Raw genomic sequence first — 72,089 nt, forward strand, 5'->3', positions numbered from 1 at the left:
TCAAGTACCCGTGGGACATAAATGTGTTCCCGGAGGTCAAAAATTGACCTATGTATATCTAATATAATTGACCACTGTATATCTTATATAACATCAGAAGGAGGTCAAATATTTTTCTGGCTGAAATGACATCATGAGAAGTAAATTTCTCGGTATACTCACCCACAGATCAAGTACCCGTGGGCCATAAATGTGTTCCTGGAGGTCAAAAATTGACCTATGTATAGCTAATATAACATCAGAAGGAATCTATACGTTTTTATTGATTTAAACTATTTTGAGGAACTTTTGACCAGAAATGAGTTCAATAGGTCAGATATGGACTTCTCGTTGGCTTAGGAAGCATCTATTGGAGTCTATGAGTCTGTATGGAAAGTTCAAGATCAAGAACTTTTGGGACAGAAACATGTTCAGTTGGTAAAATATTTTTCTGCCTTAAATGACATCATAAGAAGTAAATCTTCAATCAACCAGAACACCCTAGCAACCACCTAGCAACACCCTAGCATCAAACCAGAACACCCCAGCAAGCAGCTAGCAACACCCTAGCAACCACCCAGAATACCCTAAAAAAAACACCTAGCAACCACCCAGAACACCGTAGCAACAACCCAGAATACCCTAGCAACAGGGTGGTGAGATTTACCGCTTCAAGCACCACTTCACATTTTCTTCTGGAAATGTGCCTTAAATGTGTTCCTGGAGGTCAAAAATGTCTCTATGTATCTATTTTATCTGATGTTATAGTTATCTATGTATCTATTTTATCTGATGTTATAGTCAGACTCATTCTGACTATAACATCAGAAGGAGTCTAAAAGTTTATATTGTTTAAAACCTTTTGAGGATCCTTTGACCAGAAATGAGTTCAATAGGTCAGATATGGACTTCTCTATGGCTTAGGAAGCATCTGTTGGAGTCTATGAGTATGTATGGAAAGTTCAAGATCAAGTACTTTTGGGCCAGAAACATGTTCAGTAGGTCAAATATTTGTCTGGCTGAAATGATATCATGAGATGTAAATCTCTCGGTATATTAACCCACAGATTAAGTACCCGTGGGCCATAAAAGTGTTCATGGAGGTCAAAAATTGACCTCTGTGACATCAGAATGTAATACTACATAGTCTATGAGTATGTATGGAAAGTTCAAGATCAAGTACTTTTGGGCCAGAAACACGTTCAGTAGGTAAAATATTTTTCTTGCTGAAATGACATCATGAGAAGTAAATCTCCAACCAACCAGAACACCCTAGCAACCACCAAGCAACAGCCTAGCAACCACCCAGAACACCCTAGAAACAAACCAGAACAGCCCAGCAACCATCTGGCAATACCCTAGCAACCACCCAGAACACCTTCGCAACCACCCAGAATACCCTAGCAATTGCATAGCAACACCATAGCAACCACCAAGAATACCCTAAAAAAAAAACCCAGCAACCACCCAGAACACCGTAGCAACCCTCTAGTACACCCTAGCAACCGGGTGCTGAGATTTGCCGCTTCAAGCTCCACTTCACATTTTCTTCTGGAAATGTGCCATAAATGTGTTCCTGGAGGTCAAAATTGACCTATGTATATCTAATATAACATCAGAAGGAGTCTAAAAGTTTATATTGTTTTACATTTTTTGAGGAACCTTTGACCAAAAATTAGTTCACTATGTCAGCTCCAACCAACCAGAACACCCTAACAACAACCAAGCAAAGAACACCCTAGAAACAAACCAGAGAACACCCCAGCAACCATCTGGCAACACCCTAGCAACCACCCAGAACACCCCAGCAAACGCCTAGAAACACCCTAGCAACCACCCAGAACACCACCTAGAATACCCTAGCAACCGCATAGCAACAACATAGCAACCACCCAGAATACCCTAAAAAAAACACCTCGCAACCAACCAGAACACTGTAGCAACCTCCCAGAACACCCTAGAAACCGGATGCTGAGATTTGCCGCTTCAAGCTCCACTTCACATTTTCTTTTGGAAATGTGCCATAAATGGGTTCCTGGAGGTCAAAATTGACCTATGTATATTTAATATAACATCAGAAGGAGTCTAAAAGTTTATATTGTTTAAAACCTTTTGAGGATCCTTTGACCAGAAATGAGTTCAATAGGTCAGATATGGACTTCTCTATGGCTTAGGAAGCATCTGTTGGAGTCTATGAGTATGTTTGGAAAGTTCAAGATCAAGTACTTTTGGGCTAGAAACATGTTCAGTAGGTCAAATATTTGTCTGGCTGAAATGACATCATGAGATGTAAATCTCTCGGTATATTAACCCACAGATCAAGTACCCGTGGGCCATAAAAGTGTTCATGGAGGTCAAAAATTGACCTATGAGAATGTATGGAAAGTTCAAGATCAAGTACTTTTGGGCCAGAAACATGTTCAGTAGGTAAAATATTTTTCTGGCTGAAATGACATCATGAGAAGTAAATCTCCAACCAACCAGAACACCCTAGCAACCACCAAGACACAGCCTAGCAACCACCCAGAACAACCTAGAAACAAACCAGAACACCCCAGCAACCATCTGGCAACACCCTAGCAACCACCCAGAACACCCCAGCAACCGCCTAGCAACACCCTAGCAACCACCCAGAACACCTTCGCAACCTTCTAGAACACCCTAGCAACCGGGTCCTGAGATTTGCCCGCTTCAAGCTCCACTTCACATTTTCTTCTGGAAATGTGCCATAAATGTGTTCCTGGAGATCAAAATTGAACTATGTATATCTATATAACATCAGAAGGAGTCTAAAAGTTTATATTGTTTTAAACTTTTTGAGGAACCTTTGAACAGAAATAGGGTTGCCACCCGTCCCTTAAAATACGGAATCGTCCCGTATTTGTGAAATAAAAAGCGCGTCCCGTTTTGAATCAATACGGGACGCGATTTGTCCCGTATTTCCGAACGCATGATCCCATGCAAATCATGCCACCCGCATTCTGTGAAGACGCGTACTATTCTACCCTTGATTGGGTAATACGCGCTGCCATTGTTGGTTTGATTGGTTTGTTTAACACCATCAGGTTCAGGGCCAATCAGAGTCAGAAGAGGGCGGGTCTTTAGGCATAGAGTTTTGTTCACCTCTGAAACGAAAGCGTATGCAAAAGTAACGACGAGAGTGTGAGGAAACAAATACTTCGCTGGAAAGTGTTAGTGGAAATGAGTAGCCTAAATAAGTTATAATAAGAAATAAGAGAGAGATAGATATTAAATACATATTTAATAATAAAAATGTGAATGTTGTGGAGAAAAATAACTTGCTTGACAAACCCAGAGAATTCCATAGGCTATAATAGAATTAACAATAGCCTATGTCTGAATACATAAATAATAAATAGATTTTCTTACCAATAATACAAATAGTCATATCAACAGACATAATTTTACATAGACCCACCCACACATAAACAAATAAGGATTTTACAGTAGGCTATGGATAATACTAATAGCCTAATTATAATGGAATCAATTTCACAAGAAGTAGAGTAATTAATTTGCCCGTGGTTGCATTTTAGTGTCTTTGTTTCCATGATGAGTCTAGAGAACATGCGACTCAAAGCAGCATGCCGTGACCTATGGCCGTGACAGACAAATCCTTGCTTTTAAAGGTAGGCCTATGTTTTTTTTGGGGTTTTTTTTTCTTTGGAAAATAAATATATAATATTAATATACAGAGCTTGGTAGACAGGTAACCTATTTGTTAATGTTATTAAACAGATTAATAAATTTAAACATCATAATTTGCATTATTAAATATTAATCATATATGCATACTAAATTGTGATCCTATCTGTTATACACACTTTATGGCAATTAAAAGAAAGTTTTAAAAGTGCTACATTATTTAAATAAAAAATAGACAATACCCTAATACCCTAAAAAAAAACACCTAGCAACCACCCAGAACACTGTAGCAACCTCCCAGAACACCCTAGAAACCGGGTGCTGAGATTTACCGCTTCAAGCTCCACTTCACATTTTCTTCTGGAAATGTGCCATAAATGGGTTCCTGGAGGTCAAAATTGACCTATATATATCTAATATAACATCAGAAGGAGTCTAAAAGTTTATATTGTTTTAAACTTTTTGAGGAACCTTTGACCAGAAATTAGTTCAATAGGTCAGATATGGACTTCTCTATGGCTTAGGAAGCATCTGTTGGAGTCTATGAGTATGAATGGAAAGTACAAGGTCAAGTACTTTTGGGCCAGAAATATGTTCAGTAGGTCAAATATCTTTCTGGCTGAAATGACATCATGAGAAGCAAAGCTCTCGGTATATTAACCCAAATATCAAATACCCGTGGACCATAAATGTGTTTCTGGAGGTCAAAAATTGACCTATGTAGCTAATGTAACATCAGGAGTCTATATGTTTATATTGTTTAAAACCTTTTGAGGAATCTTTGACCAGAAATGAGTTCAAGAGGTCAGATATGGACTTCTCTAAGGCTTATCTGTTGGAGTCTATGAGTATGTTTGGAAAGTTCAAGATCAAGTACTTTTGGGCTAGAAACATGTTCAGTAGGTCAAATATTTGTCTGGCTGAAATGACATCATGAGATGTAAATCTCTCGGTATATTAACCCACAGATCAAGTACCCGTGGGCCATAAAAGTGTTCATGGAGGTCAAAAATTGACCTATGAGAATGTATGGAAAGTTCAAGATCAAGTACTTTTGGGCCAGAAACATGTTCAGTAGGTAAAATATTTTTCTGGCTGAAATGACATCATGAGAAGTAAATCTCCAACCAACCAGAACACCCTAGCAACCACCAAGACACAGCCTAGCAACCACCCAGAACAACCTAGAAACAAACCAGAACACCCCAGCAACCATCTGGCAACACCCTAGCAACCACCCAGAACACCCCAGCAACCGCCTAGCAACACCCTAGCAACCACCCAGAACACCTTCGCAACCTTCTAGAACACCCTAGCAACCGGGTCCTGAGATTTGCCCGCTTCAAGCTCCACTTCACATTTTCTTCTGGAAATGTGCCATAAATGTGTTCCTGGAGATCAAAATTGAACTATGTATATCTATATAACATCAAAAGGAGTCTAAAAGTTTATATTGTTTTAAACTTTTTGAGGAACCTTTGACCAGAAATAGGGTTGCCACCCGTCCCTTAAAATACGGAATCGTCCCGTATTTGTGAAATAAAAAGCGCGTCCCGTTTTGAATCAATACGGGACGCGATTTGTCCCGTATTTCCGAACGCATGATCCCATGCAAATCATGCCACCCGCATTCTGTGAAGACGCGTACTATTCTACCCTTGATTGGGTAATACGCGCTGCCATTGTTGGTTTGATTGGTTTGTTTAACACCATCAGGTTCAGGGCCAATCAGAGTCAGAAGAGGGCGGGTCTTTAGACATAGAGTTTTGTTCACCTCTGAAACGAAAGCGTATGCAAAAGTAACGACGAGAGTGTGAGGAAACAAATACTTCGCTGGAAAGTGTCAGTGGAAATGAGTAGCCTAAATAAGTTATAATAAGAAATAAGAGAGAGATAGATATTAAATACATATTTAATAATAAAAATGTGAATGTTGTGGAGAAAAATAACTTGCTTGACAAACCCAGAGAATTCCATAGGCTATAATAGAATTAACAATAGCCTATGTCTGAATACATAAATAATAAATAGATTTTCTTACCAATAATACAAATAGTCATATCAACAGACATAATTTTACATAGACCCACCCACACATAAACAAATAAGGATTTTACAGTAGGCTATGGATAATACTAATAGCCTAATTATAATGGAATCAATTTCACAAGAAGTAGAGTAATTAATTTGCCCGTGGTTGCATTTTAGTGTCTTTGTTTCCATGATGAGTCTAGAGAACATGCGACTCAAAGCAGCATGCCGTGACCTATGGCCGTGACAGACAAATCCTTGCTTTTAAAGGTAGGCCTATGTTTTTTTGGGGTTTTTTTTTTTCTTTGGAAAATAAATATATAATATTAATATACAGAGCTTGGTAGACAGGTAACCTATTTGTTAATGTTATTAAACAGATTAATAAATTTAAACATCATAATTTGCATTATTAAATATTAATCATATATGCATACTAAATTGTGATCCTATCTGTTATACACACTTTATGGCAATTAAAAGAAAGTTTTAAAAGTGCTACATTATTTAAATAAAAAATAGACAATTACATAACAATTTCAAAATCAAATTCAAAATCAATTTTAGTAAATAAGAACAATCCATGCATAATTGTCAAAAACATGATGAATGGTTCTGTAATCCCTAAAATATACAGAAGAGTTTATATAAGTAAATAAGAGTAAAATAATAAAATGTAAAATAATAATATAAAATGTTTTCTGTTGCAAGCTCACATACTTGATCTATTTTTTTCTCGTGGTTTATTGTTGAGCTGTCAAGTTGGCATGTTGAAATAATCAGTTCCATACGACACATTTTTTTTAAAAAATTTAATTTAATTATTTATTTATCTCGTGTATGGGTGTCCCTTATTTTTGCCTCACTGAAGGTGGCAACCCTAGTTCAATATGTCAGATATGGACTTCTCTATGGCTTAGGAAACATCTGTTGGAGTCTTTGAGTATGATTGGAAAGTACAAGGTCAAGTACTTTTGGGCCAGAAATATGTTCAGTAGGTCAAAAATCTTTCTGGCTGAAATGACATCATGAGAAGTAAAGCTCTCGGTATATTAACCCAAACATCAAATACCCGTGGGCCATAAATGTGTTTCTGGAGGTCAAAAATTAAACTATATATAGCTAATGTAAAATCAGGAGTCTATAAGTTTATATTGTTTAAAACCTTTTGAGGAACCTTTGACCAGAAATGAGTTCAATAGGTAAGATATGTACTTCTCCTATGGCTTAGGAAGCATCTGTTGGAGTCTATGAGTATGAATGAAAAGTTCAAGATCAAGCACTTTTGGGCCAGAAACAGGTTCAGTAGGTCAAATATTTGTCTGGCTGAAATGACATCATGAGAAGTAAATCTCTCGGTATATTAACCCACAGACCAAGGACCCGTGGGCCATAAAAGTGTTCCTGGGTGTCAAAAATTGACCTATGTAATATAACATCAGAAGGAGTCTATAAGTTTATATCGTTTTAAACTTTTTGAGGAACCTTTGACCAGAAATTAGTTCAAAAGGTCAGATAAGGACTTTTCCATGGCTTAGGAAGCATCTATTGGAGCCAATGAGTATGTATGGAAAGTTCAAGATCAAGTACTTTTGGGCCAGAAATATGTTCAGTAGGTCAAATAACTTTTTGGCTGAAATAACATCATGAGAAGGATCAGTTACCCATAGGCTAGAAATATGTTCAGTAGGTCAAAAAGGAACCTATGTATATAAGATCAGATTGAGTCTATCAGTTGATATTATTTAAAAACTTTTGAGGAAACATACACCAGAAATTAGATCAATAGGTCAGATATGGACTTCTCTATTGCTTAAAATCAAGTACCCGTGAGCCAGAAATATGTTCACTATGACAAAAAGGAACCTATCTATAGCTTATAAATCATCAACAGTCAATAAGTTAATATTTATTAAAACCTTTGACGACCCTTTGACTCTTTCGCGTGGATTCTACTACTAATTCTTTTGTGCACTGACGAAAAAATATCACTTGAGCCGTCGTTCAATGCAATAACTTACTCGTTCCTTTGTGCAACAAAGAGATGTGTAATGCATGTGTTTTGTAACAAGGGAAATAATTGCATTAGTTGTTGCATTTCTGTGATGAAGAGAAATCGTTGCCATTAGCTGTTTCCTTACAACGCATGTAATAACTAATTCATTCCGTTTTTCAACGAAAACACATCTAACGTCTAATGTTGTGCATTAAAGAATATGCACGCAATAACAAACATGTTTCTCTGTGCAATGAAAAGAAAACACCTAATATGTTTCATTGGATTGCATAAGAATCTAACTTGTTCTTCGTTGCAATGAAAAGGCATAACATGTTTTCTCGTCTGTGCACAAACAATCTAGTTTGTAAAATAGAAATGCATGAGAAAGCACATGCATACATTTTCTTATCATTGCAAAGAGGAACAATTCGATATTTTATGCATTGCAATAAAACAACACCCGTTGCTTTGTGCAATGCAGAGATGTGGATTGTGCATACGTTGTGCATCAAAAATAACATATATGTATGCACTTTATTGCATTCAAGAACTAAACCCTTCCTTAGTGCTTTGACTGGATAACGTTTCATTGCAATGCTTACATTTTCTAACTTATTCTTCTTTGCAATGAAAAAAAAAAGATAAAACACGCGTGCTTTTCCATGCATTCCTATTCTACAACTAATTAATTTGTGTTTTGACGAGAAAACATCACAAGAGCGATCGCTTTACAATGCATACACTAACTTGTTCCTCTGGGCAACGAAGAGATTTGCAATGCTTGTGCATGGATTGCATTGCACATGCACCCGATAACTAACCTCTGTGCAATGAAAAGAAAACATCTAACATGTGTTTCATTGCATTGCATGACATATCTAACTTGTTCCTCGTTATGCTTATGCACGCATTAACTAACCTCTGTGCAATGAAAAGAAAACACCTAAGATCTTTCATCGCATTGCATGACATATCTAACTTGTTCCTCGTTATAACTATCCACGCAATAACTAACCTCTGTGCAATGAAAAGAAAACACCTAAGATGTGTTTCATTGCATTGCATGGCCTATCTAACTTGTTCCTCGTTATGCACATGCACGCAATAACTAACCTCTGCAATGAAAAGAAAACACCTAAGATGTGTTTCATCGCATTGCATGACCTATATAACTTCTTCCTCTTTATGCATATGCACACAATAACTAACCTCTGTGCAATGAAAAGAAAACACCTAAGATGTGTTTCATTGCATTGCATGATAGATATAACTTGTTTCTCTTTATGCATATTCACGCAATAACTAACCTCTCTGCAGTTAGAAAAAAAACCTAACATGTGTTTCAGTGCATTGCATGCCATATCAAACTTGTTCCTCGTCATGCATATGCACGCAATAACTAACCTCTGTGCAATGAAAAGAAAACAACTAAGATGTGTTTCATTGCATTGCATGACATATCTAACTTGTTCCTTGTTATAAATATCCACGCAATAACTAACTTATGTGCAATGAAAAGAAAAAACCTAACATGTGTTTCAGTGCATTGCATGACATATCTAACTTGTTCCTCGTTATAACTATCCACGCAATAACTAACTTCTGTGCAATGAAAAGAAATCACCTAAGATGTGTTTCATTGCATTGCATGACCTATCCAACTTGTTCCTCGTTATGCACATGCACGCAATAACTAAACTGTGCAATGAAAAGAAAACACCTAAGATGTGTTTCATCGCATTGCATGACTTATCTAGCTTGTTCGTCGTTATGCATATGCAAGCAATAACTAACCTCTGTGCAATGAAAAGAAAACACCTAAGGTGTGTTTCATTGCATTACATATCTAACTTTTTCCTCGTCATGCATATGCACGCAATAACTAACCTTTGTGCAATGAAAAGAAAACAACTAAGATGTGTTTCATTGCATTGCATGACATATCTAACTTGTTCCTTGTTATAACTATCCACGCAATAACTAACTTGATGTGTTTCAGTGCATTAACTTGTTCCTCGTTATGCACAGGCACGCAAAACCTAACCTCTGTGCAATGAAAAGAAAACACCTAAGATGTGTTTCATCGCATTGCATGACTTATCTAACTTGTTCGTCGTTATGCTTATGCACGCAATAACTAACCTCTGTGCAATTGAAAAAAAAAAACTAAGATGTTTTTCATTGCATTGCATGATAGATCTAACTTGTTTCTCGTTATGCTTATGCAATCAATAACTAACCTCTGTGTAGTGAAAAGAAAACACCTAAGATGTGTTTAGTGCATTTCATTACATATCTAACTTGTTCCTCGTTATGCATATGCACGAAATAACTAACCTCTTTACAATGAAAAGAAAACACCTAAGATGTGTTTCATCGCATTGCATGACCTATCTAACTTGTTCCTCGTTATGCATATGCACGCAATAACTAACCTCGGTGCAATGAAAAGAAAACACCTAAGATGTGTTTCATCCAGCCCGATCTCATGAAAGTTCGTGTCTATGGCACGAATGTCATTTCTCGTGGCATTTATACGCCAAAAACAGTTTTTGCGTGTATTTGGCACGCGATTTTCGCGTACATATGATACGCACTTTTTTGCGTATAATACACACGAACTCCCCACCCCCCCTCCCCCTAAACCTAACCCAGGGTTTTTTAGTGCGTACCATATACACGAAAAAAACACTTTTGGCGTATAAATGCCACGAGAAATGACACTCGTGGTATAGATACGCACCTTCATGAGACTGTGTTGGTTTCATCTTATTGCATGACCTATCTAACTTGTTCCTCGTTATGCATATGCACGCAATAACTAACCTCTGTGCAATGAAAAGAAAACACATAAGATGTGTTTCATTGCATTGCATTACATATATAACTTGTTCCTCATTGCAATATAATGTGATTTTGCATGCATTTCTATTTTACAAACTAATTTATTTGTGCACAGACGAGAAAACATCACATGAGCTTTACAGTGCATAGTATAGCTATTAAGCTCATTTCTGGTAAAAGGGTCCTCAAAAGTTTTTAAACAATATAAGCTTATAGACACCTTTTGATGATATATAAGCTATACAAAGGTTCCTATTTGACTTACTGAACATAGTTCTGGCCCACGAGTACTAGATCTTAAACTTTCTAAACATGCTCATAATGCTCAACATGACTTACTGAACATAGTTCTGGCCCACGAGTACTAGATCTTAAACTTTCTAAACATGCTCAAAATAAGAGTCCTTATTTTACCTAATGAACACATTAGCCATATGGATTGTTTATATCTGACCCATTGAACTCATTTCTGGTCAAAGGGTACTTGATCATTAGGTTACTATACATTGATATTTACTACTTATGATGTTTTATGAGCAGGAAGATATTTGACCGACTGAACATATATCTGTCCCACGAGTACCTGATATTGAAATTTCTATACATACTAATTAGACTACTTCTTATGCTACTTCTTAGACTACTTCCTAGGCCTAGAGGTTCCTCTTTGACCCACTATACTTTGATAAGCTATAGATAGGTTCCTTTTTGACCTATTGAACATAGTTCTGGCCCACGAGTACTTGATCTTGAACATTCTAAACATACTCATTAACTCCTTTTTATGTTACTGAAGCCATACAAGAGTCCTTATACTGAACATATTTCTAAAGTGTTCTTTGAAAATCAGGATACTATACAGAATGACCTCTTATCATGTTATTTTAGCTAGACAGATATTTGACCTACAGACTATATTTAATGCCCATGTGTACTTGATCTTGAACTTTCTACATACTCATAGACTCCTTATGATGGTTCCTAGGCCATATAGAATTGTTCACATTTGACCTATTGTTACGAATCACTGCTCTGAGAAAGGCAAGTTTAGATCCAAACGCAGCTTTATTTGAGGGCAATCCAGAGGCGTAATCCAATGTACAGGCAAGGGTCATAAATAGATAGGCAGTCCAAAACAGATAAACAAAGAAACAAACAAAACAGGCAGGGACCAGAGGCAAGAGAGTAATCCAGGGAACAGGGCAAGATATCCAAAACCAAGAGACCAGAAAACCATAAGAATGCTCAGAATTGCAGTGAAACACTTAAACAAGACTTCGCAGGGATTGAACAAATGAACCAGGTATATATAGACAGACAAACAGGATGATACACAGGTGAATGCTATCAGAGAACGAGGTACAGGTGAGTGTGATCAGTGAAGATGAGTCCGAGCAATGAGTTATGGGAAATGTAGTCTGAGAGTGATACAAGACTAATCTGGAGTGCCTTCTGGTGGGTATCAAGGGCACTCCAGCTGGTGACCGTTACATAGCCCCCCCTTTAAGGAGCGGATTCCAGACGCTCCTCAAAATGTCCAGGAGGGAGGTGGAGCAGAGGCGGACCTGGGGGCGTAATGGAGGGCCAGGCCCGTGGAGCGGAAGAGGACCTGGAGACTGCGGCGGAGCTGGCTGTGGAGGCGACCAGGTCGGAGCAGGCTGTGGAGGTGGCCAGGGCGGAGCTGGCTGTGCGGGAGACCAAGGCAGTGGAGACCCCTTGGGTGGCCACGGCGGTGAAGACCCCTCGGGCGGCCACGGCGGCGAAGACCCCTCGGGCGGCCACGGCGGCGAAGACCTCTCAGGACCAGACACCAGCTCAGGAACAGACACTACAACAGAAATGGTCACAAGGACAGATACAGACACAGAAACAAACACTGGATCGGGAGCAGACACTGGATCGGCCATCTTGTCCGGAGACACTGGATCAGCCATCTTGTCCGGAGACACTGGATCGGCCATCTTGTCCGGAGACACTGGATCGGCCATCTTGTCCGGAGACACTGGCTCGGAGGCGGCCATCTTGTGCGTAGACACTGGCTCGGAGGCGGCCATCTTGTGCGTAGACACTGGCTCGGAGGCGGCCATCTTGTCCGTAGACACTGGCTCGGAGGCGGCCATCTTGTCCGTAGACACTGGCTCGGAGACGTGAAGCGTCTCTGGCTCGGCAGAAGTGACGTGAACAGGCTCAGACTCGGCAGGGCTGACATGAAACTCAGGCTGGGCTGTCTCGGCAGGACGAGACTCTGGCTGGGCTGTCTCGGCGGGACGTGACTCTGGCTGGGCTGTCTCGGCGGGACGAGACTCTGGCTGGGCTGTCTCGGCGGGACGAGACTCTGGCTGGGCTGTCTCGGCGGGACGAGACTCTGGCTGGGCTGTCTCGGCGGGACGAGACTCTGGCTGGGCTGTCTCGGCGGGACGAGACTCTGGCTGGGCGGAAGTGACGTGAAGCGTCTCTGGCTCGGCAGAAGTGACGTGAAGCGTCTCTGGCTCGGCAGAAGTGACTTGAAGCGTCTCTGGCTCGGCAGAAGTGACGTGAAGCGTCTCTGGCTCGGCAGAGGTGACTTGAAGCGTCTCTGGCTCGGCAGAAGTGACGTGAAGCGTCTCTGGCTGGACGGTCTGGACGATCTCTGGCTGGATGGGCTGGACGGTCTCTGGCTGGACGGGTTGGACGGTCTCTCGCTGGACGGGCTGGACGGTCTCGGGCTGGACGGTCTGGACTGTCTCTGGCTGGACGGTCTTCTTGGCCCTCTGAACTGACATCAGCGGCGGCTGTGTCACGGTGGACATCAGTCCTGGACACCCATAAACGGATGCCATGGCTGGCTTGACGGCTGAAGTAACGTGAAGATTCTCAGGCAGTGCGGTTGTGAAAACCTCCTCCTCCACCTTCCCTACGGTGAAGGTGGATCCACAAAACTCCAGGACAAAGTCAATATACTGTGCCAGGGTCCAGCTGGGGTCTTCCTCTGGTAAATTTATCCTAATGTCCTGGTCTAGTCCACTCCAGAAACAATCTTTCATCATTGAATCATCACCGGGAACAAGATGACTATAAAAAAGAAACTCCTCCACATACTCCTCAATGATGCGATTGAACTGATAAATACTACACAATTCTCTCAGCGGGTCCTGAATGGTACCTGTTAGACTCATGTTGGTCAACGGTGCTGCTGGATCTCAGTGTGGCGAAGTCTTCTGTTACGAATCACTGCTCTGAGAAAGGCAAGTTTAGATCCAAACGCAGCTTTATTTGAGGGCAATCCAGAGGCGTAATCCAATGTACAGGCAAGGGTCATAAATAGATAGGCAGTCCAAAACAGATAAACAAAGAAACAAACAAAACAGGCAGGGACCAGAGGCAAGAGAGTAATCCAGGGAACAGGGCAAGATATCCAAAACCAAGAGACCAGAAAACCATAAGAATGCTCAGAATTGCAGTGAAACACTTAAACAAGACTTCGCAGGGATTGAACAAATGAACCAGGTATATATAGACAGACAAACAGGATGATACACAGGTGAATGCTATCAGAGAACGAGGTACAGGTGAGTGTGATCAGTGAAGATGAGTCCGAGCAATGAGTTATGGGAAATGTAGTCTGAGAGTGATACAAGACTAATCTGGAGTGCCTTCTGGTGGGTATCAAGGGCACTCCAGCTGGTGACCGTTACACCTATTGAAATTATTTCTGAAAAACTTATGGACTCCTTTTGATGATATATAAATCAATTGCCAAAAACATTATAAAAACTCTATAGTAATTTGGACACTACCAACCACCTAGAAACACCATAGGAACCACACAGACTACCATAGTAACCACCTAAAACACCCTAGCAACCACCCAGAACACCCTAGCAACACTCTAGCAACTGCCTAGCAACCACCCAGAACAACTTAGCAACACCCTAGCAACCAACCAGACCACCCTAATAACCACCTAGCAACACCCTAGCAACCACCCAGAACACCCTAGCAACCACCTAGCAACACCCTAGTAACCACACAGAACACCCTAGCAACACCCTAGCAACCACCCAGAATACCCTAACAACCACCTAGCAACACCCTAGTAACCACACAGAACACCCTAGGAACACCCAAGCAACCGGGTGGTGAGATTTGCCACTGCAAGCACCACTTCACATTTTCTTCTGGAAATGTGCCATAAATGTGTTCCTGGTGGTCAAAAATTGACCCATGTATATCTAATATAACATCAGAAGGAGTCTAAAAGTTTACATTGTTTTAAACTTTTTGAGGAACCTTTGACCAGAAATGAGTTCAATGACATCATGAGAATGTAACCCATGTTAAATTTGGATAATATAATTGCATGTTCTAATAGCTAAACTTTAAATTAAAAAGTTGAAACGATCTATTCATATACATTGTGAATTAATTAATATAAATTGAAATAATATGCATTGTAATTTAGCACCGAACACGTGATGTATTACACGTACACAAGTTGCGTATGACGTCAGCGCATGACACACGGAAGTGTGCGAGACGCGCTGAACGCGAGATGAGAGATGCGCTGAACACGAGATGAGTGATGCAGAAATGGATTAATAAGGTTTATATTGTTAAAATTCATTTAATAAGGTTATAAGCAACTTTATAATACTTTGTGGTTGACGATGATGAATCATTTTAGAATGGTGATTGCTGATTTGAGTGCAGATGCTAGCCGATTGTGAAGCTTCTTTGAATCTGAAACGGGTGTTTAAAAAAAAACCTGTGAAACTCGGGATTTGGTGAGTTTATTTGTGTTTTATTTTCTAAAAGGGATGTATTTTATGTCATTATGCATATTATGCACACTGTGAAGTCTATATTGCACATTTTCTGAATGTTAATGTGATTTTTGAAATGTTGAGTAATATATTTTTGCTTAGCTATGAATGTATATTGATTTGCACATTGTTAATATGCCTGTGAGATATCACACGTTCGTCATGAAAGTGAAACTGTATGTTTAAACATTGTTTAAAGAGCAGAAAAGTTATAAAAAAAAGTAATATTAAATGTTAATGACACTGTTTTGGTAAAACAGGTCAGGTTTACTGCTTCATTGGAAAAATTCTCTCATGGATTTGAGATGGCGAGCCACCCAAAATTGAATGCTGATTTCTGAGCCTGGGGAAAAGACATTTTTGCTGTATCACAAGGTTTTCGTTGCGCCAGAGACATCAATTTCTTCAGTTAGGAGGACTTTGCTTTGTTCTGTTTGGACCACTTCTTCGAACTGGTAGGATTGAACTGATTGCGCATTTACCCACTGGATCTCTTAAAGGATTTTCTGGACGATATTCAAGAGACAATTCAAACAAAGAGTTAAAACAAGGGTGTTGTTTATTTAACGTTATTGAATGTGAGTCACATGTGAATATTGAATTTCCTTTTACCATTTCATTGTGACAAGAAGTTTCAGTTGGTCAAATTATTGTTTACATCATTTTATTTTGTTGAAGGGATTATTTTGGTTTGTTTAAACACGGTATAGGAAATTATGGCACAACAAGCAGAGTAGAATAAGAACCTTAAACTCTAAAATAAAAAACCGAAAGATAGGGAGCTGTCCAAAAGAAATACAGAACAATCTAATAAGAGTCTTACTAAAGACATCTGTAAACAGAGACAAAATAGATAACATTGATTAAACCGTCCTTCGGATGAGACGTTAAACCGAGGTCCTGACTCTCTGTGGTCATAAAAAATCCCAGGATGTCTTTCGAAAGAGTAGGGGTGTAACCCCGGCATCCTGGCCAAATTTGCCCAGTGGCCTCTGTCCATCATGGCCTCCTAATCATCCCCATATACACCAATTGGCTTCATCACTGTCTTCTCTCCACCAGTAAGCTGGTGTGTGGTGAGCGTTCTGGCGCAATATGGCTGCCGTCGCATCATTCAGGTGGATGCTGCACATTGGTGGTGGTTGAGGAGACCCCCCCCCCCCTCTATGTGAAGCGCTTTGAGTTTCCAGAAAAAAAAGCGCTATATAAATGTAATGAATTATTATTATTATTATTATTAAACTGATATAAGAAAAAAAAGGGATTTAAACCTTGAAAGAATAAGATAAGAAACTCAAAAGACCACAGAAGGTTTATAATTTGTGTATTATTTTATTGTTTTGTTATTATTGTTGTTTCATTTTATGTATGTGACTGTTCAATTTAAAATTACAAATACTTTCCTTACTTGATGTCTGTGATTCATTTACTGCCAATATTCTGTTCTCCACCGACCTAGAAACTGGTCCATTGCTCCAACCTACGTTGAGGGCCCTTGTTACAAGAAGTAAATCTATCGGTATATTAACCCACAGATCAAGTACCCGTGGGACATAAATGTGTTCCTGGAGGTCAAAAATTGACCTATGTATATCTAATATAATTGACCAATGTGTATCTTATATAACATCAGAAGGAGGTCAAATATTTGTCTGGCTGAAATGACATCATGAGAAGTAAATCTCTCGGTATACTCACCCACAGATCAAGTACCCGTGGGCCCTAAATGTGTTCCTGGAGGTCAAAAATTGACCTATGTATAGCTAATATAACATCAGAAGGAATCTATCTGTTTATATTGTTTTAAACTAATTTAAGGAACTTTTGACCAGAAATGAGTTCAATAGGTCAGATATGGACTTCTCTATGGCTTAGAAAGCATCTATTGGAGTCTATGAGTCTGTATGGAAAGTTCAAGATCAAGAACTTTTGGGACAGAAACATGTTCAGTAGGTAAAATAATTTTCTGCCTTAAATGACATCATGAGAAGTAAATCTCCAATCAACTAGAACACCCTAGCAACCACCTAGCAACACCCTAGCAACAAACCAGAACACCCCAGCAACCACCTAGCAACACCCTAGCAACCACCCAGAACACCCTGGCAACTGCCTAGCAACACCCTATAGCAACCGGGTGGTGAGATTTGCCGCTTCAAGCTCCACTTCACATTTTCTTCTGGAAATGTGCCATAAATGTGTTCCTGGAGTTCAAAAAAATGTATCTATGTATCTATTTTATCTGATGTTATAGTTATCTATGTATCTATTTTATCTGATGTTATAGTCAGACTCCTTCTGACTATAACATCAGAAGGAGTCTAAAAGTTTATATTGTTTTATACCTTTTGAGGATCCTTTGACCAGAAATGAGTTCAATAGGTCAGATATGGACTTCTCTATGGCTTAGGAAGCATCTGTTGGAGTCTATGAGTATGTATGGAAAGTTCAAGATCAAGTACTTTTGGGCCAGAAACATGTTCAGTAGGTCAAATATTTGTCTGGCTGAAATGACATTATGAGAAGTAAATCTCCAACCAACCAGAACACCCTAGCAACCACCAAGCAACAGCCTAGCAACCACCCAGAACACCCTAGAAACAAACCAGAACACCCCAGCAACCATCTGGCAACGCAACCACCCAGAACACCCCAGCAACTGCCTAGCAACACTCTAGCAACCACCCAGAACACCTTCACAACCACCCAGAATACCCTAGCAACCGCATAGCAACACCTTCGCAACCACCCAGAATACCCTAACAACCACATAGCAACACCATAGCAAACACCCCGGATACCCTAAAAAAAAACACCTAGCCTATTGACCCCTGGATCCTGGACCCACCTATTGACCCCTGGATCCTGGATGTTGTGTACTGCAATGAGGTCCTACTGGAAGGGTACTCAGCATTTATTTTTTACTATGTAAACTCATGGACTCCTGATGTTAATTTAGCTATACAGTTGTCCGTATTCGACATAATTAACATATCTCTGGCCAGAAAGAACCTGATATTGAACTTTCTATATATTCTCATTGACTTCTTTTGATGTTACGTCAGCCAGCCTGTGGCCCATTGAAAATATTTCTGGCCAAATGGTCCCAAAACACAACTTACTATTGTCACGGTGTGGCTCTGGCAGAGGAACGAGGAGACCGGAGTATCGGGGAGAACAAGGGTTTTTAATATATATATATATATATACAGGCAGGCAGACAGGAACACGGGCACCACACGGGTTCACACTAAACATCAATAGACAACGACCGACAAAGACAGAATGAAACTGAGGGAACTAAATACACAGAGGAATCAGACATAATGGGGTGAAGACAGGTGAAACAGATGAAACATGACGCTGAACGGGAGGCTGATGAGGGAGTGAGTTCAGGTGTGCAGACGAGAGGATCATGGGAAGTGTAGTGCAGGAGACGCAGACAGGATGGTGCAGACGCCGACTGTGACAGAACTCCCCCCTCCCGGGAGGCGTGACCTCACGCCGCAGAACAGAGGAAGGAGGGGGGACGATCTGAGGGCTGGGCAGGGCGTGGCCAGGGCGGAGCAGGCTGAGGGCGTGGCCAGGGTGGAGCAGGCTGAGGGCGAGACCAGGGCGGAGCAGGCTGATGGCGAGACCAGGGCGGAGCAGGCTGAGGGCTAGACCAGGGCGGAGCAGGCTGAGGGTGAGACCAGGGCGGAGCAGATGGAGGGAGGACCCCTGGTGGAGCCGAAGGAGACGAGGCCGACTGACAGGTGCGGAGCAAGTGCGAGAGGAGACCAGGGTGAAGCAGAGCGACTGACGAGACAAGGTGCTGACGAGGGACCAAGGGACCGTGGTGATAACACAGGCTCAGGTGACCAAAGTGATGACAGGGACACAGAGGAACACGGTGAGGCCAGAGGGAGTGAGGGCTGACGGGTGACTGGAGGGAGTGAGGAGTCCGACAGAACCGGGGGGGTGACATGACGGGGCGGAGCCAAGGGAAGGAAGTCCAAAGGTGAAGGGAGGATGACGAGGGAGCGAGGGGAATCCGGAGGACAGAGGGAGCCTGGCCGAGCTGGTGGACTGTGGGACCATGGAGGAGCTGAGGGAGGTATGAGCCACGGGGGAGCCAATGGGACCGGGGGCCGAGGAAGTGTCCATGTGGAGGAGGCGGGAGGCAAAAACCGGGGATCCCACGACCAGGCTGGGTCAGGGGAGCTGGCAGACGGAAGGGCTGACGGCTGCGTGACGGGAGGAGGTGGGAGAGGGAGGCTGGGTGGGATCCTGGTCTCGGGCTCTGGCTGGACGGTCTCGGGCTCTGGCTGGACGGTCTCGGGCGCTGGCTGGACGGTCTCGGGCGCTGGCTGGACGGTCTCGGGCGCTGGCTGGACGGTCTCTGGCGCAGGCTGTACGGTCTCTGGCGCTGGCTGGACGGTCTCGGGCGCTGGCTGGACGGTCTCTGGCGCAGGCTGGACGGTCTCTGGCGCTGGCTGGACGGTCTCTGGCGCTGGCTGGACGGTCTCTGGCGCTGGCTGGACGGTCTCTGGCTGGACGGTCTGGACGGTCTCTGGCTGGACGGTCTGGATGGTCTCTGGCTGGATGGGGCTGGGCGGAACCAGCGATGAGGAAAGCTCGGGCTGGACGGAGCTGGGCGGAACCAGCGATGAGGAGATCTCGGGCGTTGGAGTGGGGCTGGTGCCGTCGTCAACGGTGAAAGAAGATCCACATGACACCAGCACCCAATCCACATAGGCAGCGAAGTTCCACAGAGGACCCTACCCGGACAACAGCTCTCTGGTGGCGGTGTTGAGGCCAGCATATAGGAAGCTGCAGAGGCTGTCGTCCGGGAAAGATGTGGCTGGGACGAGGGAGAGGAAATCCGCCAAGTGGTCCTCGAGTGAGCGATTCCCCTGCTCTAAGCAGAGCAGATTGACTGCAGCAACGAGGTCAATCTCCTTTTCTTTTGCGGTCGGTCGTACTGTCACGGTGTGGCTCTGGCAGAGGAACGAGGAGACCGGAGTATCGGGGAGAACAAGGGTTTAATATATATATATATATATATATATATATATAAACAGGCAGGCAGACAGGAACACGGGCACCACACGGGTTCACACTAAACATCAATAGACAACGACCGACAAAGACAGAATGAAACTGAGAGAACTAAATACACAGAGGAATCAGACATAATGGGGTGAAGACAGGTGAAACAGATGAAACAGGACGCTGAACGGGAGCCTGATGAGGGAGTGAGTTCAGGTGTGCAGACGAGAGGATCATGGGAAGTGTAGTGCAGGAGACGCAGACAGGATGGTGCAGACGCCGACTGTGACAACTATACTCTCAAAGACTCTTTATGATGTTAAATCAGCCAGACACCAAACCCCTTTTTTTTTTTACTTTTACATAAATTTCTGGCCAAAGAGACCTCGATGTTGAAATTTTGTACGTCAGCCATATGTACGGAATTCCGTAATTGCCCTGATGAAAATATTTCTTGCTGAATAGTTGTAAAATGATAACTGGTGTCGTTTGAAGCTGCACTGAAACTCTCATTTGGACCTTGAATTGTTTGGTTCCCAATGAAGTCCATTAAATGGAGAAAATCCTATAATGTTTTCATCAAAAACTTTAATTTCTTTTCGACTGAAGAAAGAATGACATGGGGGGGGGGGGGGGGGGGGGGCTAAATTATCAGCAAAAGTTTTTTTAAAGTGAACTACTCATTTAATGTATAATCTGTTGAACATATTTTTGGCCTAAGGACCTTCAAAATAGTTCTTATAAACGCATAGACTCCTTCTGATGTTACCTCGTCTATACTGTAGTCCATATTTGACCTACTGAATATATTTCTGGCCATATAGTGCTCGATCTTAAACAGTTTGTAAATACTCTTTGCCTCCTTCTGATGTTAAATTAGCCAGACAGTAGTCCAAATTTGACTTGAACATATTTCAGCAAAAAGTCCTTTATATCGATTTTTCTAAACATTCAACTTGACTTATGATGTTACGCCATCGTGCAGAAGTCCATAATTGACCTACTGAACATATTACCGGCCAAAGGGTTGTAAAATGGCAATCTATATATTCTCATAGACTTTCTTGATATTTGACCCATTGAAATATTTCTGGCCAAAGGGTCCCCAAAACACCACATATATCATAGACTATTTCTTGTGTTAAATCAGCAAGAGAATTGCCCATGTTTGACCTGCTTAACATATTTTGCCAACGAATCCTCGATATTGAACTTTCTACACATTCTCATTGACTGCTTTTGATATTACTTAAGCAAGCCTATATTTGACCCATTGAAAATTCTTCTGGGCAAAAATGTTCTTTCTGTTGTTAAATCACCCAGAAAGTAGTCCATATTTGACCTACTGTACATATTTCTGGAAAAAGACGGCTCAATCTTGATCATCCCCTACATACTTCAAGACTCTTTCTGATGTTTCAGTCATACAATATATTTGATCCATTGAAAATGTCTATGACTAAAGTGTCCTAAAACGGGATTTTACTATATAAACTCATAGGGTAACACTTTAAAATAATGGTCAGTAGTTAACAAGTAGCTATGCAGGAAGTAATAGGTAGTACTGCATTAACACCGAAGTTAATACTATTAACTAATATGGAAGCAATATTAACTAAGCATTAAGTAATAGGTAATTAGTACAAAGGTAGTTCCTTGGTAGGTATTTGATTGTTACTAAAGAAATATATCCTCATTGAGAACTACTTGTGAACTAAGAAATAATAACCAATTAATTACTAATCACAAAAGTAACATGTCTAAAAAGTGAACAATTGTGGGGGTTTTACTCTTAACGTGGTCATAACATTTCAGAAGCACGTGCCTCAAATGGGTTCTTTGTGGAAACCAGTTTATGAAGTTTATATATCCCCCCAAATACATTAGCTAGGTTGAGATTGTGACCACTACTCTTGCCAGGATGGACGCATGTTCTCTGTTTGTTTAAAACTTAAACATAAAATAATCCTAATAAAGACAGTTTTTAAAAATAAACCTTAAATAATTAGGAAGTGATGCTGACACTCTCATGATTGGATTAGTTCACTATTATGAGCTCTATTGAATGTCAGTCACATATATCTCAGACTCCAAAGACCTATAACTTTATGTTCCAGTAGCTGCCTGAGGAGGACTTCTCTTTAGGACATGAAAATAAACATTGATGTTCACTTGTCAAAAACAATTAGTATCTTTAATGAAGAAATTGGCTGCATATGTTACGATAAGCCCAAAACCACATCTTCCAGATTACAGTGTTTTTTAGAATATTAGTGCCTCACAGAACCTGTACAGTATGTGTCAAATATAAAATTAAATAACTTGTATCATTTGTGAAAAACATGTTAACGCCTCATTAAATTGGTTCCATAACTGTAAGTTGAGGATCATATGGTCTTACTAATTTGAGTCAGGTTTAAATAGTCTAGATAATTGCGCGTGCACGCCATTCTCTTAAAGTCCTGAAAAGTCGAGCATGGGTAGAGCAGCGATGCTCACGGAAACATATAATGGAGAATTTAAAGATGTCATCACCAAAAAAGTCAATACAGCGGCAATAAAGAAAGCAAGAGAGAAAGTTTGGCAGGAAATTGCTGATCGTCTCAAAGCGTAAGTACTTACTTACTTTACTTTACTTACTTACTTTACTACTTTATTGTCAGACGAGTCTGAAATTTTTCTTGCATAACAGTGTATATGTTTGCAACATCTAACATACATTCTACATCGACATACTCTTACACATCACATATTACAATACAACATACATACAACGTATATACATACATTCTACATCGACATGCACTTACACATCACATATTATACCATCTAAACAGTACATCACTTATTCTTCTAACACCTTCACACTTGATCTCTGATTGAATGTTTTGTTTAACGCTATGGTAGCCTGGTGCACAAAGGAGTGTTTCAGCCTCACTTTGTTAAATCTGGGCACTCTATACCTCCTATTTGATGGTAAAAGTTCAAATTCTTTATGCAGAATATGCAAAGGGTTAGATGTTATAGTACTAGCTAGCCTTAGCAAATTGTTATGATAGGCTGAGTCATAGAGCTTCTCAAGGGGCTGACCTATAATCTTTGAGCAAATTTTTAATTGATTATACAACTTTGTTTTCAGCATAACAGACAAGCTTTTATACCAAATCGAGTTGCAATATTGCAGTATACTCATTATCACAGACTTATAGAACAACAGGAGAATCTGTTTACTTACTCCAAATGATCTAAGACGACGAAGAAAATAAATTCTCTGCTTTGTTTTTTTACACAGTGAGTCAATGTGATCTTTCCATGACAGCATATCATCAATAATCACTCCTAAATATTTATATGTCTTAACCGATCTAATTTCCTCCTAAGAACTGGCATTATATCGGATACAGACCCAAATACAATCTCCTCAGTTTTACTGGTGTTAATGACAAGGGCATTATTCTCACACCACTCATTCAATTTAGTCACACCTTGCTGATGAAACTCAGGACTGTTCAGATCATTTATCACAGATATTAAAACAGTGTCATCAGAATATTTCAAAATATACTGATTTGACACGTCAGTTCGACAGTCATCTGTATATAAGGTGAAAAGTATGGCAGAACTAACGCAACCTTGTGGGACTCCGACATTTGTAATGATTGCAGACGACACAGTTTTATTCACTTTGACTCTCTGAACTCTATCAGTGAGAAATGAAGTGTACCATTGGACCAGATAGGGATTAACGTTCAGCCGTACAAGTTTTGTCACCAGTCTGTCAACCTGTACTGTGTTGAATGCAGAAGAGAAATCTAAGAAAAAAGCTCTAACGATTGTTTTGGGTTTATCTAGATGTTTAGAGATGATGTGTACTAAAGCAGCAACTGCGTCTTCAGTGCTACAGCCTTTCTTATAGGCAAACTGCCAAGGATCTAATTTGTCTTTGACTGTGTGAACTAAATGCTGAAGTAACAGTCTCTCTAAACATTTCACAATCACAGAGGTGAGGGCTATTGGTCTAAAATCTTTATATTCTTTTGGACATGGCGTTTTTGGTAATGGTTTAATGTATGCGGTCTTCCAAATCACAGGAACAGTGTGTGTGTCAATGGAAGCTTGAAATAGTGGTTGCCACACCGGTGCTAATTCATGTGCAAAATTCTTTAGAAGACCTGCACTACATCCGTCAGGACCAAGAGCCTTTTTTGTATCAATAGATTTGAACATTTTCCTAACATCCTCAACCTCAATAACAATTCTATCCATTAATGACGGAACTATATCTATTGTTTCTTTGATCTCATTGTGTTTGTTAATTTGTTCAAATCTAGTAAAAAAGATGTTTAATTCATTCCCAAAACACAACTCATCGTCAACTGCAATAGATTTTTTTGAAGGAGACAATCCCGACATAGTTTTCATAATGTCCCAGACCTTTTTAGAGTTATTAATTTTAAAGGCTTTCTCCAAACATTTTTTATGAACTTCTTTTGTTTCCTTTAATTTAATTTTTAACTCTCTTTCTGTTTGTTTAAGTGTCCTAATATCTTTCTCTTTAAATGCTACTTTCCTCACATTTATAATTTCCTTAATACCTTTGGTCACATATGGTTTATTGTTTGGATAAACTCTAATCTCTTTAGTAGGTATGTTCAGCTCCACACAGAAGTTAATATAGTCATTTAACACTGTAGTTCTTTCATCAAATGAGCCTTCATCAAAAATTTCCCAATTTGTCCAGTCGAAACAGGCTCTCAGTTGTTCTACACTCTCATTCGACCACATTCTGATCATCTTCCTTTCTGGTTTGCTTCTTTTAAATTTAGTTCTGTACACAGGATTCATATGCACAACATTGTGGTCAGAGTTTAAAATTGGTGGCATACTCTTGGACACATAAGCATCCCTGACATTCACAAAGCACTTATCAAGGATATTGTTATTTCTTGTTTGAGTCTTTACATACTGTTCAAATCCCGGCAGCAAAGTCTCCAGTTTACATTGGTTTAGATCACCCAGTACGATCACGGGTGCGTCAGAGTAGCTGAGTTGTAGTTCATGAACATAGAACAAGTAGCGGTGTAAACTATTTAAAATACTTCAACATTTAATGTGTCACAATACATTGCAAAATTTGTGTGTGAATAACAGTAAGCTAACGTTAATTGCTTTCACGCAGCAGCAACTTAAGTGAAGGAAAAAGAACTGCCAGGTGAAAATAAAATATAAAAATATAGTCTGAATGGTAAGTAAATCGCTTGAAGTTACAACTATTCAGGTTTTTTTTTTTTAAATTATTTTCTTTATTGAAGCGACCAAAAAGAAGACTGAGGGAGGGGGGGGGGGGGGGGGGCATCATCTAAAATCATATCATGTAGTATAAGGAGTGAGTATATAAAAGGTGTGTGTGTGTGTGTGTGTGTGTATTTTACATTGTAGGCCTAAGTACATCATAGCAGTAATGTCATGTGGTACTTGTGCTATTGTAATGGTGCATTTTGATCAAGATTCTGTATGCTTTATGGATCCACCAGACATCATTTTGCCTGTGAGTATGAGACCTTTTAAATCAATTATGTAAGCTAATGAGTTTAACTGAGTTTGAGAAGGCCCATCAGTTGAGGAGGATGAGGAGACTGTCTGTATGTTCAAGGAGGGGGTACTCCATCCATGCTATACTGTATTGAATATTAAAAAGTGTACTTGTGTGATAAAATGATCATAATGTGTTTTCAGGATGCTGACACTGTCCTAGAGTTCTGTTCTAGAGTATTAAGAAATTAAAACAATGTGACAAGAGTAATGAAATAACTTAAATGTTGCTACGTAACCCAGAAAACATAAAAGGAGAGTATAAACGATACTGCCTTAAATAAATGGAAGCAACTGATATCGACATCGAGTATAAAAAACTAAAGATGAGGAAGTTGGAGCTGGAAATTCAACAGCTACAGAAAAATGCAAGTAGAACTACCTTTTTTTTTTAGAGGAAAAGAAAAAAAAAACATTATCTTTTTGATCATTCACAACATTTATTTGTGTGTTTTCACCCCTAACAGGCAGATTCACTCTGAATAAAGACAAATCACATTAAATACTTTGACTTCTGTGTGTTTGTTCAACTAAGGAGAAAGTTGAGGGACCAGTGGAAAATTTTAAAGGCTACACAGTCATGGTTTAGACCATATTAAATAAAATAATTATTTGTTTATGTGTGGGCTTGGTAATCTACAAATATATGCAATCCCATCTCTTGAGAACCTATATCGTTCATATAGTTAGCTGTCATTTAATGCCAATGGGTCTGGCCTGTCTCTGAAAGTTCTCTCTCTTTGAAATGAAGACTATAGCTCCCTCATCCAACACCTCATCTATGAAAGGACACGCCATGGTTAAGTTTGGAAACGAGTTCAGCTCCCTATTTATATACTTCATTAATTACCAAACTCATTAAACAAACTCACCAATTAAATACACAAGTTTTGAACATTTATTCATTTGTTCAAATGCATTTATACCATATAATTTCTTACATTTATTAGTAAAGTACATTTCCTTATTTATTTTTTAAAAAAAGAACTCAGAACTCAGACTTAGCCTGAACTCAGACTTAGCCTGACAGTTAGCCTGCCCCGGACCAGGCTAGTTTCCCAGCATAAGTTTCCAGGGTAACTGAGTTTGAACTATTTTAAGTTTGCTTTATGAAACAGAATTCACCGACAATAAGTTTGACTAACCAAAATAAGCCTGGCTTATTTTCTAATCTTGCTTTATGGAACAACCCTTAGGTGTTTTATATCCATTATTTGTCTTGATTTCTAATCCACAACAAATGACGATTATTAGGTTAAACGTTCAAAATACGACTCCATGTTATATTTCAGCACTTCGGGAATGGATAGCGACGCTCAAGTAGCACGTAGAACGCGTTCTCGCGCGTTCATGTTAAGTGTATGTTTGGGAAATGCACGTGGAATTGCTGCGATCGTTCGTAACCTTGCACGTAGAGAGCGCTCTTAAGAGCTAAGAAAACCCGTTATCGTTATCGGGAAACCCGGCCCAGGCTGTTTACTTCTCTCTCTGCCATGTTTTAAAAGGGTCCAATTCCAAATGAAGTTACTTTTTGGGTGACCCAAAAAGGGTCTTTCTCTCTGCCATGCTTTTAAAGGGTCCAATTCCAAATGACGTTACTTTTTGGGTGTCCCATCTCATATCTCACTTCTCTCTCGCTGAGTGATGGAGTTTCCAGAAGGCTTTAACCAGCTTGACCTGCTGGAGTCTCATGGCCACATGATTCCAGTGGGGACAAAGAGCGGCTGGGAGGAGGAGGAGGAAGGAGATGATGATGAGGATGAAACCTGCCACAGAGGAATGGAATCAGCAACAGGAGCTTAAATTACAAGACACTCCAACTGAACTGATATTATGGGCCGCTGAGAAGAATAAGTGACCTTTATCTGGAGCAGTGGTTTTCAAACCTGAATCTCTTATTTAAAGGGATCATGGAATTGAGAATCAATCAGAGATCATATGGAGAATCAGAAATCAGGAGAACACTTCACATCCGTGCTGTATGGTGGGTGTAGTTGCTTAAGTTCAGAATCAAAGTCGGAAAAAGCTTTAATTATAGTGTGCTTGTACAAACAGGGTTTGAATCTTACCTTGGTTCCTTGGTTTTGAATCTTGCAGTGCACACATATAAATACAACAAAATTGTCGTGAACCCTGGAGTTTAGAGATGAGGAGGACTCAAATGCAGTGAGGAGTAGTGAAAAGTTTATTTAGAAAACTTTGGGAACAATTAATTCCGTGACACAGTGAATAATAGTGAAGCCTCTCCGATCAGTAGTTCCGGTGAGCCTGCAATACTGCAGACGTGAAGAGAAGCAGAGACCACCGTCAGAACAGAGAGTCCAGGAATGCACAGCAACTGACGAGGACGTGAACTAGCAGATGCACAGTCCTGCACCGATCCACACGTCTAGGAATCCTGAACACAGATCACTGGTAAGTAGCACAGCAAGCACAAACAGGCCAGACCAGCACACGCAACATAAAACAATCCACTGACAAACACTGGTAGACACAGCTGGGTATATAAAGGGTAGAGAAACGAGCGACAGGTGAGGAAGATCAGCTCATGATAGTGCTAATTGAAGATCAGCTCACGATTGTGCTAATTGTCACCCTAACATACTGCAGCAAAAGACAGGACCAAAACAAACAACAGCGAGGAACTGGTGACACACCCTGACCCGTGACAAAAATGACACAATCAATTTTAAGAATAAAACATAGGTTTAGGCAGAAAAAAAAACATTTACAGTTTTGTAGATAATATGAATTTACATAGATATTGCACTAAGTAACCCTTCAAAGTCTAAGGGGTTTTAAGTTCACCTGGCACGATGTATGGCTTCTGGAATGGTCAATTTTCATAGCAGAATAAATAGAGACATATTTTTTGGATTCTGTAGATTCTCAGCTACAATTATATGTGTTATAATGTGATATGTGATCACCAAGAAATACAAAAACAGAATTTTAGTTTTTTTTATTGTATAAAAATACAAAACATAAAGAAAGGATTTCACAAAAAATATTTATTCCTCAAAGGCTTTAGAACACCTGCAAAAACAATTGGGTGAAAAAGTATAAAGAAACAAAACAAATATTTACATTTCTGTGACTGCAGTCATCATACTTTTTTGTGAAAAAAAACAGAAATAAGAATAAAGGGAACCAAATGTTCATTAAAATGGAATATTCTCTATAGTCTCAATTTACAAAATATCCAAAACCACCCCTAGATGGCACTGTGCAATGCATTTGAAAGACTTGAAATATGTTCAATATTTGATGTTTGATTGTAAAAAATGTTTTTTTCTCTTCCAATAGTCTCTTACTGCTGGGAGCTTTAGAACTCCAATGAATTTGAACATCTCTGCAGGGTTGATGGTGGTCCACTTGTACCTTTTCCCAGCAGCAATGTTTCTCTCTGCCAGCTTGTTTGCTTTGGCATACAATGTCCTTGAAAAAAAGAGCTTGAAAAGGCCGAGGGGGCTTTGCTCTGTGGAGGTGTCCAATTGCACTCCAGGTTCCAGTCGGGGCAAAACTGTGGAATGGGGGCCACATCAGGATCATTTTCGGTCTTCCATCCTTGTTCCAGCTGGTCTGGTGGTGCTGGACATCTGACAGGTGAAAGTGACTGCCTCCTTCCCCTTCCCCTATGATGCGACCTCAAGGCAGGGCTCGCAGATGTACTCGGCTGCTCTGCAGTTTCCTGATTTAGACTAAAACACACAGATTTTGTCATTAGTTTACTGTAGATTCCCACATATCAAAAGCTGTACAGCCTTTCTAATAATGAAATAAAGATTAGCTATTCATCATCATGTGTCCATATTTTACGTTCAAGTCATAGGACTTCAGGACTTCTAACTGCTAAATTATTACTGGAGCCTTTATCATAGTAACATTATATATGCACAGAGTAAATACAATGGGTCTTATTCATGAAACATTCGAAAATATGCGAATAAATATGAGAGTGATTTGCGTGTAAAGAGACCTTCCCGAAAACTCTTCTCCTGATTCACAAATACTTCGTAAACGTCAGATGTGATTGTAAAATGTGTGTGTGTGTGTTAGTGAATTCCAACCAGTCGTAAATGGGATGCGCGTGCACGTTCATTCTTATAAATCAGGCCCATTATATCTGACTGACATCTATATGCATATAATAACATGAATGCGAATGAAAAAGAAAGATTTCTCGGATGCAGAAATTGAAGTTTTATCATCAGAAGTTCATTTAAAACGCCACATTTTATTTTCAAGCGTACATAGTGGCCTATCAGGTCCTAAAAAAAGGAAGCTTGGCAGCATATTACAGATGCAGTTAATGGAGTTTCATCTGTTAATCGAACAGTCCCAGAATGGAGAAGAAAATAGTTCAACATTAAGCTTGACAGCAAAAAAACTAATTAGTTCACTTCGGAAAAATCGTATTCAAACAGGAGAAGGACCGCCATCGATCCCCAGATCTGATATTGGTTCTCATAATAAAAGTAAAAAGAAAACCCATATGTAATTACTATATAAAATATTTTTTTCAAAATGCTGTTTAAATATGTACCCGATTAAGGTGAATTAAAATGCAGCCTTAATGGGCAAAACGTTCGGATGTTAAGCACACCATTTACGCGTGGCTGGGAGCAGGTGTAGATTTCTTGCGTACTAACATTTGGAAAATACGAACATTTTAATGAATCCGAAAATTTACGGCAGAACCACTTTACACACGATTTACACACAAATTCGTTCTGCTCGTGTTTCATGAATGATGTAATATCTTGGGGTTGAGACAATAATCAGACCAAAAAGGAGTTCTCAATCAACCGTCTTTACTCTATAACATTCTGATACAGACTGCTGAACTACCGAAGCCGGTTCACTCCGGTAACATCAAAACTCGTTTCCAAATATAAACATGTAATGTCATTACCGCATTTTCAATACTGACCACAAGATGGTAGACTCTACTTATTAATTACACAAACTATTACACTCCTTCCCTTTTAGCTTTTTCTTAACATAGCCTTTTTTATTATTATTATTTAACAATGATTAACAACTACTGACAAAATCTACTGCCCTGGACATTTTTTTTTTAATTCTGCCAGTTAACGTTCATTAACGTATTAGCACAAAACAATGAAAATCTAAATAAACACTTGGCAGCTTAACCTTTACTGAAACAAAATAGCATTTCCATACAACATACTGCAAGTTATAAATCCAGTTTCTTAGGTGGTACACGGACCCTCACTGGGTACCTCCGTTCCTCAGGTGAGCTTTTGCTTTCTGTGTGTGACACATCAACAAACTGTTCAGCCGGTTTAATGGGAACCGTAGGGGGCATTAGCTTCACTGGTGCACTGGAGACAACAGCTGGAAAAACACAGTCCTTGATGACTGGTGATTCATTCTCAACCACTGGTGAGGGCAACACTTTTTGAATTTGTTCACCCTTTTTTCGCCAAGGCAAGATGTGGTCGACATGCACTGTGCGTTGTCTCTGACCGTCCTGTACCATGTATGTGACAGCTCCCAGTCTTTTTAGCACTTTTGCCTGAATCCATTTTTCCACTCCTCCCCTGAAATTTCGGACACGGACAGCTTCCCCATCCTGAAAAACCCGAAGACAAGAACCACCACTGTCATGAAAACGTTTCTGTGTTGCTTGTTTCTCTTCAACCTGACTAGCAAGCTTGGGCTTAAGCAAACTGAAACGAGTCCGAATCTGCCGCTTCAGAAATAACTCAGCCGGAGTCCGACCAGTCACTGTGTGTGGTGTACTGTGGTACATGAGCAAAAAATTTGCAAGTCTATGGCTAAGTGGCAAAGAAGCCTTATTCTCTGCCTCCAACATATCCTTCGCCAGCGCACGCTTCAAAATCTGCACTGACCTCTCTGCGGCTCCATTTGTTGCAGGATGATATGCAGGTACAGCAGTGTGTTTGATACCATTTCCCTCCAGAAACTGTGTAAACTCCCTCGACACCAGCTGTGGACCATTATCTGATACCAGCTCTTCTGGCAGTCCATACGCAGAGAACAGATTTCGCAGCACTACAATGGTGTTCTGAGATGTGATAGAAGACATAGGAAAAACTTCAAACCACTTTGAATGGCTATCAACAACCACCAAAAAGTACTGTTTGTCCTTCTCTGCAAAATCAATGTGAATTCTCTGCCACACTCTTTCCGGCCACCTCCAGTGGTGCAGCGGTGCGACTGCTGGCATTTTCTGAACAGCTTGGCAGATAGAGCAACCCTTCACCAGCTCCTCAATTTCCCCATCACAGCCCGGCCACCACATGTAGCTGCGAGCGAGCGCTTTCATGCGGCAGATACCTGGGTGCACATGATGAAGGTCTTCCAGTAAGCGCTGTCGATAGCCTGGGGGTATGATGACTCGCTGGCCCCAAAGAATGCAACCTTGTTCAACGGACAACTCCTGCCTGCGTATGAAATATGGTCGCAGTGCTTCCTCTTGAACATAACTGGGCCACCCATTCATTGTGTAGCTCCACACTTTGTTCAGTGTAGGATCTTTAAAAGTAGCTCTCTCAATGTCCTTCGCACCCACTGGTAATTCTTCCATGTGTGAGAAGTAAAAAATACCTGCCTCTTCTCCTGTGTTGTCGAATGATGCGGTGGGTAGGCGAGACAGAGCATCAGCGTTTGCATGATCAGCTGATCTCCTGTACTCAATATCATATCTGTATGCCATGAGGATGAGAGCCCAGCGTTGCATCCTTAATGCTGCCAACGTCGGAACTGCTGACTTTGGTCCAAGGATAGTTAACAGCGGTTTGTGATCTGTAATCAGTGTAAACTTCCTCCCATAGAGGTATTTATGGAATTTCTTGACACCAAAGATGATAGCCAGTGCCTCCTTTTCGATTTGGGCATATTTTCTCTCAGCCTCCGTTAACGTCCTGGATGCGAAAGCTATCGGCCGTTCCTCTCCATTGTTCATTATGTGAGAAATCACCGCCCCAACTCCATAAGGTGACGCATCACAGGCAATCCGGAGTGACAATTGTGTGTTGTAATGCACCAGCACCTTACTTTGCTGTAATAGCTGCTTTGCATCTTCAAAGGCCTTAGCACACTCCGAAGTCCAAATCCACTTTGCCTCTTTTCTCAACAGGTTGTGTAGAGGGTGGAGTAAGGTGGAGGAATTTTGCAGGAAACGGCTGTAGTAGTTAAGAAGCCCTAAAAAGGACTTCAGTTCCGTGACATTTGTTGGCTCAGGCGCTTTGTTTATGGCTGTCACCTTTTCATCCGTGGGGTGCAAGCCATCCTGGTCAATGCGATGTCCCAGATACTCCACACTGCTCTGAAAAAAACTGACATTTAGACAATTTCACATGAACACCGTGTTTTTCCAGACGTGTGAGCACTTCATCCAGTTTTCTCAAATGATTTTCCTCCGTTGCGGCAGTAATGAGAATATCATCCAGAAAACATGTCACATGGTCCAGCCCTTGTAAAATCTGGTCCATTACAGACTGAAAAATCGCAGGTGCACAGGAAACACCATAGCTGAGGCGATGAAATTTGTACAGGCCCTTATGGGTATTGATAGTCAGATACTTCTCTGATTCCTCATCTAGCATCAGCTGCTGGTACGCATGAGACAGGTCAAGCTTGCTGAATGATGTTCCTCCCGCTAAAGAAGCAAATAGATCTTCGGTGTTAGGCAGTGGATATATCTGCTCTTCTATACACCGATTAATACTGACCTTGTAATCGCCACAAATCCTAATTGTTTTGTCTGCTTTTGGCACCGTTACAATAGGAGAGGCCCACTCACTCATTTCAGTCTTTGAAATCACGTCCATTTTCTCCAACCTGTCCAACTCCTTCTCCACTGCTTCCTTTAATGCATAGGGAACAGGGCGCGCTTTGCAAAAGATTGGTGTGGTGCCTGATTTTATGCGGATTTTGGCTTTAAAACCCTCTATGCAGCCTTGTTTCTCAGAGAACACTGCCTGGTGGCGCTGTAACACCTCGTTAACTCCTGGGGTCCACCCTGCCTGTGTGAACACCCTGTGCACTGTGAAAATCTGTTTCCAGTCCAGGTGTAGTTCCTTTAGCCAGTTCCTACCAATCAGAGCTGGTCTACTACCCTTCACTACAACAAGAGGTAAGGTAACTTTTTGTGTTTCATACTGCACGGGTATCTTGATGTATCCTCGAACTGCAATACTCTGGCCTGAATATGATTTCAGCTTCAACATGGGGGCTGGTTTTAACAGGAAATGGTTCAGATTCGTCTGGTAGTAATCCTCCGATATCACTGACACAGCTGACCCTGTATCCAGCAGCATTGTTGTGCTCTTATCACCCAGTAAGACATCCACTGTGTACCCCTTTTCACAACTTGAGGTGGAATATAATGCATACACACCAAAAAGTTCAGCCTCTTCATCCCCTCTTGATGTATTTTCTTCAGCTTCCACAAAATGAGTTTGAGAGATGTTTTTTCCTTTTCTACATGCACGTGCTATGTGTCCAATTTTGGAGCAGGAATGACACTTTTCATTCTTGAATCTGCAGTCACGTGCTGAGTGTCTTCCACCACATCGGTAGCATGTCTGTGATGCCCCAAACATTCTGTTTTCTCCTTTTTGGCCCTTGCTTTGAGCTTTATTATCATTCTGTCGTCTAAACTGTCCTTTCCTCCCCTTTTCAGAAAAACCTGCACTTGACAAGGCATTTACCTGATGAGCCTGGCTGTGTCCAGAAAACTCTATTGATTTCTTTGACGCCAGCTCCATTGCTACTGCAATCTCACAAGCTTTCGGGAAAGTCAGATCCTTTTCAGACAGCAATCTGCGCTGCACTGCATCCGAGCGTAATCCACTCACGAAACGATCTCTCAGCGCGTCATCCAAATACTGTCCAAACATACAAGTAGCTGATAACTGCTTCAAAGCTATCACATAATCAGAGACAGTTTCCCCCTCTTTCTGGTTACACTTTTGGAACCGAAAACGTTCCGCGATTACAATCGGTGCTGGCTTGTAATGTGTACTCAGTGCTCTCACCAGATTGGAATACTCCATAGTACTCGGTACTGTCGGCGACACCAGATTTTTCAACAACTTGTAAGCATCCGCTCCAATCACCGAGAGAAAAACACACACCTTCTTTTCATCCTTGATTTCGTTTGCCAACATCCACTGTTCCAGACGTTCCAGATATGACTCAAAATCCTCCTTTGTGTCATTGTATTCATCCACGCGACCGACTGGTACAGCCATTTTTAGATTTTTTTTTAACAGCTAACTGCTAACAGTTTATCCACACGTGCCTGGTTCCTCCGTAAAAAAAAAAAAATCCTTTTACCACGACCAGTGTACGGTTCCTTTTACAGTGCAGTGACGCAGTGGCATTCAAATATCCTCGTCGCCATTTGTAATATCTTGGGGTTGAGACAATAATCAGACCAATAAGGAGTTCTCAGTCAACCGTCTTTACTCTATAACATTCTGATACAGACTGCTGAACTACCGAAGCCGGTTCACTCCGGTAACATCAAAACTCGTTTCCAAAATAAACATGTAATGTCATTACCGCATTTCCAATACTGACCACAAGATGGCAGACTCTACTTATTAATTACACAAATGAGACCCTAAAAACCCTTCCCATATAGACAAATTGTACAGGCCTTAGAAGGCTTACTGCGCTATTATTTCTGAAAAAACTACAATAACATTTTCCTAAAAAACATTACAATAAAATAGACAAGCAAAGTAAACGAAATAGCTTATAAATGAAGATGGATTACATGCGGCCAAACGCGCACATTGTTTGATTGTGCACATGGCATGGCACTCATTGTTTGATTGTTTGATAACAGCTCCGTTATGGATAGATTCCGTCCAATATTTGATAACTCTTCCTCCTGAATTTAGTAATTTAAGCACGTTCCTCACATTCTTTCAACTAAAATTCAAAATAACTCAAAATTTCTTGCCTAATTCAGCTCAAAATATCTTACATTGGGTGTCTTTGCTGACCTCTTGTGGAAAAAAAATAATATAACATGCTATTTCATGACTACCCACTAGATGACCTTATAGCACTATTTATAGCACTATATTAGTGGTTCTCAACCTGGGGCTCGTTCTTCGTACGTTGCTTAAAACATCCGAGATCAAATGAGACATCTAAGATGATATCATCGTGCTAATCATGATCCGGCTAATTGGGTTCTTCGAACACACCTGTTGTTTATGATTAGTATCGCTGGATTGAGTTATCTGAAATAACTGCGCGTTCTCGCGTTGGTTTGAAAGGGGACATGTATCGATAGCAGAACCAGTGACCAGCAACGCTGCTATTGGCTGTTCAGCATGGCCAAAGAACACGCCCAGTTTTTCTCCCAAGCAGAGCAAGCGCTTTTAATGCAAGGTTATGCCGAATTTCAGTCTTTAATTAAAACGCCAGGAACACCTCGTGTGCAAAAGCCAGGAGAGAGTGCTGGCAAAACTAGAAGACAAATTAAATGCGTTTGTGGTGGCCATGTTAGATGTTTTAATAACTTATTATTATTTTATTTTTATAATTTCATAATTACTTTGTTCATTGTAATGTCGAGTCACCACACTATAATAATGGACATGGTGAAAGTGAAGTACAAAAATATTCTACTTAATGGTAATTTTAGGCCTTATAGTCTCTTTTAAAAAGTCACTGTTAAATAAATGATTGGCTGTTTATAAAGCAACCAGGAAAAAGGCTGAGAAAAAAATAATAATGATGCTCCTGACCCTGGCAGAAGAGCTGACCCTTGGGTTGAATGTGAATTGGCCTGTTGTGAAGGGCATCCCTGGGTTCAGCTCTTCCAGAGCCACATCAAGGACAAGCAGCAGCAACACCTTCATTACTGGGAAATGAGATTTAAATTATCTTTGTACACTGTGAAATAATTTGTTGCTGCATTAAATGAAGTAGACCTATAATCCAAATTGTCTGGTTTAGTCATTTCAACTGTTAAATCTTGAGTAATGATAAATTGCTTTGTCTTGTGAAAGTAAAAACTGATAAACTTATGTTAATGTAAAAATATTTTGCCATGAGTTATCAATCACATTGCACTGGAGAGTGAAGAAAACTTCTCAGATGACTGTCCTTTGGAGGAAGTACTTTAATTTAATTGATGGCTTTAATTGATTTCTACTTGTGCCTATATTATTTCTGACAGGAGTCCACATGTACAGAAAGGCCTACAGAAGAGTCTGCACACAGCAGTGATACAGGGGTGGGCAGTGTGGAGACAACTTTTGCTTTTTATTTGTTGCATGAGGCATGTGTGACACAAACGACACAGGGTTAAATTTGTTCCCTATATGAGTCTTCAACAGAAAATAGAGTATTTTGAAAAAACAAAAATCAGGGGGAGAAACAGAACTTGACTAAGAAAAAATTGCACTAGAGTTGCTTCAAAATAAACTTCAGAGTAAAATCACACAGAGTACTATTGCTGACCTTGCATAATATCTTTTAAAAAAGCTGACTGAATAACTGGCTTTTCTTTACAAAGACCTATTGAAATAAAACTCTAAGCAAATAGAGTTTTGCAAATTTGTCTTGTCTTTTATTTTAGGCTTAATTAAACATTTTATTTTTCTATTTCTGATGTTGGCAGTGTTGTGTAATATGGCACATGCAATGCCTCAGGCCCTATCAGGTGCAACCCTCAGGCTTTGAAAAAGACCCTGAAATCAGACCCCAGACCCTGAAATCTTCCCTTTAGTTGGCCAAAGCTCATTTCATTGTGTTCCCTAGAGCTGCATTGTAACTGGTCTGGGGTTTGGGTCAGGGAATGGGGTCATAAAACACCTGTCTCCATGCAGGATCCTGTTGTAATCACCTGTTTAATGGAAAAATGCAGTTCTCAGTGTAAGTGTGTAGGCTATGTAATACCGTGAGTTTGATATTTATAATTTTACTTACCATGTTCATAAATGTGAATCTCTTAAAATTCTTGAGTCATGCACAGATCCTGGCCATTTTGCTTTCACACTGATTTGTGATATAGAACATGGTCACACACCATCTAAAAGATTTTACTCAGTCAAATGCCTTTTTAAAAAAGTGGATTTTTAAAAAAGTGGATTAATATTCCAAACCTGGAATATTAAAAATTGTAATAGTAATTTGGCTGCACTGTATAAGCCCCCTTTCTGCTCACAAAATCTCTTCATTGAGGCCTTGATGGGAACATGTGTGAAGTCTACAGTCTATGGCACCAATCACGTTAAAAATCACAAGTTAAGCCTGAGGGACTGTAAGTCATAATCGGCATGGTCATCATGATTGCATTATCTTCATTAAAAATTATAATATACCCTAAGTTGGCACAAAAAAAAAAACAAAAAAAAAAAAAACTAAGAGCACTACTTTGTGAATGGCACGACAGAAAGCTTATCAAGTTCTCCGCATCTCCAATAGTGTAAAGGAAGCCACTCGCAAATAATTTTAGGGCAATGCAAACATTTTGTGCTGTTGTTGAAGCCCGATATCAAATCGAACATTAATGTGCATTTCCAACAAAATAATAATGTATTAAACGACACCCTCACGACGATCGTTTCACGAGAAAACAAAAATAAATCTCAGAAATTAGGCTACACTATCGCGCTGCGCTGAAGGACTTCCCGTATCAGCCGCGATCTAATCCTGTTTACATGAAATATATGAGGCGCCGGACTGGACAAAAGCGAAGCGAACTGCGCGAGAGAGAACGAGCGTTTCAGTGCGCACGAGAAAGGCCGAGTGTTTTGCGCGCGAGAGAGACCGAGCAGTGCGCGCGAGAGAGGCCGAGCGTTTCAGCGCGCGAGAGAGACAGCGTGTGTGCGGGCATAGCCTAATTAATTGTAGCCTACATTATATAATTACTATATAAGAGGCATGGAAGTTCGATTTATGGACAACAATAATCAGTACAAACGTCTTTTTTAACTAGTGTTTAATTAACATAAATAATTCGAGCAGATAAACTTTCATAAGGAGGATTAAATAAGATTGAATTTATGTAGCCAGTAAGATTTCATAACTAATCACTGAACCATAACCAGATTTTTCGTTTCTTGGGCGTCAAATAAAATAACAATGACTGAATTGTATTCACCAAAATCGGGATGTTGTCTGTGCAAGTGTTTCCAAGAGAGCACCAAAAGGATAGGATAATGGCATCTGTGAGAAAGATGGTTAAATCTGCAAAGACTGCCTTTAAAGAGAATGCAGCAAAATATCTAACTGCCCTGACTTGTAGGCCTATAGCTACAGGAAATGTTAAAGTGTTGGTTTTTTTTTTCGTTGTTTTTTGTCAAAGATGTTATAATCTTTAACAAAACGTTTATGTCACATGTCTGTTCTGTCTTGTGTTGCACATGGGTGTTTTGTTATGTTGGGCCATGTGCCTCTGTCATTGTTTGATCCCTCCCCCTCGTTACCTGATTAGTGTTTGAGTTTCTCCACCTGTTCCCTCTTGATTTGTTCCCTATTTAAGCCTCCTCTTGTTTGCTGTCTTTGTCGGATCTTTGTCGATTGTTGTCTGTATTCCTTGCCTTGTTCTTGTTCGCATCTAGTTTTCGTGTTTCTAGTTTAGTTCAGTTTTATGTTTCATTTATTATGTTTTTCCCCCCTCGTGGGTTTTTGCTTTGTGTTTTGGTTTTCAGTTGTTAATAAATATTTCACTTTTTGCACTTGAGTCCTCCTCTCCACTTTTTGTAATCCCCCCGTGACAGAAAGATCCGACCACTGAGGACTCAGCAAAATGGAGGACGAGGAGTTCAACTGGGATGATAATTATATTGATGACAATTATTTGGATTGCCCAGACTATTTCGTCACCACCTTTGGGGCAACCCAATTTTCATCAGTCTACAGGGACAGCTCGGGACCTACTTATCGCCGTCACAGACGGAGAAGGAGGAGGAAATGCCCGTCTGCCCAGCGAGAGATTGTTCACGTCCCGTGTGCCGAGCGAGAGATTGTTCACGTCTCGTCTGCCCAGCAAAAGACTGTTCACGTCCCGTCTGCCGAGCGAGAGACTGTTCACGTCCCGTTTGCCCAGCGAGAGACTGTTCACGTCCCGTTTGCCCAGCGAGAGACTGTTCACGTCCCGTTTGCCCAGCGAGAGACTGTTCACGTCCCGTTTGCCCAGCGAGAGACTGTTCACGTCCCGTTTGCCCAGCGAGAGACTGTTCACGTCCCGTTTGCCCAGCGAGAGACTGTTCACGTCCCGTTTGCCCAGCAAGAGACTGTTCACGTCCCGTTTGCCCAGCAAGAGACTGTTCACGTCCCGTCTGCCGAGCGAGAGACTGTTCACGTCCCGTTTGCCCAGCGAGAGACTGTTCACGTCCCGTTTGCCCAGCGAGAGACTGTTCACGCCCTGTTTGCCCAGCGAGAGACTGTTCACGCCCCGTCTGTCCGGCGAGAGACTGTTCACGTCCCGTCTGCCCGGCGAGAGACTGTTCACGTCCCGTCTGCCCGGCGAGAGACTGTTCACGTCCCGTCTGCCCGGCGAGAGACTGTTCACGTCCCGTCTGCCCGGCGAGAGATTGTTCACGTCCCGTCTGCCCAGAGAGAGACTGTTCACGTCCCATTTGCCTGGCGAGAGACTGTTCACGTCCCGTCTGCCCAGCGAGAGATTGTTCACGTCCCGTCTGCCCAGCGAGAGACTGTTCACGTCCCGTCTGCCCGACGAAAGATTGATCAGGTCCCGTCTGTATCCCTGAGCTGGGACTATCTGGAGCGTCTGATTAAGACGTTGGAGGTGTCTGTCCCTGAGCCGGTGCCTGTCCCTGAGCCGGTGCCTGTCCCTGAGCCGGTGCCTGTCCCTGAGCCGGTGCCTGTCCCTGAGCCGGTGCCTGTCCCTGAGCCGGAGATCAAGCTGGTTCAGGACCCAGCGTTTTTGTCTGTGTTTGTGTCTGTTCTTGTGACCGTGTCTGTTTTGGTGTCAGTTCCTGAGCCGGCGCCTGTTCCCGAGCCGGAGGCAGAGCCAGCGCCTGTTCCCGAGCCGAAGGCAGAGCCAGCGCCTGTTCCCGAGCCGGAGGCAGAGCCATCGCCTGCTCCAGAGCTGGAGCTCATGTCGGCTCTGGACCCAGTGTGTGTGTCTGTGTTTGTGTCTGTCTTTGTAACGGTTTTTGTTCTAGTGTCTGTTCCCGAGCCGGTGACTGGCTCTGAGGGATCTGCTCCGCTCTGGCCACCCGAGGGGTCTGCTCCGCCCTGGCCACCCGAGGGGTCTTCGCCACCCTGGCCGTCTGAGGGGTCTTCGCTGCCCTGGCTGCCCGAGAGGTCTTCGCCACCCTGGCCGCCTGAAAAGTCTGCTCCGCCCTGGCCACCCGAGGGGTCTGCTCTGCCCTGGCCACCTGAGGGGTCTTCACCGCCCTGGCCACCTGAAAGATCTGCTCCGCCCTGGCCGCCCGAGGGGTCTTCGCCTCCCTGGCCGCCCGAGGGGTCTTCGCCTCCCTGGCCACCCGAGGGGTCTTCGCCGCCCTGGCCGCCCGAGGGGTCTTCGCCGCCCTGGCCGCCCGAGGGGTCTTCGCCGCCCTGGCCGCCCGAGGGGTCTTCGCCGCCCTGGCTGCCCGAGGGGTCTACACCGCCCTGGCCGCCTGAAAAGTCTGCTCCGCCCTGGCCACCCGAGGGGTCTTCACCGCCCTGGCCACCTGAAAGATCTGCTCTGCCCTGGCCGCCCGAGGGCTCTTCGCCACCCTGGCCGCCCGAGGGCTCTTCGCCGCCCTGGCTGCCCTATGGACTATATGATTCGCCCTGGCCGCCCTATGGACTATATGTCCCTCCCGTCCCTCCCTGGTCTGTTCCCCCCCTGTCCCGCCCTGGTCTGTTCCCCCCCCGTCCCGCACTGGTCTGTCCCTCCTGTTCCGTGTGATGTTTCCTTCCTGCCCCCCCCCCAGCCTCATGGAGCGTCTGGTAGCCGCTCCGTAGGGAGGGGGTTATGTCACATGTCTGTTCTGTCTTGTGTTGCACATGGGTGTTTTGTTATGTTGGGCCATGTGCCTCTGTCATTGTTTGATCCCTCCCCCTCGTTACCTGATTAGTGTTTGAGTTTCTCCACCTGTTCCCTCTTGATTTGTTCCCTATTTAAGCCTCCTCTTGTTTGCTGTCTTTGTCGGATCTTCGTCGATTGTTGTCTGTATTCCTTGCCTTGTTCTTGTTCGCATCCAGTTTTCGTGTTTCTAGTTTAGTTCAGTTTTATGTTTCATTTATTATGGTTTTCCCCCCTCGTGGGTTTTTGCTTTGTGTTTTGGTTTTCAGTTGTTAATAAATATTTCACTTTTTGCACTTGAGTCCTCCTCTCCACTTTTTGTAATCCCCCCGTGACAGTTTACCATTATTTGACAAGCACGAATACACAAATACATGGACACAAAAGACACCGATGCACAGAAACACTTCACCAGTTAATTTTAATTGGATTTTTAATTAAATATTTGTTAAAATTTCTATTTTATGAAATTGTTGTGTTGTTGCTATATCACACTAAAGACAACCGTGTCAAATTACTGTTAAAAATAAATACAGAATTACATCATCAAAGTATGGTAAAGTCAGCTAAAAAAAGCCACGTTTTCTATTACCATCCAATAAGCCATGCATGACATCTAATGATAGGCTATTATTATAAATTAACATGAGTCTCTTAAACATATTGAATTTTTAAGCACAATAATGTTAAAAATTATGAGTTAGAGTATCAGCAGGTACCTTCGTGAGCCATGGAACAACATTCAGGGGGCAATACAAATAGAACAACACAGGTAATTTCGGCTGAAATCACTTTATTTTAAACAGTAAATTGACACGGTTGTCTCTTGCAGATTTAACCATCTTTCTCACAGATGCCATTATCCTATTTGATGCTCTCATGGAAACACTTGCACAGACAACATTTGGTGAACACAATTCAGAGTCATTGTTATTTTATTTGACGCCCAAGAAACGAAAAATCTGGTTATGGTTCAGTGATTAGTTATGAAATCTTACTGGCTACATAAATTCAATCTTATTTAATCCTCCTTATGAAAGTTTATCTGCTCGAATTATTTATGTTAATTAAACACTAGTTAAAAAAGACGTTTGTACTGATTATTGTTGTCCATAAATCGAACTTCCATGCCTCTTATATAGTAACTCGCACTGAAACGCTCCCCAGACAGCAAACTGACATTTAATCAACGTGGAAACGACGTCTCTCATGACATTGAAACAACGTTGATTTTGCTCATCGAATTAACGTTGAACAAACGTCAGACGCGGCATTCTTCAAAGCTAAATGAAAATCGAAAATTGGTTTGCTTTCATAACGTTGAAACAACGCGTTGATTTCAAGTTGATTTTCAGTTAGTTTTGAAAGAATGACGCATCTGACGTTGGTTCAACGTTAATTCGATGAGCAAAACAATGTCAGATCAACGTTGTTTCTATGTCATATTTCCACGTTGATTCAATGTCAGTTTGCTATCTGGATCGGCCTCTCTCGCGCAGTTCGCTTCGCTTTTGTCCAGTCCGGCGCCTCATAGAAATAAACCTGCTCGCGAGCAGGTTCAAGCTGACGGACCTGTTGCTATGACAGCAAGTCCAGGATGAGCGTCGAAGAACCAAACGATCCAAGATCATGGCAAATCGCCAACAATCAAATCCAGCTAACTGAGTTAGCGACGTACGAAGAACGAGCCCCAGAGGGCTGTTTCACAAAACCAAGATAGCGGATTAAGCCGGGATTTTCCAGATATCCTGGCTGAATTAAGCCGGGACTCGGTTTCACAAAAGCAGTAGCACATAAGTTACCATGGCGATTTATTCTGTGCAGCTAGCCTGCTCCAGATCAGGCTAACAGGGTCCGTGTACGGTCAGGGGATCTCTGGATAATCCGTTATTCGTTTGTAATTATGAAACGAAAATACAGTTTTTTTGTTTTTTGTTTCAAATAGAAAAACCAAATAACCGTTTTTGGTGTCAGAATCAAAAAACGAAAAACCAAATTAAAAACTGCCCGTTTTTCGTTTTTGGGGGATCATTTTATCGTTATTCCTTTTTGAACAAAGAATGAAGTGAGTCTTTGTACTTCTGTCAATTCGTTTTTCGTTTATAAACCAAAAACGGAAGTCACGTGGTCCATTCCTTTTTTGGAAGCGAATGTAACCGGAAACACTTTCAAAATAAAAGTAACTATAGCGACGTGATGGTAGACTAAAACTGAACTAATATAACTTTTACACACTAAAGTAGCACTGGGTGTAAAAAACAATTTAGTTAACTAAAATAAAAATTAAAACTAATAAAATAATAGCTCTGGTTGTTAGGGAGAATTAAACATTTTAGAGCATTGGTGAATACAGCTACTGTATGTAGCCTATGCTATGAGCTGGGCTCTGCATTGCAACTCTTTTACTAGCATATATGGCCTAACATGTTTTACAAGCATAGTGGGTGAGTGAAGACTAAAACCTACTGTAACAACGCATTCTCACCCCAAGGCGTCACCTTTGACCATGCTTCAATATTTGACGTTTTAGGCGCCCTTTAGCGTCACTTACATGACGCGATCCTACGGTGTCATCTAACTGACGCTAAAGGAAAGCGTCAGTTAGAGGACGCGGTTAGGTTTAGGTGTGGGGTGGGGGTAGGGTACACGCGATCCTAGGGCGTCATCTAACTGACGCTAAAGGGCGCCTAAAGCGTCAGATATTGAAGCATGTCCAAATGCTTCCCAAGGCGTCAGTTAGGTGACGCCATGGGAGTGAGAATGGGCTGACTGTAAATGTTAAAAGGTTATATTACACTTACATGTATGTAGTTCCTCGTCCAGATTGTGGTTATTATAGCCACAATCTGGACGAGTGGACAGATGTAGATTTAGCCAGAGCCAGGATGTCAGTGTACAAATACAGCCTCCTCCTGAGAGCAACACATTCCCCTTGTAGTGTTTTACATCTGCTTTACTGAAGTTAAAGATAATAAATAATGCTCTCCAATCTTGTTTACATAAAGTGTGGTGTTGGTTGTGTGTGCAAGTGAAAGAGTTGCATTGCAGAGCCTGTACATTGTACAGTTTTTCTCGATTGTTTACACACATTTCCTGCAAGCGTGCCTCATACTCTCAGAACTCTACACACAAATCTAAAAACACACACAATGGGCAAAACCCCTCAGTTCTAGTGCAAAATGAAACTTTACATTCAAAACAATGTTATATATTCTCAAAATGTTATTTTGTTTTCAAATGACACACACAAACCATTATATGAATAGTGTTACGTTCTACTTTGGTGAGCAAATCTGTTAAATCTAAAAGTCAAATGCAGATAGAGCTGGGATAGAGGAAAAGGAGATCTCTCACATTATTATTTTTTACATCTTTCATTTATTGTTAGTCCCTCTTTTCCCCTAGACTAAAGAGGAAACGTAACAATTGGGGGCTCGTCCTTGGCGTCGTTCTGTGTAATATTGCTAATTTTGAGAATTCATTACTCGTTTGCAAGCAACTCTACTTTGGTGAGTACTACTTTATTCTTGATTGCTGGCTGTTTTCTTTGGGTGAAAGAGGATTGTGTAGTGAGGGATTTAAAGATGGAATTTGATCTAGTCTCATTTACCCTTGCACCGACTTTTGAGGTCTTTAATCGCTGTAAGAAGAAAGAGCTTATTCAGATAGCAGAGTTTTTTAATGTCCTCATTGTCAAAGAAGCTACCAAACAGGTCATTAAAGAAACGTTGTATGACAAATTGGTAAGTGATGGAATTTTGGCGAGTCAAAGCGACGAGAGTAAATAGGAAGAGCAACTTGAGGCAGTAGAAGGTAAAGGGGTGGATAGTGTAGGTCCACTTGACACTGACTCTATGGGTTTTCAAGACCCTAGGTTAGCAGTGAGGTTAAAGGAGTTAGAGTTGGAAATAAAGAAGCAGGAGTGTGAAGCTCAGATGATTAAGTTGAGAACCATTGAAGCTGAGGCTGATCGGGATATTAGGTTACAAAAATTAGCTTTGGAAGCACAGCGTACTACTGTACAACCAATCCCTTTTCCGCAAACCGGAATTTCCTCTCCTACATTGACGGCAACTAGTCCTTTGTCTGACGGGCACAGCAATGTGTCTCCTGCTGTTCCTTTTGACCCCAGTAGATATATTAAGCTAGTACCACCGTTCAGAGAGGCAGAAGTAGATTCCTACTTTGTGACGTTCGAGCGAGTCGCAGGAAAGTTAGCATGGCCAAAGGAGATGTGGGCTCTATTGCTGCAGTGTAGTCTCACTGGTAAAGCACAGGAGGTTTGTTCTGCTCTACCAATTGAATCTTCTCTTGACTATGACATAATTAAGGTAGCGGTATTACGTGCGTTTGAGCTTGTCCCTGAAGCGTACAGGCAAAAATTTCGGCGCCATGTGAAAACAGCCAGACAGTCTTACGTAGAGTTTGCAAGGGAGAAAAAAATTCTCTTTGATAAGTGGTGTCTTTCTAGCAAGATAATGACTCTGGAACAGTTGCAAGAGTTAATCATGCTAGAAGACTTTAAGAATTGCGTACCAGAGAATGTGGTGGTTCATTTGAACGAACAAAAAGTCGCTTGCTTGTCTAACGCTGCTGTTTTGGCTGACGAATTTGTATTGACGCATCGCACTGTTTTTACTGCAGCGCGGCAGCCAAAATCTGCCACACCGAATTCAGGTGATTCATTGAATGTCATGCCTCATGTAGTACGCCCTGCTAGAGTTGAAAATTTCCCAAAGAGTGCTCGTAAATTTAAGCCTACAAGTAGTGAGAGACGGGAATGTTTTTACTGTCTAAGCCCTGAACACTTGATTGCGGACTGTCACCAGTGGAAACAGAAGGGTTCGAAAACGAAGAGTGTAGCACTTGCTCAGTCCTTACCAAAATTAAGCCCAACTGATGTAGAAAGTTACCAACCATTTCTTCAAGAGGGCATGGTTTCTGTATCTCCTGATGCTGAGTTTAAGCCAGTAGTCATGCTAAGAGACACTGGAGCTGCACAGTCCTTCATTCTTGAGCGTAGCCTTCCATTTTCTGCTGAGACGTACACAGGACATGATGTGTTGGTACGTGGTATTGAGATGTGCTGTGCTAATGTACCTTTGCACACGGTTCATTTAAAGTCAGGTCTTGTAAATGGAGCTGTTAAGCTGGGTGTCCGCAGACAGTTACCTGTAGAAGGTGTAGACTTAATAATAGGGAATGATTTAGCAGGTGGCAAAGTTTTTCCCTCTCCAATTGTGACTCATATACCAAGCGTAAAGGAGCAGTCTAACCTATCTACCTTGTATCCTTCAGCATTCCCAGCACGCGCAGTGACCCGTGCACAGGCACAGAACATGTAAACCTCACGGGACTCTGATCCATGTGGATCTTTCCTTTTGTTCGTCTAAAAGTTTCATCTTTTCCTCAAGTGGACTACCAAGTTCGTCTTCCAGGAAAGGAATTGGACTTTGCCGAACTATCTCCTCGGGTAACGTCACCTCAAAGACTCTCAGCCTTTCAAACACTGGCGCTAAATGCCGACGAACGCCACGTCACTCCCCACGGAACAAAGCAGCCATGAACGAGCCGGGACGGGCCGCGCAAACACGCCGCGGCCGCGCTTCACGGCGCACCTCCAGCCGACATGTGGCCAGAACGGGCCGAGCAACGAGGCCGCGACTCACACAGACCAAATGTGCCCTGCAAGTATACCTTCTTTTAGAGCTTCTAAGAGGCATTAAAGTGTTTTCGTGGTGTTCAGAAAGGTTAACTGACTGTGTGGCAAACAACCCACTCTCTCTCACTTGCTCTACAACTCACGCTTTACAGAACTATAAATACCTAAGAGGGTATTTGGTTATAGAGCAGGGAAGGCAGATTCTAGTGGCCACAGAATTTGTTTTCACAAGCTATATAACTTAATTGAGCTAATTGATTTTACCTGTCTTGTAAAACGTGGTCCTTGCAATCAATAACAATTAATTTGTGGTTGATTGCGGGGATGCACATGTATGCATATGGGTAAAATTAATAAATTAACATGTAAGACCGGTCTGATCCAAATCTGTATGAATAATTATTAATTATCAATTATTAATTATGATATGCAAATTCCCCCCCTGATCAGACCCACCTTGTGTCTTTACAGAGCCAAACCCCCCCCTAAAAGTGAGTCGAGAACATTTGATGACTGCACAGAGAGAAGACCCAACGCTAGCCAAGTGTGTTGAAGCTGCAGATCTTGGGCAGGAACCTAAATCTGGGGTTATGTATTTCTGGGATCATGGACTACTGATGCGCAGATGGAAACCAGATGAAAATGATGAGAACTGTCAGCTGGTCCAGCAAATTGTGTTGCCTTCTGGCTATCGCCTGCATGTGTTGAAGCTGGCTCATGAACACGTAATGTCCGGTCATCTGGGAGTGACGAAGACATGCTATCGAATTTCCAGATACTTCTACTGGCCTGGTATAAAATCTGCTGTGTCTGCCTTTTGCAAAGCTTGTAAAGTTTGCCAACTGATGGGAAAACCGAACCAAAAAGTTCCTGTTGCTCCTCTTGTGCCAATCCCTGTGATGTGTGAGCCCTTTGAACGACTGATCATCGATTGTGTGGGCCCATTGCCTAAGTCCAAGGCGGGACATCAGTATATGTTGACTATCATGTGTGCTGCAACACGCTTTCCCGAAGCAGTCCCATTACGCAACCTGAAAGCCAAAGCAGTTGTGAAAGAGCTGGTCAAGTTCTGTTCCACTTTCGGTTTGCCAAAAGTAATCCAGACAGACCGTGGCACGAATTTTACGTCAAGAATGTTTGAACAGATTCTGAAGGAGCTTGACATTAATCATCAGTTATCCAGTGCCTACCACCCAGAGTCACAAGGTGCGATCGAGAGGTTTCATCAAACTCTTAAAACGATGCTGCGCAGTTATTGTGTTGAGACAGGAAAAGATTGGGACGAAGGTCTCCCCTTTCTTCTGTTTGCTGTGAGAGAGACAGTACAATAGTCTCTAGGATATAGTCCAGCAGAGCTTGTCTTCGGTCATGTGGTGCGAGGACCGTTAAAGTTGTTGAGTGAACAACTGTTGACTGAATATTCAACCCCTGTGGCTATTCCTGACTATGTCCAGTCTCTTCGTCAGAGACTGCGGAGCGCTCGTGAAGTGGCAGTAAAACACCTTGAAACCGCACAAGGCAAGATGAAAGCGCGCTTTGACCAGAAGTCTGTTAGCAGATCTTTCCAGCCTGGCGATTTGGTTCTAGCTTTGCTACCCATTCCTGGTTCTGTGTTCCAGGCGAAGTTTACTGGTCCCTACGTTGTCAAGAAGAAAGTGAGTGACACAAATTACATCATTGACACACCTGACCGCAGACGCAAAAGTCGTTTGTGCCACATCAACATGCTAAAAAGGTATGTGACCATACAAAAGCCAAAGTGAGACAAAGAGTGACAAACCCACAGTGGAAGCCAAGTGTGAGACAGCAAGTGTGCCAACCTCCACTGTTGCAATGGTTACCAGCTATACCATGGAAGATGATGGGTTGTGTAATAAAGAAGTTCAAGTTTCCTCCACACGTTTACAGAACTCTGCCATTCTAAATGACCTTAAGAGTTACCTTGCTCATCTTGGTGAAAGTCAGGCTGAAGAACTGGCTAATTTGCTGCATAAGTTCCCAAGGTTATTCTCAGATGTGCCTGGAAAAACTGCAATGTGTTCCCATGACATTGATGTTGGCAATGCGTCCCCCATCAAACAGCATTTATATCGAGTCAATCCCCAAAAGCGTAACATAATGAAGGCTGAAGTGGAGTATATGCTGCAAAATGGATTTGCTGTGCCGAGTCTCTGGAGTTCGCCCTGCTTACTGGTACCAAAGCCTGATTCCACCTATCGCTTCTGCACCGACTTCCGCAAAGTCAACAATGTCACTAAAGCTGATTCCTTCCCGCTTCCTAGAATGGAAGATTGTGTGGACAGGGTGGGCAACGCTAAGTTTGTAACAAAGCTCGACCTCCTGAAAGGATACTGGCAGGTGCCTTTGACTCCGCGGGCATCAGAAATATCAGCGTTTGTAACCCCAGACAGTTTTCTGCAATATTCTGTCTTAGCTTTTGGGATGCGAAACGCTCCTGCCACATTCCAGCGTTTAATGTATAGCGTGTTGGCTGGTGTGGAAAACTGTGAGGTATATTTGGATGACGTGGTTGTCCACTCACATACTTGGACAGAACATCTATCCACTCTTGGGGATGTTCTTCAGTGCTTTGCTAATGCCTCGTTGACCTTGAACCTCGTCAAGTGCGAGTTTGCAAAGGGAATGATCTGCTATTTGGGCAAACAAATGGGACAGGGAATGGTGAAGCCTGTTGAAGCCAAAGTTGCAGCTATCCTTGAATACAAGATCCCTTCTAATAAACGTGAACTGCGCAGGTTCCTTGGAATGTGTGGATACTACCGTGCTTTCTGCCCAAACTTTTCCACCGTTGTCTCGCCACTAACTGATCTGCTAAGTACTACAAAAAGGTTTGTCTGGACACCCAGTTGTGAGAATGCTTTCAATGCAGCGAAAGACCTGCTCTGTAGTGCCCCAATACTTAAAGCCCCTCAATTTGATGCTCCATTTAAGCTAGAAGTTGATGCCTCAGCTACAGGAGCCGGGGCGGTCCTGTTGCAGGAGGATCCTTTTTGTGTAGAGCATCCGGTTTCCTACTTCTCTAAAAAGTTCTCAAGGTGTCAGCAGAACTATAGTGTTATTGAGAAGGAGGCACTGGCAATGTTGATGGCACTACAGCACTTTGAGGTATATTTAGGTGGTGGTGTAGCTCCAATCGTAGTGTACACAGACCATAACCCCTTAATTTTTCTTGAGCGCATGTCTAATGTGAATCAGCGGCTTATGCGGTGGTCTCTCGTGTAACGGAGGCCAGCTAGTAGTTGCTGTGCGAGTAAACCTCACTCCCCGATCTCAATAGACGCTCTAGCGACAGACGCTAGAGGCTGCAGTCTTTAGCCTCCTTGCTAGAGCGCCTGACTCTCACGCCGGAGACCCGGGTTCGAGGCCCGCTCGGAGCGGGGCGAGTAGGACCCGGGTGTGAGGGGTTACATTGGTGCCGTGACCCGGATGAGAGTGAGGTTTAGGGGGGTGAGTGTAACGGAGGCCAGCTAGTAGTTGCTGTGCGAGTAAACCTCACTCCCCGATCTCAATAGACGCTCTAGCGACAGACGCTAGAGGCTGCAGTCTTTAGCCTCCTTGCTAGAGCGCCTGACTCTCACGCCGGAGACCCGGGTTCGAGGTCCGCTCGGAGCGGGGCGAGTAGGACCCGGGTGTGAGGGGTTACACTCGCCGTTCAAGAATTTAATCTTGACGTCCGTTATAAAAAAGGCTCTGAAAATGTTGTTGCAGATGCATTATCTAGGTCATAAATAGTTTTATTTATGATTTTAATAACATGTGAATGTTGTTTACTTTTAGATAGTGAAAGTGAATTGGTGACTGTTTATTATAAATAACTTGTTATTTATAAACTTATCGGTGGGGGTGTTATGTCCCATGACGTAATATTAAGAGTTTATATGTGCTGCCGATGTTTCTTCCCTTCTTTTGTGTTTTTTCTCTCTCTCTCTCTCTCTCTCTCTCTCTCTCTCTCTCTCTCTCTCTCTCTCTCTCTGTCATGCAGCACCCCAAATCACCTGCAGCTGCTGCTGATTAACCGGAGTGGGTTCTAAAGCACCAACGACACAGTGTTCAGGAGGAATCCCTCTTCGGCTATCCCAGACATTTAAGTGTGACTTGTTGAACATGCTCTGTGAGATCTGTGTGATCGGTGTTTGAGTACTACGAACTCTTAGACTGTGTGAGTTTAAGTTGTTCAACCGTGCCATTTTGTTTGGAGTATCTACTCCTGAACTTTTCTCCTGTTTAGTCTTTATTAGTCAGGGAGAGAGGTAAGCTAATTGTCTTTGATTTCATTTTCTTTTTGTTAGGTTATTTAATTGGGTTTAAACTTTAGAAAGTCCCTGTTTTGTTTGTTATTTTGGCCTGGCCCTCTCCTGACGATTTGGTTATTATTTAAACTTGTTTGTCTGTTTACTGATCCTTGTTTATTTTGAAAATATATTGAGCAAGCCTTTGTTGGCCTCAAAAAAAAAAAAAACTACTTTATCATTCTCTTTCCATTTCTTTCTTTTTTTTGTTGTGATCAAGTAAAACTCAAAGGGTGGTGTGCAAATCTGTTAAATCTAAAAGTCAAATGCAGATAGAGCTGGGATAGAGGAAAAGGAGATCTCTCACATTATTATTTTTACATCTTTCATTTATTGTTAGTCCCTCTTTTCCCCTAGACTAAAGAGGAAACATAACAATAGACATTTATAAGAACCAGTTGAACACTGATGTGCTCAATGTAAAACACTATGATCAATGGAAAACACTTCTTCTCCATTCATCATAATGACTTAGGCCTTTTTTTTGTTCAGTGTTACACTTACTACAGACATTACATACATAAGTGTGTTGTAAAATATTTGAGAATATTGTTTTTATACCCAGTACACACAAATACACGGTAACAAATATATTTTATTTTTCCCACAAAAACAAAGGGAGATAGATCGCACATTTCGTACATCCCAGCAACACAAATTTGCACATACAGTGGTCTACACACAGTGGTCAACACAACAGAAAAATGTACTCTATACAGTTACAGTAAAAAACAACAACAAATAAATAAATAAATATGCTGCATCCTCTCTTCTGTTTCAGTCTTGTATGCCAAAGCTCTGATTGCTAATTCTAAAACTGTGCGACGGGTGTTTGCCCATGTGACGAGTCAGTGTGAATATTTGAATGGCAGTGTTTTCCTCGTGAAAACAAGAGATTTTCTGGATGAAAATTGTGCCAAATGCAGAGAATTTGTGTGTAGTGCTTTGAAAAATATTCAAAAGTTTTAGAACTGCAATTTGAGTGTAAAGCAGGAATTGTGCTTGTAGTTCAGCAGAATTGGTTCAGGGGGTTGGCGAATGAGTTACATGTTGTGGTCAATGTGTCTCAAGTACCAGAATTAGAATCCACCATCCAATTCCACAAAAGTAGTGCCACAAAATCCACAAAGATGTGTCTTAACATAAACCATACATATCTGAAAGTGACAACAAGGCCCTATGGTGCCAGAGGAAGGAGTGGTGTTCTGCTTTGTCCTGCCTGTCCAGTATTTATTTGAAGAGAGAGTGACGGTAGGTGAAGGGCCAGTCCTGCTATCATCAGTCCTTAACCCTGCACACAGTGCACAGGCTCACATCCTCCAGGACAGGTATTGGGGAGGCCCTGAGACGAGTACCAGGGAGAAAAACTAAATGCTAAAAAACTAAAAGTAAAAAACTAAACACTTTTATTTTACTTTACACAAGTACCAAAACAAGTACAGAACACTGCCTTTACCCGGTGGTTCGTCAAACAGAATTAACCCCCCAAAAAGCGCTAAGAGATCTGAAAGTCCCAGCTCATTTTTGACCGAGTAATGCTGGGTTTCACACACAAGTAGGTCTACATGACTAATGAGAACTACAAGCTGCATTAACCCTTGTGCATACTTGGACTTTTTTGTGCTTTTCAGTTTTTTTTTTTATCACTTTACCTATGTTAATGCTAATTTGGCACAGGTGTGTATTTTTATGAAATTTTACTATTTCACCGCGATTTTCTTAAAAAAATAATAACAATTTTGCATTAGGTACAAAAAACACTCCCTATCAGCGCCTTTTGGACAAAAATGTCCCCATTGAAACCCATTGAAACCGCAATTTTTAATCCCAGGGCCATTTAACTATAAAATGATGCAATCTTTGTTAAGATATTTTCTTTGTTTTATTCTGTTGGCAAGGCTCCAAATTTTTTATTTTTACTATTTTTTTTTTTTTTTTTTTTTTTACCAGATGGTGCCAGTTGTCCAGGTTTGGCCTATAAAACAAATATTGCTTTATGCTTATATTGCTGTTTTCTGCTTATAAACAATAATTGTGTGGGTTGATGTCAGAGTGTGGTTTGTATGTGTGTAATAAATTTTTTTGTGTGTGTATATGTGTTTGTGTACTTGTAATATTTGAAAGAGAAAAACTCATTTGCAAATCTAAAATCCAATCACTGTGTGCACCAGTGGAGTTTTGCTGGCACCCAATGGGGAAAATCTGTTACTGCACCCAAACAAACCCTTACCGAAAGCTCTTTTTTTTTGAGATAGGCCTATCCAACTCAAATTTGGAACACAAACTATTCAGATGCATGGCTTTGATTTTCTTGCAGTTTTAGAGTTCAACCTGATTTATAAAATATGTATTTTATAAATCATATTTTTTTAATAAATCATTTTCATAAACTTATAGGCTACCTATATAACTTTTTTTTGGGATTTAGTTATTATTTTAATTAAGCTTTAGTTTACTTCAGCAATAATCTGCCATGGGTCTTCTTTAAAATGATACCAACTTAAGTCTGTTCTTCAAGCTTCACATTTTTATGACAGTTTTTTTGATACAGACATTTTTGTCAATCAATTATACGGACCTCAATATAATTGATGCACAAGGGTTAAAAATACTTAATCTACTTAACTAACATAATAATATTACACTGGAGAAAAATGCAAAGGAAAAATAAAAAGTTTTAAAACTTTCTAGATTTGTTTTGGAAGTGTTTTGTTTTGACACAGAAGGGGTAGATGGTGGAAGCTGAGAGTTTTTAGCAGCTATAGTGCTATAGTATAGGTACAAAAAGGGGAGCTGGAAGGCAGGTGAAGTTCAGTTTTTTATTTAAAAAAAATATGATTTATGAAATATATATTTTATAAATTATGTTTTTGCACAGTGACATCCTGGCTCTGGCTAAATCTACATTTGTCCACTGCAGAGGCTATAACCACAACCTGGAGGAGGAACTATAAATGTATAAAAGTATAACCTTATAACATTTAGCTACAGTAGTTCCCTTTCGAGGGAACTCTACACTGCGTCGAGAATCGACACTTTGGGGACGCTCCCTAAGCGTGCGCCTCTGAAGTATGAATGAAACTAATCCAATCCTGATTGGTGTTGCGTCGTGACGTAACATGTGACGGCATACCCGGAAGTATAAAAGTGACGTTGTCACAACACACACTAGCTTTCGCTCTTCAGCAAGCGCTTTATGTTGAAACTGTCTGTCTTATTTGGTGTTGTTTGTCACTCAGTTTGAACTGGAAATGGCCAGCGAGCAATTTAAAAAGATGTGTGCATCTCTGCCCTCGTTATGTCACAGGTGGGGACGCACATGCTTTGTGTGTAAATTGTTTGGGAGCGCAGCATGACTTGTGCAGACTGTAAAGCACTTCCTATTAGAGTGCTGCGCTCCCGGCTGGCGTGCTTTGATGAGCACGGTCAGGCTTGCGTTCCCTACGTTTCTGGTCCCGCGTCCGTTGAGGCGGCGCGGCGATTGAGATCGTGGGGTTCACAGCGGGATCTTGCAGACGAGAATGAGACTGCTGAGGCACTTTCTCATTCATCGTCTGATGATCCCGTAGCCCCTGTGAGTGGCGCAGAAGTCCACGCCGCGGCTTCTTCTGACCACGATCAGGTTCCGATACTCAGGCTCTCTGCTTCCAAGGAAGTAGACGTGCTCAGTATCGATACGGATGACCGTGAGTTAGGCGCGCCAGTTCACGGCCAAGCATATGAGGAACTGGTGAGGTTGTGACTCGTGCCGTGGCCAGACTGAACTTCAGCTGGCCACAAAATGAGGAGGGAACGCAAGTTTAAATAAATTGGATGAGCGTTTCATGCGGCACGGGTCACAGCCTCAGCGCCGGAGTTTGCCGTTTTTCCCCGATCTCCACTAAAAGATCATGAGATCGGGGGATGAACCGCATTCGTCCCGTGTTTCCAAACCCAGTGTCCTAAATTCTTGCGTTTGCCGAGGCAGCGTGTAGATTACAAATATACTCTGCAATAAAGATTCTGTGACTGGGATCTCGCGTTTACCGAGACAGCGCGTAGATTTAAGGTCTGCATTGCAATACGGAAACTTTGACTCGCATCTCTCGTTTGTCGAGGCAAATTTTCTCTCGTGAAAATTACGAGCCTACTTTCCAATAAGGGAAACTGGCCTGTTCTCCGGCGCTGTAACTTCAATCGTCGACAGGTTTAGGAATAAATAAATAATATATATATATATATATATATATATATATAGTAAATAAATAAATATATATAAGATATATATATAAAATATATATGTTGTCCCGCCGTTTTGAACGTTTCGGGCTACATCGATTTCCAGCGAACGCACACTGTGGCGTTCACCCCGACTGTGGTCACAAAATTTTTCTCGACTTTTTCCTGCCGGTCATCCGCTTCAGGGACTCGAAAGACACCCGAGGTCGGTCTCAAGGGGCTGGTTCCCTTAGTAGATTTTGCAGAATGGCTACACCTTCCAATATATCTATATGGGGCCTGAATATTTTTAAACAGGAAACGATGTACTGTATGTTCCCCACCGTCAGCGACGCTTCGGGCCACATCGGTTTCCAGCAAAAATATTATAACGAAGCATCGTTTATGGTCAAAACATCGTTCGAGAAAGATGCTCTCGAAAGACAAAACAGAAAAAAAAAAAAAAAAAACCAGAGGCCAGTCTCCAGAGGCTGGTACCCCTAGTATATTTTGTAGAGGCATGGTATCATCTTCCCAACATATCTGCATGGGTCCTACATATAATAGAATCAGGGTACAGACTGCAGTTTGCACACCGCCCCCCAAGTTCTCTGGGGTGGTACAGACTACAGTGGTCCCAGAGCAGGCTCAGGTGATGGAACAAGAAGTTCAAACTCTGCTGCTAAAGGAAGCCATAGAACGTGTTCTTCCTTCAGACAGGGGGTCCGCGTTTTACAGCCGGTACTTTATAGTTCCAAAGAAGGATTGGGGGTTAAGGCCAATTCTAGATCTCGGGGTTTTGTACCGATCTCTGAATAGGGAGGTGCAGGTTCGAACGGTTAACTCCAGTAATCGTGAGTCAGATCAGAGGACTGATTTGTCACGATAGATCTAAAAGACGCCTATTTTCACTCCATCCTTCCATGTCACAGGAGATACCTGAGGTTCGCTTTCGAAGCTTACCAATATCGGGTTCTTCCGTTCGGCCTAGCACGCTCTCCCTGCACATTCACCAAATTTATGGATGTAGCCCTTGCTCCACTGAGACTTCAAGACATCCATATATTGATTTATCTCGACGACTGGCTCATTCTGGCTCAGTCTCGGGAAATGGCAGTTCGGCATCGAAATGTCGTCCTTGGCCACATTCTGAAATTGGGGTTGAGACTCAATGCAAAGAGGAGTGTGCTAGAACCATCCCAGTGTACGACATTTTTGGGAGTCATATGGAACTCGATTACGATGTAGGCACGCATGTCTCCCGCACGTATCGAGTCAATTTTTACGATGGTATCCAGGGTAAAGCTAGGCCAGGCCATCACTGTGAAGCAATTTCAAAGAATGCTGGGCCTCATGGCAGTGACATCCAACATCATTCCTTTGGGGCCTGCTACACATGAGGCCCCTTCAGTGGTGGTTAAAAACCAAGGGGTTTTCTCCCGAGGGGAATCCGCTTCGTATGATCAGAGTAACGCGCAGATGCCTTTGTTCTCTGAGAATATGGAAGAAACCTTGGGCCAGTGTTGGGAGTGTCATGTCGCCGGGAAAACGTTTCGACAGACGCCTCCCTCACTGGCTGGGGCGCGGTTATGGACGACCGTTTGCCAGGGGTCTATGGCAGGACCATCATCTTTCTTGGCATATAAACTGCCTAGAGATGATGGCTGTGTTCAGGGCTTTGAGGAGCTTCCTTCCAGACATCAAAGGTCACCACGTCCTAGTACGGTCAGTGGTAGCCTATCTGAACCGACAAGGGGGAATCAGATCGCGCCCTCTGTGCAGACTGACGCATCAGATTATCCTTTGGTCCCAAGGGAAAATACTCTCTATCAGAGCAATGTATATTCCGGGGGTTCAGAATCAGGGGGCAGACATCCTGTTGAGAAAACCATACTTAGCTCTTGAGCTCCATCCACCAGGAGATTATATGACCTCAAGTGGAATGTGTTTGTCACTTGGTGTAGAGAACTTGGGTTAAATCCAGTAAACTGCCCGGTGGCTTCAGTTCTGGGATTTCTCCAAGATCGTTTTTCTAAGGGTCTCTCCCCGTCCACGCTTAGGGTGTACGTGGCTGCCATTGCGGTTTTCCACGCACCGTTAAGTGATGGGCCTCTGGGGAGGCACCAGTTGGTCATTCGGTTTCTCCTTGGTACTTGGAGGATGAGGCCGGCAGCCAGGTCCAGGGTTCCTGCCTGGGACCTGGCAATAGTTCTGGAGGGGTTATCCCTGCCCCCTTCGAACCTTTAGAGTCGGCTTCGCCTAAGGACTTAACACTGAAAATGGCTTTTCTCTTAGCAATTACCTCACTTAAGAGGGTGGGAGATTTCCAAGCCCTGGCAGTAATGCCAGCTTGCTTGGAGTTTGCCCCTGGCAGAGTGAAGGCCTTTTTACACCCGAGTCCGGGCTACGTGCCTAAAGTTCCATCGAATACGGCTCATTCTATAGTCCCTCAGGCATTCCATCCTCCACCTCATGTGTCGGCGGAAGTGGAGAGGCTTCACTTGCTCTGCCCAGTCAGAGCTTGAGCTTGTACCTTGAGGGGTCCTCTTCTTGGAGAAGGTTGGAACAATTGGACTAGTATGTTCTGGGTCACCTAAGAGGGGGCTCCCGGCAACCAAACAAACTATTAGCAACTGGATCGTCCAGGCTATTACTGAGGCTTACAAGGTGCGCGGTTTGCCTTCACCTTTTACCTTGTGGGCACAGTCAACTAGAGGCATGGCTTCCTCTAGGGCCCTTCTTTCGGGAGTACCCTTTTCAGGAGATCTGCGAGGCAGCCGGCTGGGCTACCCCACATACTTTCATAAAATTTTACAGTCTCCACCTTCCCAGTACACCCGGTGCACAGGTGCTCAGTCCTTGCTGAGTGCCTAAACAGTTTCACTCCAGGACAGGCCTATTCGGTGCGTGGCCTAGTGGGCACTCGTTCCCCAAAGTGTCGATTCTCGACGCAGTGTAGAGTTCCCTCGAAAGGGAACGTCTCGGGTTATGACTATAACCCTTGTTCCCTGAGAAGGGAACGAGACACTGCGTCGTTCTGCCACGCCCCCTTTAGGCCTTAGAGCATCTTGCTTCATCGCGAGGCTAGTGTGTGTTGTGACAACGTCACTTTTATACTTCCGGGTATGCCGTCACATGTTACGTCACGACGCAACACCAATCAGGATTGGATTAGTTTCATTCATACTTCAGAGGCGCACGCTTAGGGAGCGTCCCCAAAGTGTCGATTCTCGACGCAGTGTCTCGTTCCCTTCTCAGGGAACAAGGGTTATAGTCATAACCCGAGACGATTTTAGTCGTCACTCACCCACTAAGCTTGTAAAACATTTTAGGCCATATATGCTAGTGAAAGAGTTGCAATGCAGAGCCCTGCTCATAGCATAGCCTACATAGATGTAGGCCCTAATCACCAATGGTTTTTACAAATGTTTAATTCTCCCTAACAGCCAGAGTTATTATTTTATTAGTTTTAATTTTTATTTCAGTTAACTAAAGTGTTATTTAAAAGTTAAAAGTTATATTAGTTCAGTGTTAGTCTACAATCATCTCGCTAACTGTAGTTACTTTTATTTTGAAAGTGTTTCCGGTTACATTCGCTTCCAAAAAAAGAATGGACCACGTGACTTCCGTTTTTGGTTTATAAACGAAAAACGAATTGACAGAAGTTCAAAGACTCACTTCATTCTTTGTTCAAAAACGAATAACGATAAAATGATCTTCAAAAAACGAAAAAAGGGCAGTTTTTAATTGGTTTTTCGTTTTTTGATTCTGACACCATAACGGTTATTTGGTCTTTCCATTTGAAACAAAAAACAGAAAAACGGTATTTTCGTTTTATAATTACAAACGAATTACGGATTATCCAGATAACGCATTTTACGTAAAATTAAACATTGTTTTGTATCTGGTCGGTATTGAAAAGTCAGATTTTTGCAGTAACTCATTTTTTTTTTTTTTTTTAAATGGCGTTTATCGCGTTCCCATTCAGGGAACTTCGAGCTGCGTGTAAACGCCGTGGGAACGCCTCTGCGTGACGAGTCATGAAGCACGTATGAAATCTGTCCAATGGCGAGACGGAACGTCATAGGCGGGGTGACGTATCGACCAGGAAACTATAAAGCATCCCCGAAACACAAGCGCAACAGCTTCTGAGTCTTCACAAGCGCTCTATGTATGAATATTGTCTGTCTGTCTAATATTGTATATATATATATATTGGAAAATATGGCGAGCACGGTTATGGGGCGATGCCGAGGATGGAGGAAGTTTTGGCGAGCCATCTTTCTCCTGAGACGGCATCGTCTTTTAAAACACCGGCGTTGCCCACCAAGCCACTCAGAAATACTTCGGTTTTGGTGGGCAAAGCTTATTCAGCGGCGGGACAGGCAGCATCTTGCTTGCATACGATGGCCATCCTCCAGGCGTATCAAGCAGATCTGCTGAAGGATATGAGCGAGGGGGAGGTCGTCAGCACTGACGTGATTAATGAGCTGCGTCAGGCGGCAGATATTTCTCTCCGTGCCACCAAGGAGACGGCCAGATCAGTCGGCCGCTCTATGGCAGCCCTGGTGGCCACGGAGAGGCATTTATGGCTAAATCTGGCTAATATGAAGGAGAAAGATAAAGCTTTTCTCCTGGATGCGCCGCTGTCGACCGAAGGTCTTTTTGGTGGTTCTGTGAACGCAGTGATTGAGAGATTCCAAGAGGGAAAAAAGCAGGCAGCGGCGCTCCAGAAATGTCTCCCCCTCCGTACTCATCCTTCGGGGGCTGCTGGGCGAGAGCAGCCCCGCCCGTCGGGTTCCTCGCATAGGGCGCAGCAGAAGAAGAGCGTCGCGTCTCGGGCTCCTCCCCAGCAAAACTGGGCTGAGACGCGGCGTTCTCAGGCGAGGTCTTCCCGGGATAGAACCGATCTGAGGACGGTTATTGTCGCCAGGAAGGCTTCGTCGAAGAAGTCCTGACGCCACTGGTGTCAGGCTACTGAGGGTGGTCCCCACCGTGAGACAGAGGTGTTCGCCGCTGAATCCGGCGCCCGCTCTCTCTCGGTGCCCTCAGGGGTTCGTTCTGCCAACCCTGCCTGTAATGGGGGGTGCAGACGGTCCCAGCGAGCGATTTCCCGAGGGACGCTCGTTTGCTCCGAGGAGCGATACAGAACGGTCGTTAAACCCTGCCTGTGCGCGGTCACAGGGCGCTGTTTCTGTTTTAAAAACTACTCCAGAGGCCAGTCTCGAGAGGCTGGTACCCTTAGTAGAATTTCTGGTAGAATGGGGAAGTCTTCCAAATATATCTCGTTGGGTCCTGCAGACTATCGAACGCGGGTACGCGATCCAGTTCAGGTCGCGTCCACCTCGTTTTCGGGGGGTTTTGCCCACAGTGGTGACCCCCGAGCAGGCTCTGGTTATGGAACAAGAAGTGAAAGCTCTGCTACTGAAGGGGGCGATAGAACGAGTTCTTCCTCCCGACAGAGAGCTGGGGTATTACAGCCGGTACTTCATTGTTCCAAAGAAGGATGGCAGATCGTGTCACAGATCAGGTCCGAGGACTGGTTTGTCACGATAGACCTAAAAGACGCGTACTTCCATATCTCCATCCTTCCGCAACATCGGAAGTTCCTGAGGTTCGCTTTTGGGGGCGAAGCGTACCAATATCGGGTCCTTCCATTCGGCCTAGCGTTATCTCCTCGAACCTTCACGAAATGCATGGACGCGGCCTTGGCCCCGCTGCGTCTCCAGGGCATTCGCATTTTAAATTACATCGACGATTGGTTGATTCTGGCTCAATCAGAGCATCAGGCGATTCGGCATCGAGATGCCGTCCTCGCCCACATCAGAAGGTTGGGGTTGAGACTCAACGCCAAGAAGAGTGTGCTTTCGCCAGTTCAGCGGACCACTTTTCTAGGCGTGGTATGGGATTCGACGACGATGCAGGCACGTCTGTCGCCGGCTCGTATAGCCTCGATTATCTCGACTGTCAAGCAAGTGAAGCTAGGCCAGTCACTCACTGTAAAGGAATTCCAGAGAATTCTGGGTCTGATGGCAGCAGCATCCAACGTGTTACCGTGCGGCCTGCTGTACATGAGACCACTACAGTGGTGGCTCAGGACCAAGGGGTTCTCCCCGAGGGGAAACCCGCTCCGCAAGATCAAGGTCACGCGACGTGGTCTCCGTGCCCTGGCTATGTGGAAAGAACCTTGGTTCCTGTCCCTGGGACCTGCGCTGGGAGCCCCGTGTCGCCGGTTAACGGTGACGACGGATGCCTCTCTCACGGGCTGGGGAGCGATCATGAGTGGTCGCTCGGCCCGCGGGCTGTGGCAAGACCATCATCTCCGATGGCATATAAATTGTCTAGAGATGATGGCGGTGTTTCAGGCTGTGAAACACTTTCTCCCAGACCTCAGAGATCATCATGTTCTTGTCCGGTCAGACAACATGTCTGTGGTCTCTTACATAAACCACCAGGGGGGTCTGCGCTCACGTCCATTGTACAAGCTGGCGCGCCAGATCCTGTTGTGGTCCCAGGGGAAACTTCGGTCGCTGAGAGCGATTTATATCCCAGGATACTTAAATCGGGGAGCGGACATCCTGTCGAGGCAGGGGCCGAGGCCCGGGGAGTGGAGACTTCACCCCGAGGTGGTGGAGCTCCTTTGGAGGCACTTCGGTCGGGCCGAAGTGGACCTCTTTGCATCCAGGGAGAATTCACACTGCCCGCTGTGGTTTTCCCTGAGTCCTCCAGCTCCATTGGGGCTGGATGCGTTGGTACAGGAGTGGCCGAGGGCACCCCTGTACGCATTTCCCCCGATTGCTCTGCTCCCAGGGGTTCTGGAAAGGATTCGCCAGGAGGGGGTCAGTGTACTTCTGGTGGCCCCCCACTGGCCAACCAGGGTATGGTTTGCGGACCTGATTTCCCTTCTCGAGGGTCCTCCTCTGGAGATTCCGGTCAGGAGGGACCTTCTGTCTCAAGCAGACGGGGGGATACTCCACCCCCGTCCGGAACTGTGGAGGTTGTGGGCTTGGCCTCTGAGGGGGCCCAGCTCATAGATTCAGGTCTCTCGACTGAGGTCGTGGAGACCATCCTCCAGTCCAGAGCCCCATCCACGAGGAAGTTGTATGCCTCGAGGTGGAAACTGTTCACCTCTTGGTGTGGAGAGCGACAGTTGGATCCAGTTAACTGCCCGTTGCCGGCAGTGCTGGAATTCCTTCAGGAACGCTTCTCCACAGGGTTATCGTACTCCACACTAAAGGTGTACGTGGCGGCCCTATCCGCTTACCATGTCCCTTTGAGTGGAGCTTCTCTTGGGAGACATCCCCTGGTAACCCGTTTCCTTCGTGGTATCCTGAGGCTGAGGCCGGTAGTGCGTACGAGGGTACCAACCTGGGATCTAGCGGTTGTGTTGGAGGGGCTCTGTTTAGCCCCTTTCGAGCCCATTGATGAGGTGCCTGAGAAGTTTCTTACTCTCAAAACCATCTTTCTCCTAGCCATCTCTTCCCTAAAGCGGATTGGAGATATTCAGGCGCTGTCGGTTTCCCCCTCGTGCTTGGAATTTGCTCCCGGTATGGCGAAGGCTTTCATCCTCCCTAGACCGGGGTATGTTCCGAAGGTTCCAACTACGGTTGTCAAACCTATAGTGCTACAGGCCTTCTGTCCTCCTCCGTTTCGGACACCAGACCAGGAGAAACTAAATCTGCTCTGCCCGGTGAGGGCCTTAGACGCGTATGTCCACAGAGCTGCCCTGTGGAGGGAATCAGAACAATTATTTGTCTGCTTTGGGCCTCCTAATAGAGGTTCTGCGGCGTCTAAGCAGAGAATGAGTAAGTGGGTGGTCGAGGCCATTTCACTTGCTTATGAGTCCTCTGGTCAGCCTTCTCCCTTGGCTGTCCGGGCTCATTCAACCCGGAGTATGGCTGCCTCTAAGGCATTATTATCAGGAGTTCCCTTGTGTGACATCTGTGAGGCGGCAGGATGGTCTTCACCTCACACATTTGTGAAGTTTTACCATCTGGACTTCAGCTCCACCCCAGGGGCTCAGATGCTTTCGTCAGAATGTGCACTCTGATATTCATACAACGGACACCTGCTCGCATGGCGGCGTTGGTATTAGCGTTCCCACGGCGTTTACACGCAGCTCGAAGTTCCCTGAATGGGAACGTCTCTGGTTACGTATGTAACCTTAGTTCCCTGAAGGGAACGAGACGCTGCGTGTCTATGCCATACTCCCAGCATGCCCGTGAGCGCTTGCTTCAGTCCTATCAGAAGCTGTTGCGCTTGTGTTTCGGGGATGCTTTATAGTTTCCTGGTCGATACGTCACCCCGCCTATGACGTTCCGTCTCGCCATTGGACAGATTTCATACGTGCTTCATGACTCGTCACGCAGAGGCGTTCCCACGGCGTTTACACGCAGCGTCTCGTTCCCTTCAGGGAACTAAGGTTACATACGTAACCAGAGACGTTTTGGAACCAAACTCTTCAAATGTACTAACCTCATTCAAGCACACTTTTAACAAACCTGATTAAAATAAATAAAACATAATCTCATTATTTGTTGCATTATTATTATTTTTTGGTAACTCTGACTACATGTGCTGAAAAAAAATTGAAATAATATTTAATAAAAAAAAATAATATTGGCAAAGGTAACACCAGTGACAAAAAAATGGTGCATGCGATCTTTAGATAAATGCACAAAAAATATAAAAAATCATGCTGTTATTTATGCATATTCAAAAAGTCAAATGGTAATCTAATAATGTGGTGTAAGTTTAAATGTTAGAAAAAGAAATACATTTTAAGACATCTTGCCATACCAAAAGTAGACGTTTCTGTAGAATGACCCAGCTACAGCGTTCGAAAACTTCCTTTAAAGCTAAATCCTCTTGATGCATGAGCCCAGATTACATCGCATGAGATTTTTTGCCATGCTAATGATAATAGAATAATAATAATAATAATAATAATATAAATAATTATATTTTTTTACCTTGTTTTTGCCTTGTTGACAAAAAATAAACATTAATCAAAATGTGTCATTCCCATCAACCATGCCTCATTGAAGACATGTGTGACCTTTATAGTGGCCACTTTGTGTAGCGTACAGAGTTCTTCATGACTCTTCATGAATGCACCAGAATACAAGAAATCCGAAGACAGAAGCCTCTGATCACCAGACCTCAGGTTTCGTGTGGGGTTGTGTGGGGAGAGTAGCTCAGACAGATAGCTTGGTGCAAGGTTATTTACAGATTTAAAAAACAAATAAAAGAATTTTAAACTCGATTCTAAAATGCACAGGTAGCCAGTGCAGAGATTTTAAGAAAGGTGAAACATGATCAAATTTGCGTTTTCTTTTGAGGAACTTTGCAGCAACATTCTGTGCTAATTGGAGACGAGCAATGGAATGTTTGGATATGCCAAAGTACAGAGAGTTGCAATAGTCTAACCGCGATGTAATGAGCGCATGGATAGCAATCTCTAAAGTTTTATCAGAAAGGGAAGATTTGATTTTCGAGAGGAGACGTAACTGGAAGAAGCAAGCACTAATCACTATATTAATTTGTTTTTCGAATTTGAGGTTTTGATCCCAGAGAACACCAAGGTTCTTAATGCAAGATGACTTTGGATCAGTCCAGAACAATGTTGTTGCTATCATAGTTGTCATGGGGTCAAAGACTATAACCTCGGTCTTGGATTCATTCAAAAATAAGAAATTTTGAGAAAACCACATTTTTGCTTCCTCTAGGCATGCAAAAAGAGATTTTAGAGCAGTCTCTTTGCTGCGTTTCAGAGGGAAATAAATTTGTGTATCATAGCAGTGAAATGATACACCATGCTTTCTGAAAATGGAGCCCAGAGGAAGCAAATATATGGAAAATAGAATGGGTGCGAGAATAGATCCCTGCGGCACTCCACAAGAGAGTTGGGCTGGGGAGGAAGAAAAGTTACCCAGTTTGACAGAGAAAGTTCTATTTGTAAGATAAGATCTAAACCAGCTGAGGACAGTTCCCTGGATGCCCACAGAGTATTCTAGTCGGGATAATAGAGTTTTATGATCAACTGTATCAAAGGCCGAGGTTAAGTCTAACAGTATTAAGATCACAGAGTCACAGAGTCATTAAGAATCTTTAGAAACCCAGTCATATTTTTGAATGGTCATGGTTTATTTCCTTATTTTCCGCTGAGATGGGAGAAATAAGGATTTAAGTGTTTTACTTCCTGCTTATTATGACGTAAAAATACAAACTTAGCTCCTCATTATTCAAGGGTGTGGGACCCACTCATGCTACAGGCCTATTACAGATCAGTGGGTGGGACTTCACTTGCAGATACTGAATCAATATCAGCCATCTTGTTTGGAAGCTAAGCTAACAGGCCCTATGGAGATAGGAAGTATGATAATGATGGAAGAAACTAAACATGATATTGAAGAAGAGGATTTTGAAATTCTGCTGCTCGAATCTGATGTTCGTGGCTATCTTTACGAGTCACAGTATAGTGAAGAGCAACTGAGGCTGATGGAGGAACAGGAGGTGGCTGCCTGTTGCGGTCAAGGAGCCCGGACTGACTCGAGCTGACAGTGTTGTAGTCGAGACCAGCTCACTCGAGTCCGAGTCGAGGCTGAGACCATAGAGGGTCGAGTCTGAGTCAAGACCGAGACCAAAACCGAGTCGAGACCGAAAGCAAAGACAGTCGAGTCCAAGTCGAGACCGAGACCAGAGAGGTTAACCTAAGGTTGGGTCTCAAACCAGACGTAAAGATATCTTCAAGAATATGTAAAATATTTGGTGGTAACAATAAAATTGGCACCATACTCAAACAGTAAACCATGGAATCATGGAATCATACCATGGAATCATGTACACTGTAATGGTAAAAAGGCCACATAGTTGTGTAAAGGTAATTTTATTATATGACTTACAATTTTTACAATCAGTAAGTGCTCTTTCACATAACATTACTGCACATGAATTCTGTGTGGCTCTTATATGCAAACTGAATTATGGATGATGAGGCATTTTCGATACATAGTTGAGCTAGAGGCTCCACAACACACCTGACCTGGGTCCTGTTGCATTTGCGTGCCGCGAACGTTATAGTCTCAAGTCATCCGCAGTTGTGCACAAGAAAGTCAGCAATCATTGGACGTTTCAATCAAACAACAATTTAAAGAAATATTAACATACAGTAATAATCATTACATATTTTGAATGGGACTCGAGTGGACTTGGGAATAAGTCCGAGTCCCAGCTCCCAATATGTTCGAGTACGAGTCAATTCCGAGTCAAAATGCACACGAGTCCAGCGAGCTGAGGCAGACTGCTGGTGCCTGTGCTCTTGCTGTGAACTACGAACACAGATAGAGTCCATCTGCTGCAGAGAATTTCAATGATGGCAATTTCTCCTGAACGAAATCTCTGAATCAGACGAGCACACGTACGTTTGTGTTGTAATGTGAACCATCCTAATTTGGCCTGACTGAACATCCAGGTATCATGCAGTAATTCACTATATAGAAATAAATACAAACGAGGAGTAAATTCACTAATGAGTTTGACAATTTAACGTTAACGGGGTTTGTTGTTGTGGGTAGAAGGAGGCAGGAACAGGTGAACATTTAAAAATTTTAATAGTAAAATGAACAAATACAAAACGAAAGTATAAGCCAGCAGCTCCTCATTGACAACTGCTGTAACGTTACACACAACAGAAATAAAATAAAATAAAATGAGGCCTGTTTCTCTCTCTAATCAGCCGTCGGCCTCATTTTATGCTTTCGTTCCTCCGTGAGAGACGTGAGACTGGCGCATTATCACTCACGCCACTGGAATCGCGCGACACACCCAGGCGCGCGGGAAGCTGTTTCAGACGAGGGGGGCTGAGGGCTGGGTTGAAAAATATGACGTCATTATGACAAAAAAAAAAACAAAACATTAAATTTCTCTGTATACGTTACGTGTTGTTGCCAATAAAGTAAATATATTTAGTATCATATTTGTTTAAATATTATAGACTAATGTTTTTTTATTTAAGCAGAACTTGCATAATATACTATATCAAAGAATGGCCAAGGTATATAACAGATGAGCCTGAGTTACTCTTTCCACATCATTTCTAATCTCTTGTCCTCGCTCAACATTTCTAAACAAAAGTCCAACGTCTGACCTTTTCAGCTGCAAAATCATTAATCAAATCTTTGAAGTCGAGCTCTCTAGCCAACTTGCTCTCAATGGAAAGCATAGCAAGACTGCAAAGCCTTTCTTGAGACATTGTAGACCTCAAGTAGTTTTTCATTAGTTTTAATTTGCTGAATGCCCTCTCCCCACCAGCAACAGGCACTGGCAGTGTGCAAAATAAACGCAAAGCAATGCACACTTCTCCAAAGATGCTTTGCAGCTGTAGCTTACAAATAGCATTTAGGAGTTCAAGAGGTGACAAGTGAAGTGGTTTCTGTCTTTTTAAATAACTTCACAGAGATCTCTAATGCCAGAAATATTAGACTTTATTCACAAACAAAGCCGAGCAACTTCTGCAGCATAGTTGCTCTAACGGCTCTGGCCTGCTGGCCCTCCGGCCCTATTGCGCTATTGCCCTCTCGAGTCTTTTGTGTTCAGAGTTATATACATACATCCTCTTCCATAGAAGGTCAGACACCCTATAGATAGTTTTAAAAATACATTGTACCGTGACATACTGAAAAAGTATTCTGGTGTATCAGCATTGGGCTTCTAAAAGTTTCAGGAACTAAATGTGGTTTCTTATATAAGTTACTTGTTTTCTAAATAATAAAATCTTCTACATTCCCTCCTCTGGGGCTTATTTAAGCCCCACTTTAAAATCCTTTCCAGAGTGTAGTTTCAAAATCCAACCCCCTCAGTTATGCTACCTAGTGACTCAACTGAGTCACCCATTCTCCTTTCCAATGACTAGATTATGCCACCACACTCCTGGAGGAGCACTCGAGCCAAACATCTTCTTCCATACATTTTATTTCTTTTAGTTGTCTTTCTTTTCTTTTTCTTTTTTCTTAATGGAAAAAGTAAAAGACTCGAGTTCTCCCTAACAGGACAAACATTAAACATTATTATAAGCATAAGCGTGTACTTTTGTTCGGCCTTCTCTGTGGATGTCGCAGTTATTTAGTGTACGTCAAACATAAAAGTCTCTTATACTGTTAAAAGTTTTCCTTGTAGCGTAGACTTTCTCTTCGACACTCTGCGTATCGTAGAGGGCAACCCGGTCTCATCCCAAATCGTCATATAACTGACGTTTTGGGACGTCTTTTGACCATACGTCAATATTCGCCTTTTTAGGGCCCCCTTAAACGTCGGTAGATGAGGTTATGGGATCCTAACTCTACCCCATACCTAAACTTAACCCTAAACCTAACCCGTCACCTAACTGACGTTAAAGGTAAAGCGTCAGTTGTATGACGGCCCGGGATCGCCATCTACCGACGTTTAAGGGGGCCCTAAAAAGGCGGATATTGACGTATGGTCAAAATACGTCCCAAAACGTCAGTTATATGACGATTTGGGATGAGACTGTGTTATAGAGGGCCACCACCCTTTGCTCTTAAGTTTTTTCTCCCACTTTAATTGTAATTGCTGATTTTTCCCAGCACAATACTATATATTATTTAGTAGCACTGATCTCCATTTAGTAGCACTTATCTCCAAAAATAAGTCATTCTACTTTTTCACATAAATGTTTTTTCCTAATGCAGACAAAGCATTATAATAAATCTTTGCTTATTATAATAGTCTAATTGATTCATTATGCATTTTGGTTTTGCATGATCCATATGACTTAATTCAAAATAAGGCTAGGTAAAAAAAAAAAAACTCTTTCATTTTTATCACATATTATGAAGCAATATCACTTCTTAAATTCAAAGAATCAGTCTTTAAGTCAGTCAGTTCTTTTTGTAGCAGATGAACGAACAGAACATTGTAGTGTACCTTTCTATTTAACAATCACAATAGGTTTCGCATTTTGTCAAAAGTTTTACATTTCAAATTACGTTTTGATTTTTTAATCTTGCGTGTTGCTTCCTATTCTCTTTATTCTTTAGTTCAATACTACCTTAACTGAATACTTCTTCTTCTTTTCTACTAATTTCTAAATAAACTATCATGAATAAACTAATTATGTCTCATGTACTCACTCTAACTAAGAAAGCTCCAGAGCAATGTTACATTGACCTCATAAAAGTCATTCAATAAACTCTTTAGACAATTAGAAAAATAACTCTAGCAAACAACTTTTTGCACTCTTACATATACCTTATATGTAGATTTATTTTTTCTGTATATCTAACAATCTAAGGTTTTTATTTTTATTTTAACCATTTAAACCATTAGCATTATAACTTCTTTATTATTAAAACTTCCTTGTGTTCGTATGCAACTTATTTTTAATCTTCAATACTTCTGTTCAGCTAATTCATTATCTGACCTTATTTCTGATAGACTTCCAATCTATGGATTACTTCTCTGTTAGATATTTAATTTCTGTTCCTGTCCCTCCTCTGTTGATTTCATTGCTTTTACCCATCCATATCTTGTCATATTTCTTACCAAATTGTTTAATAGCCTTTCTGATACTGACTTATGGCCTATATTTGTCGCTGTTCTTTTTCTTAACTTTGTTTTTGCCACAAATTTCACAAAACATGCCTTTCATTTTAAAATGACTCTATTCAAGGGCTGAACCTTCAATCACAGGATAGTTTGGTTGATGTTGACTGTTGTTTGAGCTTTTACTCATCTCTGTTGAGTCTCTCTTCTTTGAACAGCTCTTCTCATTCTTGCATTACTGGTCAAGTTTGTTGTCTTTTTATATTTATGATTTGATCATTCTGTTAGCTCTCTGGTCATCTTTACATCTTTCATCAGGATGACTTTTGAGTTGTTCATTGCAATGGACTTTTGTCAGCATGATCCCTCACTCCCTTTGTGGGGGGTTGCTGAAGTCGGTTGGTGTATTTTAAGTTGAGAAGCATGGACTCAAATGTCACTTTGTTGATCACTTCTTCTGAAATTACAAAGCATAGTCAATGGTTCTTTTTTTTAGACTCGTCCCCTTCCTGTAATTAAGCTGCTGCTATCTGTGAATTAAAGCATAATTATTTTTGTTAGTGACAACATCATGTGATTTCACTCATCTGCATATCTGTTATTGTCCTGATATTGTCCTCCTTGGTGTTTCCTGTAGAAAGGTCATGTGGGCTGAGTAGTGTCCTGGTCTTTTCATAAACATCAGGACTTTAATCCATATATTCTCCTTGTTTTTTTTATATAGTTTGGCTTTTTATCATCATAATTGTAATTTCTTTCATTTCTTTCTTTTAATTTCTTTCATTTTTCTCATAATAAATTTATATTTTAATACATTTCCAGTGTAATCTTACAATTAGTCAATTCAACTCAGTTATCTCTTTGTCTTGAGTTCCACTATCAGCACTATTTATTGGATATCTTGGACAACACTCAACCCACTTTGTTACAAGACAAAAGTTACCAGACAATATTTCATACTTTTGACAAAGATCAGCTCCTCTTGATATGCTGCAAATAAATTCAGTTGTGTTATGCTGCAAATAAAGTCAGATATGTTATGCGCTGCGCAATTATGGGATTGTTTTTTTTCTTTTTAAATTTTTTCCTTTTTCTTTATAATTCTTTGTTTTTTTGTTTGTTTGTTTGTTTGTTTTTCCTTTTTTATATTGCCACCATAGTTCCAACCAGGAAATTTAATCAAATTAATCCATATTCATTATTTTATTGGGCAGAATTTGCCCTGTGGGCCCACATTTTAAAGATTACAGCTGTATTGGCAAAATTATTAATTTGCCTTAGTGTTTCTTCAAACACCTTCTCTCACTCCTTTCACACTCAGTCATTCTCACACACACTGGCCAGCATACATTCTTGCTCTTCAGCAGGTTGTGCTCTAAATGCGGCATCTTATAATTTTAAACACAAG

At 42.2% G+C, this 72,089-nt stretch overlaps 1 protein-coding gene, 1 long non-coding RNA gene and 1 pseudogene across 3 annotated transcripts in view; 2 read left to right on the plus strand and 1 right to left on the minus strand.

Annotated features, from left to right (window-relative positions):
• Nucleotides 1–14,825: 14,825 nt before the first annotated feature.
• On the plus strand, nucleotides 14,826–16,728 carry LOC120490918 (uncharacterized). 2 transcript variants are annotated; one of them, XR_005625150.2, is made up of 3 exons: nucleotides 14,826–15,101; nucleotides 15,183–15,282; nucleotides 15,582–16,728. It is a non-coding gene; the product is annotated as an uncharacterized LOC120490918 (long non-coding RNA). The 2 variants fall into 2 exon arrangements; XR_016148605.1 differs by having other exon boundaries at nucleotides 14,826–15,282.
• A 6,100-nt stretch (nucleotides 16,729–22,828) lies between these two features.
• Nucleotides 22,829–26,441, plus strand: LOC148970119 (uncharacterized; annotated as a pseudogene).
• Nucleotides 26,442–69,698: 43,257 nt separating this feature from the next.
• Nucleotides 69,699–72,089, minus strand: part of LOC148970120 (uncharacterized) — a 7,332-nt gene continuing 4,941 nt past the window's right edge. Inside the window, exon 2 of the mRNA XM_089125073.1 lies at nucleotides 69,699–72,089. This exon is cut by the window's right edge and continues 1,003 nt beyond it. The gene's annotated coding sequence lies outside the window, so the exon portion shown is untranslated.

The sequence above is a fragment of the Pimephales promelas genome, chromosome 21, assembly GCF_988280905.1.
Source record: "Pimephales promelas chromosome 21, fPimPro1.hap1.1, whole genome shotgun sequence".
Lineage (NCBI taxonomy): Eukaryota > Metazoa > Chordata > Actinopteri > Cypriniformes > Leuciscidae > Pimephales > Pimephales promelas.